This window comes from Sus scrofa, chromosome 5 (assembly GCF_000003025.6).
Source record: "Sus scrofa isolate TJ Tabasco breed Duroc chromosome 5, Sscrofa11.1, whole genome shotgun sequence".
NCBI classification, from domain to species: domain Eukaryota; kingdom Metazoa; phylum Chordata; class Mammalia; order Artiodactyla; family Suidae; genus Sus; species Sus scrofa.
Window position 1 is genome coordinate 78,736,863 of NC_010447.5, and position 72,089 is coordinate 78,808,951.

The 72,089-nt window shown below is 38.2% G+C and overlaps 3 protein-coding genes across 3 annotated transcripts; all 3 read right to left on the reverse strand.

Moving 5' to 3' along the window:
* On the reverse strand, positions 3,858-13,543 carry LOC100516735 (olfactory receptor 8S1-like). Its single transcript, XM_021092623.1, has one exon. It carries the CDS (start codon positions 6,422-6,424, stop codon positions 5,465-5,467), a length of 960 nt encoding a protein of 319 aa, XP_020948282.1. The 5' UTR covers positions 6,425-13,543; the 3' UTR covers positions 3,858-5,464.
* Positions 21,721-25,728, reverse strand: LOC100516910 (olfactory receptor 8S1-like). The gene is given in 2 exon segments (XM_021092624.1): positions 21,721-22,735; positions 22,738-25,728. Coding segments are annotated over 2 exon segments (927 nt in total). The 5' UTR covers positions 23,198-25,728; the 3' UTR covers positions 21,721-22,268.
* LOC100517094 (olfactory receptor 8S1-like) lies at positions 51,854-53,868 on the reverse strand. The gene has a single exon (XM_003126653.2). It carries the CDS (start codon positions 53,368-53,370, stop codon positions 52,459-52,461), a length of 912 nt encoding a protein of 303 aa, XP_003126701.1. The 5' UTR covers positions 53,371-53,868; the 3' UTR covers positions 51,854-52,458.

The following is a 72,089-nucleotide window of genomic DNA, read 5'->3' on the forward strand; positions in this document are numbered from 1 at the left end:
CTGGAAAGGCTAAGTCTGTGCCTTCAGACTCTTAGAGGCACATTAATCTCAAGGCAGAGAAGGGATCTTGTTTCTGGGCAAGAGGAAGCCTGCTGAGTATGTCTCGTTGACTGCCTATGTGCCAAGGAGAGTTAAAAGATTACTGAGCCCTTGGAAGTAGTAGGACCTTTACTGGCACAAAAAATGCAGTAGGGAGAGTGGACTGTTAAGGAGGCCTAATCCTGGTGATTAGGAGGAAGGCAAAGGGCATCTTTGAAATTGTTCACAGCTCAAAGGATGAAGTGAAAGGTGAAGGAGGCCCGTCATGGCCACTCAAGGAGGCTTCCAGCAGGATCATTTCCAGAAATAATGGCCATCCGGGCAGGCTGAGAAAAATAGGTGAATATGATAGCTGGCAGAAATCAAAGCAATGACAAAAAAAAAAAAAAAAAAAAAGCTTTAAAGCCTGAGAAAAGTATGTAAAGGCTGCATAATTTATAACTTTCTCACTTTGAGATTCATGAACCAAATCAAAGTTAGGCATTGAGCCAACTCACACTCACTAAAACAGCCATGCTCTCTTTTTTTGTAACTGCTGAATTATAGATCCTTTTTTTGGGGGGGGTGAACATATTTATTTACAAAATTTTTATTGGGGTATAGTTGATTTATAATGTTTTATTAGTTTCAGATTTAAATCAAAGTAACTCAGTTATACACTTACAAATATCCAGTTTTTTTTTTTCCCATATAAGTTATTACAGAACCTTGAGTAGACCTTCCTGTGCTGTACAATAGGTCCTTGTTATCTCTTTGATATATAGGAGTGGGTATGTGTTAATTCCACCATCCCAATTTATCCCTCCCCCCTCACAGTTTCCCTTTTGGTAACCAAAAGTTTGATTTTGAACTCTGAGTTTGTTTCTGTTTTATAAATAAATTCTTCTAAAGGGCAGGTTAAAAAGATGGATTAGATTTAAAAAAACGACATTACAGAGCAACTTTATATGTCTTTTCCTAGGTAAGAGGTGACTTAATCTAGGCCAGTTGGACCCTTTCACCAAGAACTTGAATCAGCAAAGGCTTTAGATGTACAGCAGACGGTGATCTGAAGAGATCATCCATTGGTTTTCATGACTCAGATCTCTAGAGGTGCCCTGGTTCATGAACATCCCAAAGCCTGGCTTTTTAGCTTTCTCTTTGATTTCATGACATTCTCCAAGTTCTTCAGATTCTTTTATTTTTTGATTGGATTGGTCATTATGTGTGTCTTTTCATTTACTCAGATCTTGTTTTATGTCAGTCAATGTAGGTTTTTTTTTTTTTTTTGTCTTTTTGCCATTTCTAGGGCCACTTCTGCAGCGTATGGAGATTCCCAGGCTAGGGGTCTAATCAGAGCCATAGCCACCGGCCTACGCCAGAGCCACAGCAATGCAGGATCTGAGCCATGTCTGCAACCTACACCACAGCTCATGGCAACGCCAGATCCTCAAACCACTGAGCAAGGGCAGGGACCGAACCCGCAACCTCATGATTCCTAGTCGGATTCGTTAACTACTGTGCCACAATGGGAACTCCCTCACTCAATGTAGTTTTAAATGTATCGCCTGATGTTTTATGATTTTGTTACTAATGTGCATGGATTTCCCCCCCCTTCAGTTCAAAGTTGTTATTGATAGGGTAGAGAAAGACTGTTTTTGTGTATTTATTTTGTGTGTTGCCAACTTAACCTCTCTTACTAATTCTCATACTCCCCACCCCCAGCCTGTTGAATCAAAGACTGTAATCATATTATTTACATACAAAATAAGTAATTTGGTATTTTATGCTTATTCTAAGTATTTCATCGTCATGTCTTACTAACTTAGTTATAATCTGCAAAACAGTGTTAGGAAATAATGGAGAAAACAGGCATCTTTGCACAATTGTTGGTTTAATAGAAATTGCTTCAGTATTTCATCATTTATTTTGTTTACATTTTCTTAAAAAGTTTTTTATACTGAACAGTACATGTAACATATATGTACAGTTTAACAATAATTGTAAAGCAAAGAACTATGTGACCACTATATAAGAAAAGAAGTTTTAAAGGCTAAGAAATAGTACATTACCAGCACTGGAAATGGATACCACTCTGCTATAAGAACCCTGTTCCTTCCCCTCTTAATGAAAACGTGGGCTGCTCTAACATTCTTACTGATTCCTTGCCTTCTTAATAGTTTTACCATGTATACATGCATCCCTAAATAATATAGTCCTGTTTGTCTTTATTTGAACTCTATATGAATGGAATAATGCTTTACTTATCAGATTGATCCACGTACTTCATGTGACTATAGTTTATTCATTTTTGTTGGTTGTTTTCACTTCATAGTATTGGTATATCAAGATTTATCTTTGGGAGTTCCTGTCATGGCTCAGTGGAAATAAATCCAACTAGTATCCATGAGGATGCAGGTTCCATCCCTGGCCTCGCTCAGCAGGTCAGGGATCTGTTGTTGCCATGAGCTATGGTGTAGGTTGCACATTTGGCTCAGATTCAGCATTGCTGTGGCTGTGGTGTAGGCCGGCAGTTATAGCTCTGATTCAGCCCTAGCCTGGGAACTTCTATATGCCACAAGTGTGGCCCTAAAAAGCAAACAAACAAAACAAAAAAATACAAAAAACCCCCACAAAGATTTATCTTTTAATTTCTATTATAGTTGGCCATGAGTTATTTCCTGTATTTGGTTATTACAAACAATACTACCATGAACATTTTTGTACATTTATTTTTGTTCAGTGAGTATGAATTTCTCTAGGATAAATCCCTATTAGTGGAATTTGGGGCTGAATTAACTTTACCACATAATGGGTGATCGAACCTTTTTCCCAAATGAGAGTTCTTATTGTTGTACATTATTGCCAATACCTTGTTTTATTGGACTTATTAATTTTTGCCATTCTGATATCTGTTTAATGGTACTTTTCCTTGTGGTTTTAATTTGCATGATGACTATTAAGGCTCAGAATTAGGTTTGTTTGTTTATCTTTTGTCATTTTAGGGCTGTACCCATGGCATATGGAGGTTCCCAGGCTAGGGGTCGATTTGGAGCTGTTGCTGTCAGCCTACACCACACCCACAGCAATACCAGATCTGAGCCGCATCTGCGACCCACACCACAGCTCACAGCAACACCAGATCCTTACACACTGAGCGAGGCCGGGGATTGAACCCACAACCTCATGGTTCCTAGTCAGATTTGTTTCCACTGTGCCACGATGAGAACTCCAACGCTGAGAATTTGGAAATTGGATTTCCTCTTTTGTCAAGTTCCTATTCTGGACTTTTGCCGATTTCCTATCAGAATGATCCTTTAAAATAATGTAGGATACTAGGATTTTGCTGCTCATATGTGTGGCAAATATTTTTCCCACTGTGGCTTGTCTTTCCATTCTTAGGTTTTTTTAATAAATCAAAGTACCAACTTTTAATATAATTGCATTTATCAACTTTTTTGGTAGTTAGTGCTTTTTGTATCTTGTTTTGTAAATCCTTCTCTACATGAATACATTGCCCTATATTATTTTATAAAAGATTTTTAGCCTTGCTCTTCACATTCAGTGCTTGACCCTACTTGGAATTGTTTTTGTTTATGGTGGGTGAGGATAAAATTTTATTAATTTTCTACATGAACAGCTAATCATCCAAGCAGTATTGATTGAAAAGTCCACCCTCAACTAATTGCCATCTCACTGTCCACTTCTGTGTTTGGGGTCCATTTCTGAGTTCTATTCCTTTTCCATTGGTACATTTGTCCTCTGTGTCAGTAATATAAAGCCTTCATTACACAGTTTTATGATAAATCTTTTTTTTTTGTCCTTTTTTTAGGGCTGCACCCCTGGTACATGGAGGTTCCCAGGCTAGGAGTCTAATCGGAACTGTTGCTGCCAGCCTATGCCACAGCTGCAGCAACGCCAGATCCAAGCCACATCTGCGACCTACAGCTGACAGCAGCGCTGGTTCCTTAACCCACTGAGCGAGGCCAGGGATCGAACCCGCAACCTCATGGTTCCTAGTCAGATTTGTTTCTGCTGCGCCACGAAGGGAACTCCAATATAATAAATCTTGATATTTTCCTAATTTCAAGAGTAGCTTGGCATTTATTGGACTATTTACTTCTGAATAAAGTTTAGAATCAACTTTTCAAATTCATAAAAATTATTCTGGAATTTTGATTGAAATTTTACTAAATATATAAATTAATATGGGAACAATTGACATTTTTACAATAGTCTATGATCATAAGAGTGTATTATTCTCCATTTATTTAGGTTTTCTTTAATGTTTCTCAGTAGGCAGCAATTATATATTTATGTTTATTAAATAAATGCAAAGAGGTACCTTATTGGTCTTTTAATTTTATTTCTATAATCATTCATGCTTACCCCTCACTCCATATACTAGTAAACAATATGTATCTGGATCAAATGCACATGTTATATTTTTTAAGCTGTAGGAGAACTTAGGAAAAATAACTGGGCATGATATACTGATATCCAATATGACAATCATTTAATTTTTTTCACTTTCCCTTGCCATATTGGTCACAGTTCTTGAGAAAAAACAGAATCAGTAGACTATATATACATATAGATAAATCGAGATTTATTGTGGGAGATTGGCTCCCACAATTATGGAGGCTGAGAAATCCCATGATCTGCTGTCTGCAAGGTAGAAGCCTAGGAAAGCTAGCAGTATATTTCCAGTCTAAACCCAAAGATTTTAAAACCAAGAGAGCCAGTGATAGACAATCCACTCTGAGTCTGAAGGAGCACCAATGTCTGAGTGCAGGGAAAGCAGATTCACCCTGTTTGCTCTCTCTGAGCCCTCAACAGTTAAATGATACCCACCTACCCTGGTAAGGGTGATCTTCTTTACTCAGTCCACTGATTCAAAAGCTAATCTTTTTTTGGAAACACCATCATAGACATACTCAGAAACAATGTTTTGCAAGCTATCTGGGCATTCCTTAATCTGGTCAAGTTGACACATAAAATTAACTAACCATCCCCGAAGCCTATGCAAGTACACTAGCTGTTTGATGCCAATGATACCACCAGGTACTGCAACTCCATTCTGGATTATTATTTATATCTGGTTTCTTTACTATAGGCTCCTGTATTTATTGTGTACCTTTGTGAAAAAGCCCAGAAAAAGTCAGCATTCTGGCCAGAGATCCTGTTCTGTTTCATCATACTTCATCTTTGTCAGCCCCATGATCTTCTCAAGTGGAGCCAAGGGTCCTCTTTCAGATTATTTTGGAAAGGGCTGCTGGATAGGAGGCTGTACATCAAACTCTTTTCCCCTAGTCTGCCTGCCTGTCTGTTTCTCTCTGCAGGTTATTTACTTCAAAATCCAAACAAATACTTGGATTTAATTGAGGTCCAATTTCCCCAAATGCCTTCTACTTCTAAAAATATTTCTCCTTTAGAGACAAATTTTCTATTTCCTGAGCAGAATCACACAGCTTTTTCTTACTCTGTGGCACACTTGTTGCCTCAGCATCCTTTGCAGAGCTGCCTTTACCTCCTGGTTCTTGAGGCTGTAGATGAGGGGGTTCAGCAAAGATGTGATCACACCGTACTGAATGGAGACCACTTGCTCCCACACTGAGCCTGAGGCAGGACCAATGTACCTGAATAGAGCTGTCCCATAGAACAGGAGCACCACTGTGAGGTGAGAGGAGCAGGTGGAGAAGGCTTTGCCTTGGCCATCAGAGGAGTGGATGTTCAGAATGACAGAAATGATTTTGGAGTAAGAGAACAGGATCAGGGGAAGTGTCAGCACCCCTAGAAATGCACATGACACAGCTAAAAGAATCTCATTGACAGTGGGATCAGTACAGGACAGAGGGAAGAGTGGAGGTAGCTCACAGCTGAAGTGGGGGATGATGTTGGATCCACAGAAATGTAACTTGTGGATGAAGAGACTGTTCATTAAGGAAATCAGAAATCCCACTGCCCAGGCTATGCTCACAGTCACAATGCAGAGAGGTCTGTTTATGATTATGGTGTAGACCAGAGGGTGGCAGATAGCAGCGTAGCGGTCATAGGCCATGGCAGAGAGAAGACAGGCTTCTGTTCCTCCAGAGAGAGTGAAAAAGAAACTCTGAGTGAGGCATCCCCACACTGAGATGCTTTTCTTCTGAGACAAGAAGTTCTCTATCATCTTTGGCACAGTGACTGAGGAGAAACTCAGATCCAGAAAGGATAGGTGTCCTAGGAAGAAATACATGGGTGTGTGGAGCTGCAAATCAGCCTTTATGATCAGGATCATCATCAGGTTTCCCATCAAAGTCAGGAGGTAAATCCACAGGAATAGCACAAAGAGCATAGTCTGGATATGGGGGTCACTGGACAATCCCAGAAAGACAAACTCTGTAATAATACTGACATTTTTCATGGTTGCTTAGTGATTCTGTCCCTCAAAAGAAATGAATGATCCTCTGCTTGGTGAGACATTAATCTGAATGGTTATCAGTGAACAGGAGTTTTCTACTCAAAGACAGTATGCCATCTTACCTATAGACCAAAATGGGAAACTCGGGATAAGGAATTATCTTCTCAGATACAGTCTCCTCACTTGCTCTCCTTTTCTAAATACTAGCACTGTCTTATGATCTTTACTCCTTCACCCTACTCTATCACTCATCATCATCATCATCATCATCATCATCATCATAAATCACATGCATTCAATAATAATAACATATCACACACAGGAAAACATGTAGGTTCTGGACAAAACTAGAGGAACAGCCTCATAGTAAAGCCTGGAAAACCCTGTATGGTTAAGCGCTGGTAGGTCCATGGGAAAGTGATTCCTTCTTAGAATTGTAAGAACATAGACTCACAGTATGCCAGAATAGTGCCATAATGGACCTTAACCCCTTCATTTAAAAATGAGGAGAATGCATTGCCTAAGGTCTCAGCAAAGTGAAGCCAAGGTTGCAATTAGACCAGATGTTCCAACTTGACTGTTATGTATCCTAGCACCTCACCCTTACTGTTTTTGAACTGATTATTTCAGATGAGTTTTGTGTGGATTTGGGGTCATAAGTAACTTTTCTAGTAGAGAGTTCACCTAAAATATATCCAAGATTCCTTGGCTCTGATATTTAGCCAGTGGTCTGTATAGTTATGTTACAGCTGCTATTACAGTGGAAAGAGTACTAGTTTTGGAGTAACAAGCTTAGTTGAGACTTGTTTCAAATATTCTCATGGTGTTATCTGGGAAATGTTACTCAGTTTTTTTAAGCCTTACCTTGTTCATTTATGAAATGAGTAAATGAAAAAAAATACTTTTGCAAATTATATAGCCCATGATACACTGCACAAAAATCAATTTTATGTGTGTATGAACAAAGATTGACAACAATACTGAAAACTAGAAGTGGTTTCTCTATTGGTTAGTAGACCTATGGGCATTTTTTTCTTTTAAATAATTTCTCTAAAGTTATAAAATTATTTTCCCTTCGATTACTTTTTTTTTTTTAATAAAGAGAAGACTTGGAGGCTCTCAAGAAACTCTCAACTTAGCTTTGTTTTCTCGAGAGAAAAGGCAAAGGAAAAACTGGAATGGAGAGAGAGAGAAGCCCCAGGGCAAAGGAAGCTGGACTCAAAAGAGCAAATCGTTTTGTGATCTCTTCCCCATTATTGTTGGGCATCTCAGTAATGTGATTTTACCTGGGTACATGGGATTGAACCTGATGCCGCTGTGAAATATTCTAGACCTAGGATCCCAGAACACTACAAGGTAGTGTTTTCAAAGTGTGTTGAATAGAACCATATATATTCTGTGGTAGTTATTTAGGGTCTACCCGAAGTATCAAGAGGGTGAACAGTTCAAGGGTGTTTTGTGTTCCCACATCCATCTCGATTGCCTCACTTTTTCTGTCTATTTAATCATATTTGATTTTGGAGATAGGATTTCATCAAAGCAAAGGGTTCCATTACCATATACTTTCTAAACTCCGCAAACTGGGGGTTCCATGGCCAGAAGAAATAAAAATGTCCTTGTGGCTCAGCAAGTTAAGTATCCTGCATTGTCACTGCAGTGGCTTAGGTTGCTGCTGTGGTACTGGTTAGATTCCTGGCCTGGGAACTTCCACATGTTGCATGCATGGCCAAAAAAAAAAGAAGTCTCTCTTGCTATTCTCCAGGAAATCTCCTTCCTACTCTTCATCTGACAAAGCAAACAGTAACACCTTCCCATTTCAAATAAAAGCCTAACTTTTTTGGAGTGGTCCAGAACTGGATACATAAAGGAACAAAAGGAAGGTTCCAAGTGGACAAAGGGCAGAAGGCTCAATCTTCCAGCTCAGCCATTACCTGAATGGAGGTAGCAGTGTTTTGACTCTGAGGAAGACAATTTGCTAATCCGGGTCTAGTTTCCCCCTGTGGAAACTGAAGGGCTTGACCAGATGTCTGTACATATCTCACTAGTTACATATAATTGTGTGCCCCTAAGTCTCTCACCAGCCTTACTGAGCAGGGCTGCTCAGAGTTTTGATACATCCTCTGGATTTCCAGCCAGGCTGCCTGCCACTAGGCACCATTGCTGGAAGTAGACTTGGCTTCAGCAACTGAAGGTGAGAGGCTTCTAGACAGGTCCCAGGAAAAGTGGATTTTGTTTCCCAGCAAACAAAATATAACCAAAGACAGAGACAGACAGTGGTTAAGGGGCAAAGTGTTCTGGTGTGCGTCTTTTGGAGCTGGCTCTCTTAAGACTTAGGTTTTTTCTTTTTTCTCCTTTTGTAGCCTCAGCCCTGAGGAGAGCTCATAGCTAATTTGTGTGACTTGTATTTCCTCTTTTATCAAATCCCTGGGATCTTGTGCCAGGTGGGCCCTGGGGAGGAATGGTAAGAAGAGGCTCCAGAGAGTCAGGAAGTGTTCACTGCCCACGGGAGAGGCAGCATTAGCCACAGCCAAAGGAGCCACTAGTCCTGGGAAAGAGTGGTTACTGACAGGGCTGAGGAGAAAGCTCCTGGCCACAAATTACTCTACAAATTAAGAAGGAGGGGATCAGGAGGGTTTGTAAGGGGTTTGTCTTATCTATGACAGCTCTTGGATTTTGAGTACATGTGTGCACACACAGACACATATACACAGGTCAACACAATTGAAAAGTTTACCGCTCCCATGAAGCTGTTTTATTCCTTTCTCAACACTGTTTCTCTAGCTCTTAGCTCAGGCAATTGCATCCTGCTTCAGAGAAGAAATGTTTCTATGTTTATTTTAATTTTGTTGTATCTCTATCTCTCCCTCTCTCTGTTGGGCTTTAGCACTGGTTATCCCTCATGTTTTTCCAATTTAAAAATGTAGGGAGCAGAATTAGTATCCTTTCTTCTTCCAGAATGAGTCAGCTTACCTAGAACCAGCCTTGGTTTTCCTGGGAATTGACAGGGAAGGGCCTCCTATGCTAAGGAAACATGGTAGTACAGACTCCCATGAATGGCCTCCTTAGAACTCTTGCACATTTTTGTAGTAGAGTGCTACAGGCCTGACACCATCCTGTTAATGGCTTCTTCTGGCATCCACTCAGGTGGCTTTGCTGTCTTGGTGAACTTCTCTGACATCCTGTGAGCCTTGCTATTCCCTTTCAAATGAGGTCTGGATCTTTGCCCTGGTAGGTTGATGGGGGATGGAGGAGGGAAATAAGCTATTCCAGATTTGTTGTTTCTTTTGCTGCTCTATCTCAGTCCTAGGAGTATATGCTATTCCTCTATTCTTTAGAATTGTCTTTACTTCTTTCTAGTCAGTCCCCCCATTATGCCAATCCTCTGTTATAGTTAGTAATTCTTTATAATAAACCTTTCCTTTGAAAATTACTGTGTGCTTTCTGTCTCTTAATTGAACCTGATTGATAAAGGATTCGTACTTAGAGTAGTCCTAAGAGATAAGACCATAAAGATTGACTTTTGTGATCGGTTTGGTCATGCTCTTGTGTTTGAGCTCAGTGTTGAGCATTTAGCCAGTGGAATATGGGTGCTAGTAATCGATAGCATGAGGCAACTATATTTAATCAAGCTATTATCATAATTGATTATGAAGTGCCAAGTGAAGGAACTGCCTTAGGAGCTCAGGTAGCTGCTGCACTTGACCATTATGGCAGTCATGATGATTATTTCTATGGTGTGGATGGATTCTTCTGAGTGCACTTAATTGCTTGGAGTGTGGAAATGACAGCTCAGGTCCTTTAACTCTCTACTCAAGTTAATATCAGAACCACAGTGCCTCCATGCCAGCTCTAAAAGAAACTCCTATATTTTGTAGTCATGGGGATCATGTTGCTGAAAATCAAACAAAATTTATCTGTTTAGGTTGCTGAAACACAGTGACAGTTACATTCACAGTCTTAGCAACTTTGTAATGTAAAAAGTGAAAGAGGATTAATTATAAAAGAATGCAATCATAGAATCCTGAAACTTGGAAAGGGGACATATGGTGGGACCTAGATGACATTGACAACATTGCCCCCGCAGGTCATATTGAGCCTCTAGCCATGGAGTCATTTACCCCCTAGTATTTGAGGAAACTAGTTTCTTTTATTTAAAAACACTGGGGTGACCTCAAGGGTTACCTCAAAATCTACTATAGCTATCACCTCAGGTCAAATCTTGGTGAGCCCCAGTGACAAATCCACAGTGTGACCCAGGAGGAAACAGATTATACACCAAAAGAATTGCAAACTTTGCTAACATATGTCATCAGAAGAACATGTGTGGGAATGGCTTCTGAGGATGTTGGATCAAGAAATAAAAAAATAGGTTATACATAGCAATTTCATTTCTATGGGTACAGTTACTAGAGATTCTGGACTTAATAGGTAAGATCATGCAACTGAGGGTAGCTCTAGCCATTTACTTTGCTGCCTGAATATTGAACTCAATGGGCTACATTTAATAATGTTGAAATGCCAGTGCTTCCTTGGTATGATATGTAAGTGACACATTTAGGACTGAATTTGTCATGGGTGATACCCCAAGGTCCAACTGTATTCCAGTGAGAAGGCCAGAAATATATTCCTTTTATGAAAGCATTGAGAAATACATTAGTAAGAGGAATACTGAAGTCATTGCTACTCTCTGTTTGAGAAAATAACTTTGTAAATGAGGTGTGATTATGAGATATGCTAGTATTAAAGTAGAATCCCTGATTTCAGTGGGAATATGAGATTCCAGATCAACAGAGCCTAAGTGGAAGCACTTGACTGCCAAACACAAGGTGGGCAGCAGGGTTGTACCTGTAATCAGACTGCTCTCAGATATCTTTGGCGCACAGAACCTCTTGACTGAAAGTTCCCTGTTTCCTGTACCACTGCTCTAAGTACATACTTTAAATCTTCTCCTTAGACTTCCTTAGAGGGACCATTTATTGGAGCGACTGTACACTGGCAAAAAGAAAATAACCAGATTTTTTTGTGTGTGATTACTAGACATTGGCCCTATGTTGATATAAATTCCTCAGGACCCAAAGCGAATTGAAAGCTGAAAATGGTGAGATGATAGATAGACTCTTAGCCCAAGGCTGATTTATAGTTGACCCATTTGGTCCACAATACAATGTCATTTTTTTTCCAGCTTCTGAACATATAATTGGAATATGAATACTTGGTAAGGTGGCAGAATCCCACCACCCACATTGTCTCTTTTATTTAAGATGATGAGGGCTAAGGCAGAAAAGACCAAGTGGAAGTCTTTAGATCTTCTCCTCTCTACCATGAGTGGGACCTAGATGCAGTACTGCATCTCAGGGAGAAATAGCAGAGATTAATGACTTAATCAAAGGCTTGAAAAAATTTGGAGTGGTGATACCAATCAAATATACATTTGACTAATCAGTTTGACTTGTGCAGATGTCAAATGGATCTTGGAGAATGACTGCAAATAATCATGACTTTAATTAATCATGACTTTAATTAAGCAGTACCTATAATTTCAACTGCTGTGACAGTTGTAGAATCTTTGCTGGAGAAAGTGAACATGCCTTCAACAGTTGGTGTAGAGTTATTGATCTGCTAATGACTCTTTCTCCATACCAACTTGAAAGGGCCTTCAAAATAGTTTGATTTGACCTGGAAGGCTAACAGAATACTTGGCCTTGGGGCCATATCAATTCTACTTTGTGTCACAAAAATAGTATGCATGGACCTTGACTATATTGACATTCCTTAAAGAATTATCCTAATCCACCACACTGATGACTTTTGGTCATGATCCATTTATGCCAATTGGATCTGATCAGCAGGAAGTAGCAAATACTTCATATTCCTTAGTAAGACTATATGAACATAAGGGAGACTAAACCCACAAAAATTTAGGTGACTTCCATCTAAATTTATGGTCTTTTGGTGGTTTGGAAAATGTTGGGATATGCCTTCCAAAGCAAAAAATAAGTTAATTCATTTTGTACTCTATACCACAAATTAGAGACACAATGTTTTTATAGGCCTTTTTGGATTTTGGAAACAACATATGCCATATTTATTTGTGCTATTTCAGCCCAGGTCCTGAACCACCCATAAGACTGCCGGTTTCTCTTGCCAGTTGCAAGAGAAGACTGACTCTACAGAAAGTTAAAACTGTAATATATCTGGCCTACCATTTGGGCCTAGTGATCTAGAAGATCCAGTGATACTCGGAGCATCCATATGGTAAACAGGGATGCCATATGGAACCAATAGAGGAATCATAGTATAGCTTTCTGTGCTTTGGAAGCAAATCTCTATGCTTTGCTTCAAATAACTATTCTCTTATTTGAAACACCCTCTTGCTTGGGACTGGGCATTGGTAGAAAATAAATGCTTAATCATGGACCTCAGGTATGTATTTGGTCTGAGCATTTCACCTAGAACTAGGTGTCACCTGACTCCTAAGACTAAGTATGAAGCAGCAATTTATTATCATCTGGAAATGGTTCATAAGAGACTGCTTGGACAAATCTGAATGGCATGAGTATTATGCATGAAAATGTAGTTTAGACTCCTTCATACCAGTACCTCCTACATTGCCTCCTCTCCTTCAGTCCATGCCTGGAGTATTCAATGTGAATAGTTGACTTAAGATTAAAAAAACCCAAATCTAGTTTACAGGTGGGTGTGCATAATATGCTGGTACCACCTGAAAGTAGACAACCAAAGCACCATAGCCCCACTCAGGCTGCATGGCCCTAAAAACAATCATAAATGAAAATCCTCTTGGTGGGGAAAAATTTAAACACTGCACTTAATTGTCCACTATGTCTAGGATGAGAGATGGCTAGACATGTGGATCAATGCTGATTTTATAGATTGCTACTAATGATTTTGCTGAATAGTCGGAGACTTGGAAGGAACACCATTGGAAGTTTGGTACAAGGTATCCTGGGGAAGAGATGTATGGATGAAATACTCAGAATGGTCAAGGAATATGAAGATATTTGTGTCACATATGAATGCCCATCAAAGGACACCAAGGTAATAGCAAGATAGACTTTTTTAAAAAAGTTTTATTAGGAATTCCCATTGTGGCGCAATGGTTAATGAATCCGATCCCTGGCCAGGTTCGATCCCTGGCCTTCCTCAGTGGGTTAAGGATCCGGCGTTGCCGTGAGCTGTGGAGTAGCTCGCAGACTGCGGCTTGGATCCTGTGTTGCTGTGGCTCTGGTGTAGCCTGGCAGCAACAGCTCCGATTAGACCCCTAGCCTGGGAACCTCCATATGCTGTGGAAGCAGCCCTAGAAAAGGCAAAAAGACAAAAATGAATAAACAAACAAATAAATAAAAATTTTAAAAAGTTTTATTAAAGTGTAGTTGATTTACAGTGTTGTGATAATTTCTGCTATACAACAAAGTGATTCAGTTATATGTATACACACATCCATTTTTTTTTCAGATTCACTTCCCATATAGATTATCACAGAATATTGGGTAGAGTTCCCTGTGCTGTACAGCAGGTCCCTGTTGGCCAGTCATTCCATGTAGCGCAGTGTGTATATGCCAGTCCCAAGGGATCTCTTTTCTCCACGCCCTCTCCAGCATTTATTGTTTGTAGATTTGGATGATGGCCATTCTGGCTGATGTAAGATGGTACCTCATCATAGTTTTGATTTGCATTTCCCTAATAATTAGTGATGTTGAGCATCTTTTAATGTGTGTATTGGATATCTGTATGTCTCTTTAGAAATGTCTATTTTGATCATCTGCCTGTTTTTTTGATGGGGTTATTTGGTTTTTTGATACTGAGCTGCATGAGTTGTTCTTCTATTTGGGAGATTAGTCTTTTGTCAGTTGCTTTATTTGCAAATATTTTCTCCCATCTTGTGGGTTGTCTTTTTGTTTATGGTTGCCTTTGCTCTGCAAAAGCGCTTAAGTTTTATTAGATCCCACTTGTATATTTTTGTTTTTATTTTCATTACCCGAGAAGGTGGAACCAAAAAGATATGGGTGCATTTTATGTCAAAGAGTGTTGTGCTTATGTTTTCCTCTAAGAGTTTTATAGTATCCAGTCTTATATTTAGATCTTTAATCCATTTTATTTTTGTGTATGCTATTAGAGAGTGTTCTAATGCCATTCTTTTACCTGCAGCTGTTCAGTTTTCCCAGCACAACTTTTTTTTGTCTTTTTAGGACCACACACATGGCAAAGGAGGTTCTCAGGCTAGGGGTTGAATCAGAGCTATAGCTGCTGGCCTACACCATAGCCACAGCAATGCAGGATCCAAGCCATGTCTGCGACCTATACCACAGCTCATGGCAATGCCAGATCCATAACCCATTTAGCAATGCCAGGGATCAAACTTGCATCCTCATGGATACTAGTTGGGTTCATTAACCACTGATGCACAAAGGGAACTCCTTCCCAGCATAGCTCATTGCAGAGATTGTCTTTCTCCATTGTATATTATTGCCTCCTTTCTCATAAGATTAGTTGACCATAAGTGTGTGGGTTTATTTCTGGGCTTTCTATCCTGTTCCATTGATCTTTATTTCTGTTTTTGTGCCAGTACCTTATGGTTTTGATGACTGTAGCTTTGTAGTATAGTTTGAGTTAAGAAGCCTGATTCCTCCAGCTCCATTTTTCTTTCTCAGGATTGCTTTGTATATTCAAGGTCTTTTGTGTTTCTACACAAATTAATTTTTTGTTCTAGTTCTGTGTAAAATGCCATTGTTAATTTGATAGAGATTGCATTGAATTTGTAGACCCAATGGTCATTTTGACAATATTGATTTTTGCAAACCAGGAACATGGTATATCTTTCTATTTGTGTCATCTTTGATTTATTTCATCAGTCTTACAGATTTTGAAGTATAGGTCTTTTGCCACCTCAGGTAGATTTATTCCTAGGTATTTTATTCTTTTTGATGTGATAGTAAGTAGGATTGTTTCCTTAATTTTTCTTTCTGATCTTCCATTGCTGTTGTAAAAAAAATGCAAGAGATTTCTGTGGATTAATTTGTATCCTTCAGCTTTACCAAATTCATTGTTGAGCTCTAGTAGTTTTCTGCTTATGTCTTTAGAATTTTTATGTATAGTGTCATGTCATTTGCAGACAGTGACAGTTTTACTTCTTTCCTAATTTATGTTCCTTTTATTTCTTTTTCTTTGATTGCCATGGCTAGGACTTACAAAACTGTTGAATAAAAGTGGTGAGAGTGGACATCCTTGTCTTGTTCCTGATCTTAGAGGTAATGCTTTCAGCTTTTCACCATTGAGTATGTTAGCTGTGGATTTGTGGTATGTGGCCTTTATTATGTTGAGGTAGGTTCCCTCTGTGGCCAGTTTTTGGAGAGTTTTTTTTTTTCATAAATGAGCATTGAACTTTGTGAAAAGCTTTTTCTGAATATATTGAGATGATCATATGGTTTTTATTCTTCAATTTGTTAATGTGGTGTATCATACTGATTGACTTGAAGATATTGAAAAAATTCTTACATCCCTGGGGTAAATCCCACTTGATCGTGATGCATGTTCCTTTTTATCATTGGATTCAGTTTGCTAGTATTTTGTTAAGGATTTTTGCATCTATGTCTGTAAGTAGTACTATAATTTTCTCTTTTGTGTGATGTTTTGTCTGGTTTTGGTATCAGGGTGATGGTGGCCTCTTAGGATGAGTTTGGGAGTGTTCCTTCCTCTGCATTTTTGGGAAAAGTTCCAGGAAGGATAGATATTAACTCTTCACTAAATATTTGTTAGAATTCACCTGTGAAGTTATCTGGTCCTGGCCTTTTATTTATTGGACTTTTAAAAACACAGTTTCAATTTCAGTACCTGTGATTGGTCTGTTCCTATTTTCTATTTCTTTATCATTCAGTCTTGGAAGATTGTACCACTGTAAGAATTTGTCCATTTATTCTAGGTTTTCCTTTTTATTGGCAGTAGTTGCTTGTAATAGTCTCTTATCTTGTATTTCTGTGGTGTGTATTGTAACTTCTTTTTCATATTATCTTCCATCATGGTCTATCCCAGGAGGCTCAGTATAGTTCCCTCTGATGTACAGTAGGACCTTATTGTTTATCCATTCTAGATGTAATAGTTTGCATGTACTAAACCCAAACTCCTGGTCCATACCACTCTCTTCCCCTTGCCTTCGCAACCACAAGTCTGTTCTCTATGTCTGTGAGTCTGTTCTGTTTTGTAGATAGGTTCATTTGTGCCCCACATTTTAGATTCCACATATAAGTGATATCATAAGTGTTTGTTTTTCTGACTTAGTTCACTTAGTATGAGAATCTCTAGGTCCATCCATATTGCTAAATGGAATTGTGATGTTCTTATTATGGTTGAGTAGTAGTCCACTGTACATATGTACCATGTCTTCTTAATCCATTCATCTGTTGATGGATATTTAAGTTGTTTCCATGTCTTGACCACTGTGAATAATGCTGCTATGAACATAGGGGTGCATTTATCTTTTTGAATTATAGTTTTGTCTGGATATATACCCAGGAGTGGCATTGCTGGATTATATGGTAGTTCCATTTTTAGTTTTCTGAGGTACTTTCATACTGTTTTCCATAGTGGTTGTATCAGTTTACACTCCCACCAGCAGTGTAGGATGGCTCTCCTTTTCTCCACACTCTCTCCAACATTTGTTATTTGTAGACTTATTAATGATGGCCATTCTGACCTGTGTGAATTGTGGTCTTTGTTTGCATTTCTCTAATAATTAGCGATGTTGGCCATCTGTATATCTTCTTTGGAGAAATGTCTGTTTAGATCTTCTTCACATTTTTCAGTTGGGTTGTTTTTTTGTTGTTGAGTTTTAAGAGTTGTTTGTATATTTTGGAGATTTATACAAACAACTTGCATAATTTGCACCTATTTTCTCCTATTCTATGGGTTGTCTTTTTTTTTTTTAATGGTTTCTTTTGCTGTGCAAAAACTTCTATGTTTGATTATATCCTGTTTGTTTATTTTCTTTTTTTCTTTTTTTTTTTTTTTTTTTTTTGCTATTTCTTTGGGCCACTCCCACGGCATATGGAGGTTCCCAGGCTTGGGGTCTAATCGGAGCTGTAGCCACTGGCCTACGCCAGAGCCACAGCAAGCTGGATCGTTAACCCACTGAGCAAGGGCAGGGACCCAACCCGCAACCCCTCATGGTTCCTAGTCAGATTCTTTAACCTCTGCGCCACAACGGGAACTCCCCGTTTGTTTTCATTTTTATTTCTGTTCCCTTGGGTGATTGACCTAATTAAACATTTGTACTCGTTTTTCTTTTCAGAGAACCAGCTTTTAGTTTCATCGATTTTTCTGTTGTTTTCTTCATCTCTATTTCATTTATTTGTTCTGATCTTTGATTTCTTTCCTTCTACTAACTTTGAGTGTTGTTGGTTCTTCTTTTCTCTGCTTTAGGTATAAAGTTAGGTTGTTTGAGACTTTTCTTGTTTCTTGCGGTAAGATTGTATTGCTATAAACTTACCTCTTACAACTGCTTTTGCTGCATCCTATAGGTTTTGCATCATCATGTTTTCAATTTCATTTGTATCTAGATATTTTATGATTTCCTCTTTGCTTTCTTAAGTGATCCATTGTTTAAGTGACATTTGTTTAGCCTCCATGGTTTGGGTTTTGTTTCTTTTTTTACTTTTTTTTTCTTGTAGTTGATTTCTAATTTCATATCCTTGTGGTTGGAAAAGATGATTGATATGATTTCAGTTTTCTTAAATTTAATGAGGCTTGTTTTGTGGCCCTGCACGTGATCTATTCTGGAGAATGTTCCATGTGCACTTGAGAAGAATGTGTATTCCATTCCTTTCAGATGTAATGTTCTATAAATACCAGTCAAGTCCATCTAGCCTAATAAATTGTGGAAGGCCTGTGTTTCCTTATTGATTTTCTGTCTGTATGATCTGTCCATTGAGATAACTAGGGTATTAAGTCTCCCACTGTTATTGTTATTGTCAGTTTCTCCTTTTATGTCTGTTAGTAGGTGCCTTATATATTGAGATGTGCCTATGTTGGGTGCATATATATTTACAATTGTTAAAGGATCAAATTAGAAGCAGATTTAACCATTACATAGTGTCCCTGTATCTTGTAACTTTCCTTATTTTAAAGTTTATTTTATCTCTTTATTGCTAGTCAAGTTGTCTTTTGATTTCCATTTACATGGAATACATTTGCCATTTTCTTACTTTCAATCTTTATGTGTGTCTAAGTCTGAATTGAGTGTCCTGTAGACAGCATATATATAGGTCTTGTTTTTGTGTTTATCCACAGTCTGTGTCTTTGAGCATGTAATCCATTTGCATTTAAGGTAATTTGTATGTATGTTCTTATTGCCATTTTGTTAATTATTTTGGATTTGTTTTTGTAGGTCTTTTTTTCTTTCTCTTTTGTTTTCTTGTTATTTGATTACTTATCTTTAGTGTTGTGTTTGGATTGCTTTATCTTTGTGTGTGTGTATGTATTGTAGATTTTAGGTTTGTGGTTACCATAAGGTTTTGATATAGGAGTACACCCCCCCACACACCCACCGCTGTTTTAAGCTCTGGTCTGTTGTTTTCAAATGCATTTCCAATATCCACATTTGTACTCTCCTCACGATTGCTGGTTTTGATATCACATTTCTGTGTGGATGATTTCCTACCTTTACCCTATGTTTACCTTTACTGGTGAACCTTCTGATTTTTAATATTCTTGTTTCTAGTTGTGGCCTTTCTTTTTCTGCCTATACAGGTTCCTTTAGCGCATGCTTTAAAGCTGGTTTGGTGGTGCTGAATTCTCTTATGTTTTTTCTTGTCTATAAATTTTCTTATTTCTCAATCAAGTCTGAACAAGAACTTTGCTGAGTAGAGTATTCTTGGCTGTAGGTGTTTCCCTACACGTGTTTCATGCCACTTCCTGCAGAATTTCTGCTGAACAATTAGCTGATAAACTTATGGGGATTCCTTTGTGTGTTATTTGTTGCTTTTCTCTTGTTGCATTTTAATATTTTCTCTTTGTCTTTAATTTTTGTCCATTTGATTTACATGTCAGTGTGTTCCTATTTGGGTTTATTCTGAGCTTGAATGAGTGTTTCTTTTCCCACATTAGGGAAGTTTTTGTCTATTATTTCTTCAAATATTTTCTCAAGCCCTTTATTCTGTTTTCTTCTTTGGAACCCCTATAATTCTACATTTGATGCATGTAATGTCTCAGAGGTCTCTTAGACTATTATTGTTTCTTTCCATTCTTTTTCCTTTATTCTGTTCCATAGCAGTGATTTCTGCCAGTCTGTATTCCAGCTCACTTATTCTTTTACCTCATTTATTCTGCTATTGATTCCTTCCTTCTATTGTACTTTTCATTTCAGTTACTGTATTATTCATCTTTTTTTTTTTAAAGCCTTCTAGCTCTTTGTTAAACATTTGTAACTTCTTGATCTGCACCACCATTCTTTTTCTGAGATCTTGGGTCATCTTTTCTATCATTAGTCTCAACTCTTTTTCAAGCAGATTACCTATCTTCATGTCACTTATTTGTTCTTTTGTGGTTGTATCCTATTATTTTGTCTGGAAACTATTTCTCTGCTTTCTCATTTTGTCTAACTTCCTGCTTCTGTGGTCTCTGTTCCACAAACTGCAGAACTGTAGTCCTTCTCACTTATGGTGTCTGCCCCCAGATGGGTGAGATTGGTTCATGGACTTGTGTGGCTTCCTAGTGGGAGGGACTGGTGCCTGCACACTGGTGGGTGGAGCTGGATCTTGTCCCTCTGGTGAGCAGCTCCATGTCAAGGGGTTTAGAGGTAGCTGTGGCTTTCAGCAGCCTTTCTGCTGATGGGGTGCCAGTATTCCCACTATGTTGGTGGTTTTGGCCTGAGGTGCCTCAGCACTGGAGCCTGAAGCCTGTTGGGTGGTCCAGGTCATAGTGCTAAGATGGAAACCTCCAGGATAGTTCACACTAATGAGTATTTCCTGGGGCCCCTGCTACTAAGGTTCCTTGCCCAACAGTGAGCAGCAGCTGACTCCCACCTCCCCAGTAGACCCTCCAAGACCTATATAGGTAGCTTTGGCCCAGGGTCCTATGGAATCATTGCTTTTCTCTGTATTCCAGTGCACATGAAACCTTGTTTGCACCCTCCATGTGTGAAGTCTTTGTTTTCCCCACTCCTGTGGCACTCCTGCACTCACGTCCTGCTGGCCTTCAAAGGCAAATTCTCTGGGGGATCTTCCTCCTCATGCCAGACCCCCAAGGCTGGGGAGCCTGATGGTGGGCTCAGAACTCTCACTCCTGTGAGAAGAGCTCTGTGATATAGTTATTTTTTAGTTTGTGGGTCACCCACCTGGCAGTTATGGTATTTGATTATATTGCAAAAAAATCGCTCCTCCTACTGTCTTATTGTGGATTCTTCTTTCTCTTTGGGTGTAGAATATATTTTTGGTAAGTTCTAGTCTTTTTTGATGATGGTTCTTCAGCAGTTGTGATTTTGATGTTTTTGTGAGTGGAGGTGAGCTTTCTTGTCTCCACCATCATGTCTCCTCCAGTTCTCTCTCTTCATGTTTTAATTTACATTATGGACTTTCTACTGATTTTTTCTGGCTTACAAATGTATATACCTTAAATATACTTGCTACATTTTATGAATATCTTTAGGCAGGATGTTGTAAGATGCAGTACCGATATTTATTGTAACAGTATGCTCATTCTTAGTTATTTATTTTTTACTGTGGTAAGAAGCACATAATATAGATTTTTCCTCTTTTAACAAATTTTGTGTTTCTGCATATAGTATTTGTGACTGTATGCACACTGCTGCTGCATAGAAGTTCTCTAGAACTTTTTTATCTTCATGAGTGAAATGCTATACCCATTGAATAGCTACTTTCTAATTCCCCTTTCCCTGAGCCCCTTCCACATTCTACTTTCTGCTTCTATGAGTTAGACTTCTTTAGATACTTCATATAAGTAGAATTACACAGATTTCTCTCCAGTTACTGGCTCATCTCACTTAACAAATATCTGCAAGATTCATCCATGGTGTCAAACACTGCAGAATTTTCTTTTTTCTTTTCTTGGCCACCCCATGGCATATGGAGTTCCCAGGCCAGTGATCACACCCAAACCAAAATTGCAACCTAAGTCACAGCTGCGGCAATGCTGGGTCCTTAAGCCACTGTGCTGGGCCAGGGATCAAACCCAGATCCCAGTGCTTCCAAGACATCACCAATCCCATTATACCACAGTGGGAACTCCAAGAATTTCCTTTTTAAAAACTGAGTAATATTCCATTGTGTGTATATACCTTATTTTTAATCCATTCATATGTTCACGAACATTTAATATGGTTTTTCTTTGCCCTATTCTTTGACTCTTTGCAGGCACACATTCCATTTAACGCCTGTGGTGCCCCCAGATAAGGTGAATGAAGGGTACTGAACTGTCTCATTCTGGAAGAGTATATGTGTTTACTTTACTTGTTCTGTGCCCTTTTACAAATGGGCTCCTTTTTGTAATTCCCAGGTAAAAGTTCTGGCCTCATGCATCTTTTTCTTGCCAGAGCCTTTGTTCAGCCTACTCAACTATAGTGAAATTACCCCTTCTGGATCAGTTTTCAAAGGCTGTGGTAAGAGCTACTGTCTCTGAACTTTTCCCCTCAGATCCAGGATTGGCCAAGTTCTTCTCCGACTATATTGCTTTCAGCTTTTGGAAATCACTTCGCTTTGAATAACAAACAAGTATAGTTGAATTTAATTAAAAAGCAAGTTCCACAAGAGCCCTAGGCTTATAAAGTTCTCTTTCCTTATAGATTTCTTCCCTTGTAATAGAAAGGTCTTTTTGTCCTTGCTTACCCTGAGACCCATATCTGCTGCCTCAGCATCCTCTGCAGGGCTGCCTTTACCTCCTGGTTCTTGAAGCTGTAAATGAGCGGGTTTATCAAGGATGTGATCACACCATACTGTATAGAGACAACTCGCTCCAGGACTGATCCTGAAGAGGGGCTGATGTATCTGAATAGAGCTGTCCCATAGAATAAGAGCACCACAGTGAGGTGGGAGGAACAGGTGGAGAAGGCTTTGCCTTGGTTTTTAGAGGAAGAGATACTTAGAATGGCAAAAATAATTTTTGAGTAAGAGAAGAGGATTAGTGGAAGTGTCAGAAGTCCTAGAAATGCAGTAGACCCAGCCAGCAGGATCGTGTTAGCTGTGGTATCAGTGCAGGACAGAGGAAAGAGTGAAGGCAGTTCACAACTAAAATGGGAGATTATATTGGGACCACAAAACTGTAAGTTCTGGATGCAAAGATTATTCACTATGAGTTCAGAAAACCCATCACCCATGCTGCACTGACCATTGCCGTGTAGAGAGGTCTATTCATGATCACAGTGTAGAGCAGAGGGTGACAGATGGCAGCATAGCGGTCATAGGCCATAGCAGAGAGCAAGCAGCTCTCAGTGCCTCCAGAAAGAGTGAAAAAGAAACTCTGCATGATACAGCCCCACACAGAAATGGTTTTCTTCTGAGACAGGAAATTCTGCAGCATCTTGGGCATAGTGACGGAGGAGTGGCACATGTCTAGGAAAGACAAATGTCCAAGGAAGACGTACATGGGCATGCAGAGGTGGGAGTCAGCCCTGATCACCAGGATCATCGTCAGGTTCCCCATCAGGGTCAGGAAGTACATCCCCAGGAAGAGAACAAAGAGCAGGGTCTGGATATCCGGGTCATCAGACAATCCCAGAAGCACAAATTCCTCAATAATGCTAAGATTTTTCATGGTTTCTTAGCTATACTATCCCTGGAAAGAAATAAATACTTTTTTATTTGGTGGGACAATAATCTGAGTTATTCTCAGTGAATATTTTTTTTTTAACCTATAAAGGATCCACTTTTTAGGCTCAAGCAGAAATTGAATCTGAGGATAAAGAATTATCTATCGTATTAACCTCTTAAATATTACAGTTCTCCTTCTCATGCCTAAGTATTCTTTATTGAATTCATATTTTTCCCCATAAAACTTTCTAACATATTGGGTAATAGATTTGGTATACTTAAAAATTCTCTCTCCCTTTAGAATTTATCTTATATACAGTCAAGGATCATTGTCTGTTCATCCACTCCTACCTGTGCCCAAACAAGGATGCATTCCTAAGTCTCACTAATTGTGACTGGCTGCACAATTTTTAATTAAGAGAAGAAGATCAGGAAATTATCACAGAAATTACAGCAGGCCCAGCTGGAAGGCTCTAAATAAATATTTGCTGAATAAAAGAATGAATGCTTCCTCAGCTATCCCTTTTCTCTTAACCCTTTGCTACCATCCTTCTGACTTCTTAGAACACAGACCCCTCACAACCTCTATCCTCTTATGCTCTCCCCAGCTTTTCCTCCATACCTCATATCATCCAAGGCCTCTTGAACCCTAGAAGTTGGAACAAGTAGAAAGACACCCATAGGTGAAGCAAGAGGCATCTTTTTGTGGGAGGTTGCTTGTCAGAACAATTATAGCTTAAATTCTTAGTACATCTCATCTGAAATGTCAACTGAAACATGATCTGACCTCATATTTTCAGATGAGGACAATGCGGCACAGAGGGGATGACATGTCTCACACTATAACTAGATGTTTCAGGGCCAGGACTAGGCCAGGAGATCTGATTTTACAACCAATTCTCTTACTAGTGTTTTACAGCCAGACAGTAAATATTTGTGGATTCAAGGAGTTTGAGGGTGAGACTAGTGTGGCTTGTGGGGGACAGGAGTGATCTCCACTTTCCTTGGTCCTTTGAATTTGCAATATGCCCTAAGTCTCTACAGCACTTGCTGTTAGAAGAGTGAAACAGTTTATGATAAATGAAAATTTGTCATCTGTGGAATGTCAAGCTTATGCATCCACACTAATTGCTTTTTCCTAATCGAATAATCATTGCTATGAATTTTTTTCACTGAATGTATTTTTTTAAAATAGGAAATGTATTTCCAGCTCCCAGTTCCTCTCAGCCTGATTTCCAAGGCTTTATTTGTTCTCCCCAGACATTATCTCCTGCCGGGATACACTGATTGACCACTTGCATTTTTATATTGAAACCCATCAGCAAAAACCTTATTTTCCTTCCTTCTTTCAGTCTTTCTGCAAGACACTATAACAAGGTGTTGATCCCATTTAATCCTTACACAACCTTGTAAAATAGGTCTTTCCAACCTATTTTACATTTCTGAAGGTCAGATATGGTAAATGACATACACAGTCATAGACTTTACAAAGTCGTGGAGTTGGGACTCACATCCAAACTCTTGTGACTCAAAATCCTGTGTTTTTCCTATTTTGCGGCTCTGCAAAGGTTTGCTTATGAGAAAATATTTCCTGTTTGGAGGTTATGCTTTTTCTCTTGAGGGAACTTGGGAACCCAGGCAAAAATATGAGGTGGCTTTGGGAATTGGGCCATTGACCATGTCTAAAATTTTTCCTTACCCAGGATGTCCTGCTGCTCACAGAGATGTGGGTTTCAGGGATTTGACCTCTTGGATCAGAGATGGGGGCTTCTGGGCCAGGGGAAATTCCAGGAAGAGAAGACTAAGGCAAAACCAGATTGAGGACTATGAGCAATTCAGGCTAAAAGCAGCAGAACTCTGCAGAGGTAGAGGAATTAGGGTAGCAGAGGTGGCCCTTCTATTTTTCTCTCCCTTGTTTCCCTACTTGAAGCCTCTGAGGAAGTTCTAGCACTAATTCATCAAGGAAGTAATTGTAGACATAAAGGATTAGGATTTATTGATAAAAAGAAACTCTCTTCTTTTCCTCTCTCCTAAAAACAGCAGCATCTTTAACTGAAAAAAAAATTTCCCCACTCTTATTGTACTCTTTCCCCAACAGCCCTATGCTTACATTTTGATCCCATCTGGAGGCAGAACACTGGTCAATGACCTTAGAAATTGTCAGGATCCCAGACTGTAGCAAAAGTTTTCCAGAGTATTTTTTGCATTCCCTGGAGCCCAGTTGTGCTGCCCCAGTGTTTCAGGGGTCACCATAGGCACCAAGGAGCTAGTCGGGTATGTGGGTCTTTCCCTAACCCCATCTCTGAGTACTCTGATCACACCAGAGCTCTTATGTTTGATACATATGTAGCTTATTCAGTGGGTTTTTTTTTTTTCAATGAACAAAATATGTAGGTAATGAGTTAACATTAGAAACAAGTGACATTGCACAGAGGTAGGGAGAAAGAGTCTGTCTTTGGTCTATGTATTCATTCCACTCCACCCATTTTCTCCTTAAAAAAGCTTGTGTGTGGGAGTTCCCATCGTGGCTCAGTGGTTAGCGAATCTGACTAGGAACCATGAGGTTGCGGGTTCGATCCCTGGCCTTGCTCAGTGGGTTAAGGATCCAGCGTTGCTGTGAGCTGTGGTGTAGGTCACAGACACGGCTTGGATCCTGTGTTGCTGTGGCTCTGGTGTAGGCCGGTGGCTACAGCTCTGATTAGACCCCTAGCCTGGGAACCTCCATGGGAGCAGCCCAAGAAATGGCAAAAAAAGACAAAAAAAAAAAAAAAAAAACCAAAAAAACTAGCTTGTGTGTGTGGTCCAGACCTCTGGTACAAGAGGAAACAGAACAAGATCCCAAACAGGCAAGTGAGTAGAAAGTTCAAACTTGTAGGACAGTTACTACCTAGTTTTCTGACTCTGAGCAGTAATGTTCCCTGTCCTGGGTTCAGTTGCCAGTTCTGCTAAGAAATTTAGAACTGGTGCCCATTAAGATCCTTTTATTTAGCTGTATCTATGGCTCACTTACCTCCTCACTGAGCAGGGCTGTCCCGGGTCCAAAACATACTCTTCTATTTGAGCCAGGCTGACAACAACTGCCTACAAAACAGGGCTCCAGGATGTAATTAAAAAATCTCAGCAGTGGGGGTTTCTGAAGAAGGCTCCAGCTAGATTGGCATAGCCCTAGCATTGACTTATTTTCCAGTCAATGCTAGGTCTAGAGTCATGTTCAGTCTCAAAGCAGCTTACCTCAAGGTCAGTTCTGGGTAAAGGCTAAAGTGTCCTGGCATCCAGTTGATGCTGTTTTGAGTCTTTTGGTCTCAGCTAAGAGAATCTAGTATGCTTCCTTGTCATTTTACCCTTGTTTATTCTCCCTCAGTCCTGAGGAAATCTCCTTCCCAGTTCATGTGATTTATATTTCTTTCTTCATCAAACTGTTGTAATCTTGTATCAGATGAGCCCAGGAGAGGAATGTTAAGAAGGATGTCCCCTAGGAGCCAGGAACAGTTCACTGCCCATGGGAGAGGCTCCAGTAGCTAGAATCAGTTCAGACATGGACAAGTTACTAGTACTGTCATGGTCAGAGGAGGACACAGGACTGCAGCATGTTCTTAGCTATAAATGTCTTTGCTAATATGGGACCAGGGAACAGGTAAATTCCAGGGCTTCTTTAGTCCCTGATAGTCCTGGGGTTCTAAACACACACACACACACACACACACACACACACACAGTCTCTGTCTTTCTCCATCCTAAACACACACACATAGTCTCTGTCTTTCTCCATCCAAGTATACTTACTATCCTTTCTCACTATCCTTTCCCACTGTGACACATTCAATAATTTCATTACTCTCCGAAATCTATCTACTTTAACGAAACACTCTTAACTCTCAGCTGAAATTCACAGAGGAAATGTCCCTGTTCCTATGTGTCTAACTCCCTAATCCCTACACATTCTTCTTTCCCCTCCTGCAATTTGGGGTTGAGACCCTTCTCCTTCATCTCTGGCCAGTGCCTCTCTCTGCTCTGCATCCCATATTGACCCTTCTCTTTGAGCATCTCTCTGAATCAACCATGCTCTCTCTCTTCTGTTGTCCCTCCCCTTTCTTTGAGCCTTTCCACCCAGTTAATACACATAGAAACTACTTATGTTTATGCATTTAAAATAGAGCAGAAACATTAACTCCCTTTATTCCATAAGAAGCCTTAAATATAGTGTTGTTGGAGCCCATCCTCGAGTGATAAAGTCAGTTGCCTTGAAAGACTTTTTACACATAGACACACTAAGATTTAGATACCTTTCTGTTTGAGACACAAAGGGAAAAGTTAGTGAAAATTTTACTCCTAGCCATCCAGATTTTAACAGTTCTGAGGATGTCCATATTCTTCAGAAAAAATACATATGGAATATACCACATCTTATGAGACGCCTCTGTACAACCTGTAGTCAAACACATTACAATTTCTATAATTAAACTTCTGAGTACCCTCCTACATGGGACTTTAAAAGGCTACAAATAGCCTTATATTAGTCAATTTCCAGCCTGCCTCCAAATTTGTTTTGGGAAAAATGTTTGGTTTTCAGAGATTTTTAAATTGGAGATGAGGGCTTATAAACATGTTTTAAGTTTCTGTATTTACTGACTTTTATTTCTAGGTTTCTTCTTTCTTTCTTGATCTGTTTCTACAGTAGTGCTATACTATCTTAATGATTTACATTTAATATATGCTTTAATATCTGGTAGTGCCAATCCCTTTGTATTTTATGGTATTGCTTTCTTACTGCTTTCTTATAATTTCACTTCAGAATCAGATTTTTAGTTTGAAAAGAATTTCTTTGAGATTTCAACTGGAGTTTTTTTTTTTTAAACCAATATATTAATTTAGGAGTAAGCTTTATAATTTGTTCTTTCCTTTTGAGTCTTTTTTTCTTGCAGTGTAGTTTTTTTCTTTGCTTCACATAGGCCCTAGGCATTTTCATCAGTGTATACTTTTTTTTTTTGGTATTTTATTTAGAATCTTTCCCATTGAGATTCCCAACTTCATACTCATGCACCTCTGCTTGGGCAATTCAGGTTTATTTAGGGCTATGTAGAAGTAGCTTCCAAGGATTTTGCTTCATACTCTTTTTAGAGAAAGTGGATTATAATAAGCGGGCATATGCTGCCAGATAGTGTGCTTTAGCAACTATTCTTCTGGCCTCCACTACTACTTTCTGCTCTTCCCTGACATCATCAGCCACATGGAGGCATTGAGCTCTCTCTTCATCTCAAACTCTGCTCCTGCAAAGGAAACGTGTCACCCTATTGCAGTTGTCTGTTCTATGTCATAAGTATCTGCTGAGGTGTTATTCCAGCCAAAGTCCCTTTTGGTGCCCTTTGACTTTCCCCTGTTCCTGGCTTCTCTTCTTCCATTCAGGAAACTTCCTGGTTGTCACTCCTACCTTTTTGTGTTGGGACATCCCTACTTGCCCCTCCATATCTTCCCACTTTAATTTCATCAGATCTGTTTTTCTCCTTTAAGTTTCTTAGTAAGTCTTAATTTCTGGTCTTCTAAGAAATCACCCTTTTGATTTGCCAACAGATGAATTCACTTAGCAATTCCTCTTTTATATTTTTCCAGGGTTTGGTTCTTGGAAGAAAGACTGAATCATATGCTGAGTATACCATTTTATAATCAAAGCCTTACAATCTATATTTTCCAATTCACTGCAGATTATAAAACAATGAAGCAGAGAGAAAGAGAAAGAGAAACACATTGGTCATGAATTTGGATTTTGTAATACAGAAGTCCTGGATATCAGCCCTGACTCTATCACTCATTGACTAAGTGACTAGGCGAGTTAAGGGCCTCTGTATCCCTCAGTTTCTTTGTTTATGAAATGGAAACTTCTACGTTACAAAGTTGTTGGAATGAATAAATAAGGAGTTTTTAAAAAATAGTATATATAGAACACTGCTGGCTAAATTATACCTTGATAAATTATACCTCTTTTATCTATTTTTATGGCAAAAATAAAAGAGAAAGGAAGCTTACAATACAAATTATGAAATAACACATTAGGAATAAAGTAAACCAATAATTTCTGACAGTGAATGTGAAAATCATAGTAGTATTAAATACCCCGTATTTATTTATTTTTTAATAATGACTTTTATTTTTTTTTTCATTGTAGCTGGTTTATAGTGTTCTGTCAGTTTTCTACTCTACAGCATGGTGACCCAGTTACACATACATGCTTTAAGTGGTCTCATTAAAAGGCAGAGGTTTACTAAATAAAAAGCTAATGGTATGCTGCTTTATAATCTACATAGAACAAAATAATATAGAAACCCTAAAACTACAATGATAGGCGAAGACATATATGTGAAAATATCTGAAAAGAAAGAACAAATGGAAATACTCACATCACAGAAAATGGCATTCAAAGAAAAAACAAGCTATAAAATAACCCACAATGAAGACAAAGCTATCATGATCTTTTAAAGCTACAAAGTTCAGTTTCAAAATGGATGAAGCAAAAACATGGAAATGCCATGCAGTATAGCCAGAGGCACAATTATGGTGGCAAACAAACTTTTTTAGTCTTTGACAGATGAAATGAAAGTCAACAACACTGCAAACAATTTGAGCATGTAATAAATAGAATAAGAAAATCTTTCTATTGAAACCTAAATATCAGTCACTTCTAAATGTAAAAATATATGTGAGCCCTTCCCGAATATATGTTAATTTAATTTAATGATATATGAAATGTGTATCCATTATAGGTTTTCTCATGGAATATAGTGGTTATTTAAGATTAGAAATTTTTATAATTGTTCCAATTAGAAGAAATACTTGATCTCAATAAATGCTGGAAGTCTACTTTACAAAATTTGATATCTATTTTGACAGTATCTCCACAACTAAAAATGAATACCTACAACTTGATAAGAATATGAGCTATATACTGATATCTAATATCATACTAATAGTGAATTGTCAGAGGCATTTTTAAATTAAAATTAGAAACAAAACATGGCTAAATGCTGAATTTATTATTTTTTCCAGTTAAGAAATTACTAGTTTACATCAAAAATAGAAATGGATGTTTCAAGGATGAGAAAGGAGGACACCTAATTTGCTTTTTTATTGATAATATAATTTCTATCATATTAAGATCATTAGGGACAAGAAGTATCTCAGATTAGTTTGAGAGAAAATGGGGGGGGATCAAAATGATGGATTAGTAAGATGTTATGCTCACCTTCTCCCCCAAACACATCAAAAAACCCATCTCTACATGTAGAATGATTTACACAGAACATATACTGATCACTGGCAGAAGACCACAGACCTCCAAAAAGGGCAAGAAACACCCCACATCACTGTAGAACAAAAGGGAAAAAAAGAAGTGGAAAAAAAAAAAAAGGAATCAGGATGGGATCAGCATCCCAAGAGGGATCTGTGAAAGAGGAAAGGAATCTGCATCCTTGGAGGCCACCTGACAGATCAGCCAGAATGGAGGGGGAGCCTCAAAGCCTTGGAGAAAAGTGCAGCTGCCAGACTGAGGAGGGCAAAGCAGAGAGAGAGCTCCACAGACCATCAGTACCACACTGCCAGGTGTACCACAGCCTGAGACAATTGGGTGGGGGCTGGGCACTGAGACTCAGGCTATGGAGATCAGTTCCCAGGAGAGGACTAGAGTTGGCCATGAGGGGGACAGGGAGTGGTGCATCACAACCAAGGGAGTGAGGAAGGAGTCCTGGGCCTGCAGGAGAAGCAAGGTACCATTGACAGGAGATGGGTGGGACACATAGGAACATCTTTCTCTGTGCATACATGGGCTCTTGGGTGGTGGGGTGCCTCCCGTGGGGGCTACATGGACAGGTGAAAATCACCACAGCTATCTCAGACTCCTGAGGTGGGTGCAGCCTACCACCACTAAAGTTCCTGTGAACAGTCACTGCTTGCAGCCCTCGTCATCTCAGGGGTCACTGCTGCAGAGGGCCCTGCAACCAAACCCACCTGTTGCTGTCATGACCCTGGGAATGTACACGTCCCTCCATTACCACTTACAAGGGCTCTGGGTGCCACCCCTGCCTCCCTGAGGGTCACTGCCACTGCCCAGGGCCCTGCAAGCAGGTGCTACCTGTAGGCATTGCCCATTGCTCCAGCCTCCCTTCACATCCTCTGTCAAGGGGATAATGGCCTGCACAAACTGAGGAAAAAGATAGCAAGCATCCAAACCAAAAGCAGCCCTCACAGCAAAAAATAATAATAATAATAATAATAATAATAATAATAATAGGCCTTCACAAGCTACCCAAGAATACTGATGCATATAAATATCCCTCCTAGACCACAGTAGACAATTGTTTCCCCTAAACGCACAGAATAAGAAAAATATAAGCAAAAGGAAAAAACACAGGAAATATTCTCAGCTAAAAGAACAGGAGAACTCCCCTGAAGGAACAAACAATGAAACAGATCTCTTTAGTCTAACAGACACCGAGTTCAAAGAGGAGGTAATGAAAATACTGAAAGAATTAAGAGTAGATATAAATAGTAACACAGATTACTTTTAAAAGGAACTGGGAAACAGGAGGAGCCAAGAAAAATTAGAAAATTCATTTGAAGAGACAAAATCTGAGTTAAAGGCATTGAAGAGCAGAATGAATAATGCAGAGGAATGGATAAGTGACTTGGAAGAAAGAATAGTAAAAATCACCCAATCAGGAAAGCAGACAGAAAACCAAATGAAAAAGATAATTAAAGCAGTATGAGATCCATGGGATAACGTAAAGCATGCCAATCTCCACATATTAGGGATTCTAGGAGAAGAAAAAGAAAAGTGGATTGAAAATGTATTTGAATAAATTACAGCTGAAAACTTTCCAAATCTAAAGAAGGAAACATATATCCAGATACCAGAGGCACAGAGGACCCCAAACAAGTTGAGCACAAACAGATCCAAACCAAGACATGTTATAATAAAAAGTCAAAAGTTAAAGAGAGAATTCTAAAGGCAGCAAGAGAAAAACAAAGGGTTAATTATAAGGGAACCCACATAAGGGGGGAACCCACATAAGGGGGGACCCCACACAAGGCCATCAGTTGATTTCCTTAGAGAAACACTACAGGCCAGAAGAGAGTGGCAAGATATATTCAAATTCCAAAAGGGAAAAAATTTTCAACCTAGAATGATCTATCCACCAAGATTATTATTTAAAATAGGAGAATTGGAGTTCCCATTGTGGCTCAGTGGTAATGAACTTGACTAGTATCCATGAGATTATGGGTTTGATCTTTGGCCCCAATGCTCAGTGGGTTAAGGATCTGGTGTTGCTGTGAGATGTGGTGTAGGTTGCAGACATGGCTCGGATCTGACATTGCTGTGGCTGTTGTGGTGTAGGCCAGCAGCTTCAGCTCTGATTCAACCCCTACACTCCCTACACTGGGAACTTCCATATGCCATAGGTGTGGCCCTAAAAAGGCATTAATAATAACAAAAATCACTTTAAATGTCAAATGGACAGACTATTCAGAAGACAGAGTGGCAGACTGGATTTAAAAAAAAAACAGAGCTTACAATATGCTTCTACAAGAGACCAACCTTAGGTCACTGAAAGTGAGGGGATTGGAAAAGATATTTCATGCAAATGGAAAATGACAGGAAAGTGGGAGTTGCAATACTTTTATCAAACAAAATAGACTTTAAGAAAAAAGGTTATAAAGATAAAGGAGGGCACTATTTAATGACGAAAGGATCAATTCAAAGAGAGGATATTATACCCATCAATATATATGTCCGTAATACAGCAGCATCCAAATACATAAAACAAATACTAACAGACATAAAAGGCAAAATTGATGGGAATATACAATAGTAAGAGAATAACACCCACTCACATCAATGGGGTGATCTTATAGAAAGAAAATCAGTAAGGCAACAGACATCCTAAATGACACAGTAGAACAGTTAGAATTCATTGATATTTTCAGGACATCACATTAAAAAAGGAACAGAACATACATTCTTTTCAAGTGGACATGGAACATTTTCTAGGACTGACCACATACTGTGGCCCAAAATTAACCTCAACAAATTTAAAGAGTACAGAAATTATTTCAAGCATTTTCTCTGACCACAATGGCATGAAGCTAGAAATCAACCACAGGAAAACAGAAAAAGATTGACTATATGGAAGCTAAACAACATGCTACTAAAAAGCCAATGAGTCAATGAGAAAATCAAAAAGGAAATTTAAAAATACCTCAAGATAACGAGAACACAGCCACAAAATCTATGGATGCTGCAAGAGCAGTTCTTAGAGGGAAGTTCATCGTGATATAGGCCTTCCTCAAAAAAGAAAAAACGCAAACAACCTAACCTAGCCCCTAAAAGAATTAGTAGAAGGAAGGAAATAATAAAAAGAATTAGTAGAAGGAAGGAAATCATAAATGTTAAAGAGGAAATCAATAAAAAGATTAAAAAAACAAAAGAAAATCAAACCAAGAGCTCGTTCTTTGAATGGGTAAACAAAATTGACAAACCTCTGGCCAGACTCACCAGGAAGGAGAGCGAAGGAACCCAAATAAACAAAATAAGAAATGAAAAAGCAGCAATTTCAATGGATACTGCAAAAATACAAAAAAATAAAAGAATACTATGAACAATTGTGTGTCAACAAAGTTAACAACCTAGAAGAAATGGACAACTTTCTAAAAACATACAGCCCACCAAAACTGAATCAAGAATAAACCAATCACTAGAAATGAAACATTTGAATCAGACCAATCACTAGAAATGAAATTGAATATATAACAAAAATGCACCCTACAACAAAAGTCCAGGACCATATAGCTTCACAAGTAAATTCTACCAAACATAAAAAGAAGAAATTATACTGATCCTTCTTAAATTTTTCCACAAGACTAAAGAGAAGGAATACCCCCAAAGCATTCTTTAGGTCACAATTACCCTAACACCAAAACCAGATAAAGATACTACCAAAAAAGAAAATTATAGACAGATACTTTGAGGAATATAGTTGCAAAAATTGTCAACAAAATTTTAGCCAACCAAATCCAATAACGCATAAAAAAGATTAAATTCCATGGCCAAGTGGGATTCATCCCAAGTTTACAAGGATGGTTCAACATACAGTAATCAATCAATGTAATATGCCACATTAACAAAAGGTAAGTCAAAAAACACATGACCATCTCAACAGATGCAGAAAATGCGTTTGACAAAATCCAACATTCATTCATGATAAAAACTCTTACCAAAGTGGATATAGAGGGAACATACCTCAACATAATAAAAGTCACTTATTACAAACCAACAGCCAATATAATACTCAATGGAGAAAAGCTGAAAACCTTCCTGCTAAAATCTGGAGCAAGATAAGGATGCCCACTCTCACCACTTTTATTCAACATAGTATTGGAAGTTCTAGCCACAGCGATCAGACAAACAAAAGAAATTAAAGGTATCCAAACTGATAGGGAAGAGTTAAAATTGTCATATGAAGATGTCATGATAGTATATATAGAAAACCATAAAGACTCCATTTGAATGGATAAAAATTCAGCTACTTGAACTGATAATTCAGCAAAGTAGCAAGATACAAGATTAATAGTCAGAAATCAGTTGCATTTTTATCTACTAACAATGAAATATTAGAAAAGGAATATAAAAACAATATCTTAAAATTGCACCCAAAAAGTTAAATACCTAGCAATAAACCTGACCAGGGAAGTGAAAGACTTATACACTGAGAACTATAAAACATTAATCAAGGAAATGGAAAGATATCCCATGCTCCTGGATTGGAAGGATTCATATTGTTAAAATGGCCATACTACCCAAAGCAATCCACAGATTTAATGCAATCCCTATAAAATTACCCATGACATTTTTCACAGAACTAGAACAAATAATCCAAAAATTTATATGGAACCATACAAGACCCAGAATTGCCAAAACAATCCTGAGGGGAAAAAAGGAAATATAATTCTCTTGGACTTTAAACAAAGCTACAGTAATCAAGAAGGTGTGGTACTGGTACAAAACCACACATACAGATCAATGAAACAGAATAGAGAACTCAGAAATAATCCCACATGACTATGGTCAATTAATCTTTGACAAAAGAGGTAAGGGTGGGGGGAACAGTCTCTTCAGCAAAGTGGTGCTGAGAAAGTTGGACAGCTACATGTGAATCAATGAAATTAGAACACACCCTCACACTGTGAACAAAAATAAACTCAAAATGGCTTAAAGACAAACAGAAGACCATGAAACTCCTACAAGAGAACATAGGCAAAACATTCTCTGACATAAACCATCCAAATGTTTTTTCAGGTCAGTCTTCCAAGGCAATAGAGTTAAAAGCAAAAATAAACCAATGGGACCTAATCAAACTAATAAACTTTTGCACAGCAAAGGAAACCATTTAAAAAACTAAAACAAAAAATGAAGAGACAGCTTATGAAATGGGAGAAAATATTTGCAAATGATGCAACACACAAAGTTTTAATTGCCAAAATATACAAACAACTGATACGAAGCAACAACAACAAGCAAAGGCAACCCTATCGAAAAATGGTCAAAAAGACCTAAATAGACATTTCTCCAAAGAAGACATACAGATGGCCAACAGGCACATGAAGATGCTCAACATCACTAATAGAGAAATGCAAATCAAAACTACAGTGAGGTACCACCTCACACTGGCCACAATGGCCACCATTAATAATTTTACAAATGGCAAATTCTGAAGAGGTTGTGGAGGAAAGGGAACCCTCCTACAATGCTGGTGGGAATGTAAATTGGTACAACTACTATGAAGGTTTCTCAGAAAACTAAAACTAGACGTACCATATGATACAGCAATCCCACTCTTGGGCATATATCCAGATAAAACTAAAATTCAAAAAGACACATGCACCCCTATGTTCATATCAGCACTATTCACAACAGCCAAGACATGGAAACAACCTAAAAGCTCATCAACAGATGAATGAATTAAGATGAGGTACATATATACCAAGGAGTACTACTCAGCCATAAAAGAATGAAGTAATTCAATTCGCAGCAACATGGATATAAGCAGTGGATACAAGGATAAACAATAACTAAGTGAAGTAAGTCAAAAGAGAAAGACAAATAACATATGATATCACTTATATGTGGAATCTAAAATACGGCACAGATGATTCCATCTGTAAAACAGACACAGACTCATAGAGAACAGACTTGTGGCTGCCAGGGAGGTAGTGGGAATGAGTGGGATGAACTGGGAGTTTGGGGTTAGTAAATATAAACTGTTACATTTAGAATGAATGGGCGGTGAGATCCTGCTGTGTGGTGCAGGGAACTATATCCAGTCTCTTGGGATAGACCATGATGGAGGATAACATAAGAAATGGAGGTGTGTGTGTGTGTGCACGCGCATGTGTGTGTATGAGTGAAAGAGAGAGAGTTACTGGGTCACCTTGCTGTACAGCAGAAATTGGCACACCACTGTAAATCAACTATACTTAAAAAAAAAAAAGATGAAAAGATAAAAGGGGTTGTTGGATTGGAAATGGAGCATGCCCAGATTGGAGGCAGCCCTAATCACTTTCTTCATGGATATTATTTCTCTAACACTGACCCTATGTCTTTTATCTTCAGTCTCCATAAATTAGGAGAATCTAATCAGATTTTTTTTTTTTGGTCTTTTTTGCCACCTTTCTTGGGCTGCTCCTGTGGCATAAAGAGGTTCCCAGGCTAGGGGTCAAGTCGGAACTGTAGCTGCCGGCCTAGGCCAGGGCCACAGCAATGCCGGATCCAAGCCATGTCTGCAACCTACACCACAGCTCACGGCAATGCCAGATCCTTAACCCACTGAGCAAGGCCAGGGATCGAACCCGCAACCTCATGGTTCCTAGTCAGATTCGTTAACCACTGAGCCACGATGGGAACTCCTAATCAGGTTTTTTAAATCACCACTTCAAATGGAGTATTCTTACCAACAGTTCCTAGATCAGGCATTCCTCTCTGATCTGGCTGATATTTCTGTATGTCTTTTTAACAATTTTTAATTGTAATTTTTCATGTTAAAGGCAATAGAAAAAATATTTGAATTCCAAATCATTTGAATATTGGATTTTGATATTAGCACCTGAGTTTGCGTTCTGATTTCATTATGGCAAGGATACCAAATTAAAGTCAAAGCAATTAAATTTGATATCTTATTTGGTAGTAGGAGACTAGCATTTAAGACCAAATCTTCCAAAAACAACTTTAAAAATTAAACAAAATATAAATACATTAATATACACCTTTTTGAATTTTGAAGGCATCAGAGATATGGCAAAACCACTGAAATGTGAGTGGTCAATATAACTGAAATGAAGTATGATGATATTTGGTATTGCTTTCTTCCTTAAGGCATCTGTTGATTCTGAAAGCAAACTCCAAAGCAGTCCTATAAGTCTAGGAGGACAAAAATTTGACCTTAGCACCAGCAAAAGAAAATAGGATCTGGTAAACACTCCAGATTTTTAGTTAGGACCTTGAAAGAGCTACATGCTAAGTAGACCAGTCTCATTAAAGATTAATGGTCAGTCTTTAGTGCAGCACAAATTTGACTGAATTAACGTTATCTTTTGCCTACCTTAATTGCCATACTCTCTTTGGAGGAAGAAAACATCACATGGCATAGAATTATTTCCACAGTTTGTTTAAAAATACTCAGAATTCAGGAGTTCCCACTGTGGCTCAGAAGGTTAAGAACCCAACATAGTTTCTCTCAGGATGCAGGTTCAATCCCTGGCCTTGCTCAGTGGGTTAAGGATCCAGCGTTGCTACAAGCTGCAGCATAGGTTGCAGCTGCAGCTCCAGTTTGACCCCTAGCCTGGCAACTTCCATATGATGCAGGTGCAGCCTTAAAATTAAAAAAAAAACCTCAAAATTCAGTTTAAAAAACAGTATCAGGCATGCCAATCAATATCACATGATTGGAAAATAAGGGGAAAACAAAAAGAAATAGAACCAGAGGAGATCTAGATGTTGAAATGATCAGTTATGGATTCACATATAACTAATTAATGTTTAAGAAATTTGACAACAAAATGGACATTTTTAGGATTGACCTGAAATCTATTAAAAATCACATTTTAGTTTTCAAGCTGAAAACAAAAATAACTTGAAGTAATAACTTAATGAATATGTATAAGTGCATATTAGATATTAGACATAACATGAGAGGTTTGATGAAGATGGGTTGGAAGAAAATATCCAGACCCAAGCACTGAGAAAAATACAATAGAAAATGATACAGAGAAGAGCATAAATGACATGGAAGTAATGGTGAAAACATCTAATGCACAAAAGAGGATGGAGGAGAGAATTAGGTAGATGCAATATTTGAAGAAAATTATCCCAAACTGACAAAAGCTTCCATCAACCTACTGATTTAAGAATAGCTCCAAACTCCAACAGTATAAATACAAAGAATCTCATAACAAGACAAATAGTGAAACAGCTGACCATGAAAAAAATAATAAAAGCAGTCATAAAGATACAGTACCTTCTAATTAGCAATATTAAAACTTGGAGCTAACCTTTTAGTGGAAGCTGAAAGACAAAGTCTTGTGATTCTCACATCACTGGGAGAAGATAACTGTCAAGAATCCTATAGCCCATAAAAATATTATTTAAAAACCAAGGTTAAAGACATGTTTAGACAATAAAAAGATTAGAGAATTCATCACCAGCACCTTTAAGGCAAGTCCTTCTGGACAAAGGACAATGATTCCAGATGGAAGCAGAGAAGCAAGAAGGAATAAAGATTAGTAAGAAGAGGTAAATACACTGTTAAATCCAAAAGAATACCGACTGTGTAACATAAAAACAATAATGTCTTCTGATATATATGACATTATATATATCTTATATATATCACATATATCATATATATCTATATATCATATATATCATATATATATATGGATATATATATGTACATACAGAGTGTGTATATACATACATACATACATATTTACATACACACATATATTTTCTAATTTAGGTAGAAATCAATAAAAATACTAGAAAACCCTTAAATATCTGGGGGAAAAGCAATACATCTAATATAACCCACAGATCAGAGAAGAAATAACAATGAAAGTTAATATGTTAAGCTATCTAGCTGCTATTCGGTTTGCAGGTTCAATGTAAAAATTATAAAATTATCCTCTCCCACTGTTTTATTCATGATTAAATACTTTTCTAATTATTAGTTAGAATGTATTTCTCTTTTACAGTGATAATTTACAGTTAAAAGACCTTTCCACAGTGAGGGGACATTTTAATTGTCAAAGACAAATGAGATAAAATACTGATGACTAATCATTTCTTGGAAGAAGCGGAGGGTGAGAGACATCGAAGTGCAGTGAAAAAATAAAGCTAGTTAGCAGTAGCTGCATCATTAAATATGAATGAAAGACTTTTAATCATTTTTTAGCACTTTACTGAAATTACATTAAATTGACTATTTCATCAAAATAGCATATTGGAGCTAAAAAGAATCAATTGTTAAAAATAGGAATTCCCTCTGTGGCGCAGTGGGTTAATAATCCAACTGCAGCAGCTTAGGTTGCTGTGGAGATGTGGGTTCAGTCCCCAGCCTGGTACAGTGGGTTAAAGGATCCAGCATGCCATAGCCTTGGCTTGGATTCAGTCCCTGGCCCTGGAACTTCCATATGCCATGGGTGCAGCCATAAAAAAAAAATATCAGTGATAACTACGGTGCCTTCAAATGCTGATCCATCATACTCTGAATCAAATGAATAAATCTGGCCAGTCAGACATAAAGCAAGCAAATACAATAAATGATAGTATCCATCCCATTAATGTAGTCAGTTGGAGTTTTACAGTTTTATAAAATTTTGTTATGTTTAATTTAAAAGTTTGGTTTGGTTTCATCATGTTATAAGTAAGGAAGTTACATTTTCTCTTGTTTGAACATATTTTTTAAAATGTTATATGAGGCTGCAATCAAGATGGCAGAATAGAAAGACATGGATCTTACCTCCTCCCACAAATACATCATAAAATATATCTATATGTGGAACAGTTCTCACAGAATACCAACTGAATGCTGTCAGAAAATACCTGACACCTAGAAGTACAATAAAGATCTCCATGTAACTGAGTAGGATGAACTTACAAAAAAGAAAAAAAAAGAAGAAGAAAGGAGTAAGTGGAACAGAACCTGCATTCCTGGAAGGACTCTGTAAAAGAGGAAAGGTTCTCACATCTTGGGAAGCCCCCTCACCAGTGAGGAGATCAGCTAGAACAGAAGGGAGCTTCAGAGGCAGAGGAGAGTGTAGAAAAAAGAGAGATCCTGGCACAGAGGATCTGTGCTACTTCATGGAAGTCCCCAGCCCAAGATGCATGCCTGCCTGGACATGCAGGTATTGTGTGCTGAAATCTGGGCTTTAGAGGCCTGGGGTAAGTTCTTCAGAGAAAGCCTAAAGGGGCTGGAGTATGGTACAGGCTGCAGCCCAAGGTGTACTTGGCATAAGCAAAGTGCCATTGTTAAGCATGAGTGAAGGGAGAGATGGGGCCTGTGATAGCAGCCTTTCTTGGCACTGCCTGCACAAGCTCCGGGAGTTTTCAGGCACCAGTGCCAATGGATTGTCCACATGTGGAGGCCGAGCTCAGAGCCCACTTCCTGTGGCTGTGTAATCTGTGGATTTGTACCACCACTGCTGGCTTTGTAAACTCAGTGCCCATAGGACATTCAAGTGGGAAATGGATGCTTCTGTGGCTAGGATGGGTCTGGCCTTAATAGCTGTGTGCTGTGGGTGTTCACTTGTGGAGGCAGGGCCAGGGTCTGGGCTGCTTCCATAGTGCCTTTGGCAGATCCATGTGTATGACTGTTACAGTTCTGGTACTGACTTCAGTGGATTGACACCTGTGGATCTGTGCTGGTGGCTTTATGAAACAGGACCAATTGCTGACATTCTGACAGTGGAGGTAGGGCTGAGGATAGTGCAACTGAGTGTATTTGTGAGCTTGCACAGTGGCTGACAGGTGACACCACAGAGTGCCCTCTCTTGTGGATAGCACCAGCAGAGGAATACTCTCCCATTTGAAGCACTACAATTCTGCCTAACTTACACCACAGCACAGAAACAGATATGGGGGCATCTACTCAAACAACCCAGGAATCAGACGCTGCCCCCAATAGTTTTTACAACCACAGAGAAAAGAGGAGGCCCTGCTTAATATCCAGTGTAGGCTCTGGTCACCATAACACCAATCATACCCATTATCAAGGGGATAATGTCCAGCACACACTGAAGAAAGATGTGGCAGGTATATATATTAAAAAACAACCTGTGGACCAAAGTATTAAACCCATGCAAGCTACATAGGGGTATTCCTACATAAAAACAGCCTTCCAATAACACAGTAGATAATTTTTTTTCTAAATTCATAGAATAAAAGAAATATAAATAATATGAAGAAGCAGAGGAGCCACTCCCAATTAAACAATCAAGAGAATTCCCTTGAAAAAACAATGAAACAGACCTCTTCAGTCTAATAGATACCAAGTTCAAAAAGGAGATGATGAAAACACTGAAGAAATTAAGAAAGGCTATCAATGTAAATTCAGGTGACTGTAAAAAGGACTTAAAAATTAAAGAGACAACCCAATTGAAAAATGGGCAAAATACCTGAATAGACACTTTTCCAAGGAACATGTACAGATGGCCAACAAGCACGTGAAAAAATGCTCAACATCACTGATTAGATAAATGCAAATCAAAACTACAACGAGATACCACCTCACACCAGTCAGAATGGCCATCATTAATAAGTCCACAAGCAGCAAAGGCTGGAGGGGGTGTGAAGAAAAGGGAATCCTTTTGCACTGTTGGTGGTAATGTAAGCTGGTACAGCCACTATGGAGAACAGTATGGAGGTACCTTAGAATTCTATACATAGAACTACCATATGACCCAGCAATCCCACTCTTGGACATATATCCAGACAAAACTTTCCTTGAAAAAGACACATGCACCCATATGTTCATTACAGCACTATTCTCAATAGCCAAGACATGGAAACAACCCAAGTGTCCACTGATAGATCATTGGATTAGGAAGATGTGGTATATATACACAATGGAATACTACTCAACCATAAAAAAGAATGAAATAATGCCATTTGCAGCAACATGGATGGAACTAGAGACTCTCATCTGGAGTGAAGTAAGTCAGAGAAATCACTTATATCTGGAATATAATATATGGCACAAAGGAACCTTTCCAAAGAAAAGAAAATCATGGACTTGGGAGGATAGACTTGTGGTTGCCAATGGGTGGGGAGGGAGTGGGGTGGATTGGGAGCTTGAGGTTAATGTATGCAAACTATTGCCTTTGGAATGGATTAGCAATGAAATCCTGCTGTGTAGCCCTGGGAACTATGTCTAGTCACTTATGATGGAGCATGATAATGTGAGAAAATAGAATGTATACATGTATGTGTAACTGGGTCACTATGCTGTACAGTAGAAAAAAAAATGTATTGGGAAAATAATTTAAAAAATAAAGAGGAACCAAGAAAAATTAGAAAACGCATTTGCTGAGACAAAAGCTGAGCTTAAGGTAATATATAGTAGATTGAATGATGCAGAAGAAAGAATAAGTTATCTGGAAGGCAAAATAAAAGAAATAACCCAATCAGAACAGCAGATGGACAAAAGAAAAAACAAAAAAGGAGATCAATATAAAAGACCTATGGGATAAAATAAAGCATGCCAGTGTATACATAACAGAGATCCCAGAAGCAGAAGGAAGAGAAAGGGGGATTGAAAATGTATTTGAAAAAATTATGGCTGAAAACTTCCCAAACACAGATATCCAAGTACAGAAAGCACAGAGGGTACAAAACAAGATGAACCCAAAGAGACCTACACCAAGATATATTATAATTAAAATGCCAAAATTTAAAGAGGATTCTAAAGGCAGCAAGACAAAAGCAAAGAGTTAATTACAAGAAAACCCCCATAAGGCTATCACCTAATTTCTCTGCTGAAATGTTGCAGGTCAGTGTGGAGTGCCAAGATATATTCAAAGTCCTGAAAGGGAAAAATATGCAAGCTAGGATACTTTACACAGCAAGATTATCTCTCCCTTTATTCTAAATGATAAAGAATTTCTCAGACAAGCAAAAACTAAAAAGAATACTGCAATACTAAACTTGTTGTAAAGAAAATATTGAGGGAGCTCCCATCATGGTGCAGTGGAAACGAATCCGACTAGGAACCATGAGGTTGCAGGTTTGATCCCTGGCCTTGCTCAGTGGGTTAAGGATCTGGCATTAACATGAGCTGTGGTGCAGTTTGCAGATGCAGCTCAGATCAGGTGTTGCTGTGGCTGTGGTGTAGGCTGGCACCTACAGCTCCGATTAGACCCCTAGCCTGGGAACCTCCATTTGCCACGGGTGCAGCCCTCAAAAAGACAAAAAAAAAAAAAAAAAAGAAAAGATAAAAAAAGAAAATATTGAAAGGTCTCCTCTCAATAGGAAAGAAGCCAGGATGTACAGTAAAGAGAAAGAACACAAATAGAAATGAAATCACTTGAGACAAAAATAAGTCAGTATACATATTTAAAAAAAATTTATATTGGAGTATAGTTGACTTGTATTAGTTTCAGTTGTATAGCAAAGTTAACCATATATACATATAATATTCTTTTTTTCCATATGGGTTATTACTATTGAGTAGATTTCCCTGTGCTATACAGTAGGTTCTTATTTATTATTTATTTTATACAGTAGTGTGTGTGTATTATTGCCATCCACCTAATTCCTCCCTCCTCCCCATCATTTCCTCTATGGTAACCACATGATTGGCTCTGAAATCTGTGAGTTTGTTTCTGTTTTTTTAAACAAGTTCTTCTGTATCATTTTTATTAGATTCCACACATAAGTGATATTATATTTGTATTTCTCTGTCTGCCTTCACTCAGTATGATAATCTCTAGGTCCATCCATGATGCTGCAAATGTCATTATTTCATTGTTTTTTAAAGCTAATATTCCACTGTATATATGTAACATCTTCTTTGTCCATCCTCTGTTGATAGACATTTAGGTTATATCCATGCCTTAGCTAATGTAAATAGTGCTGCAGTGAACACTGAGGTGCATATATCAATGCAATTCCTATCAAATTATCAATGACATCCTTCACAGAACTAGAACAAAATATTTAAAAATTGCGTGGAAACACAAAAGACCCTGAATAGCCATAGCAATCTTAAAAAAGAAAATCTGAACTGGGGTAATCAGGCTCTCTGACTTCAGACTACACCACAAAGCTATATTTATCAAAATAGTATGGTACTGTCACAAAAACAGAAATGTAGATCAGTGGAACAGTATAGAAAGGTCAACAATAAACCCAAGCACCTATGGTGAACACTCTTTTATGAAGGAGGCAAGGACATACAATGGAGGAAAGACAGTCTTTTTAATAAGTGGTGCTGAGAAAATTGTAAAGCTGCATTGAAAAAAACAATGAAATTAGAACATTCTCTAACACCATATACAAAAATACCCAAAATGGATTAAGGATCTAAACATAAGGCTGGAAGCTACAAAACTCCTAGAGGGAAATATAGGAAACTATTTGACATAAATTGCACAATATCTTATTTGATCCAACTCCTAATGGAAATAAAAACAAAAATAAACAAATGGGACCTAATTAAACAAAAGTTTTTACACAGCAAAGGAAACCATAAACAAAACAAAAAGACAAGCCACAGAATGGGAGGAAATATTTGCAAATGAAGTGACAGACAAGGTATTAATCTCCAAAATACATAAATATCCCATGCAGCTTTATATTAAAAAAATACAATCCAATCAAAAAATGGCAGAAGATCTAAATAGACATCTCTCCAGAGAAGACAGATGGCCAAAAAATACATGAAAAGATGCTCAACATTGCTAATTATTACAGAAATGCACATCAAAACTACTATGAGGTATCAATTCACACTAATCAGACTGGTAATCATCAAAAAGTTTACAAAGAATAAATGCTGGAGGGGTTGTTGAGAAAAGAGAAACCTCCTACACTGTTGGTGGGAATGTAAATTGGTCCAACCACTGTGGAAAACAGTATGGAGGTTCTTTAAAGTACACAAGGTTTTCAATTTAAAAAAGACTCTGTGAAAGTGATAACCATGACGAACAGAAAAAAGATAAATATGAAGATGTAAAAGAAGACATGAGAATGAAGAAGAGAGTAAGAAAATATAGTTTTTTAAAGGTTGTATTTGAGCCTATATGACTATCAGTCTGAAACAAATAAATATAGGAAGAGTTTAACAATTTCAAAAACCAGGTTAAACACAAAAAACTTTAAGGAGATTCACAATAACCAAAAAGAAGAGAACACAGGCATAATACAAAAGAAACTCACCAAACTGCAAAAGATAAAAAGGAATAAAGAAGAAATACAAAATCAACTGGAAAACAAGGTTTAAAATGGGAATAACTACATATGTATCAACAATTACCTTAAATGTCATTGGATTCAGTGTTCCAATTAAAAGACAGAGTAGCAGATTGGTTAAAAAACCAAGAGCCTACAAGATACTGCCTATAAGAGACCCATTTTAGTGCAAAGGACTCCCATAGACTGAAAGTGAGGTGATGGAAAAAGATATTTCATGACTATGGAAATAAAAAGAAAGCATGGGGAACAATATTCATATCAGACAAAACAGACTTTAAAGTCCAGGAGTTCCCATTCTTGCTCAGTGGAAATGAATCTGACTAACATCCATGAGGATGCAGGTTTGATCCCTGGCCTTGCTCAGTGGGTTAAGGATCTGTCATTGCCCATGAACTGTGGTGTAGGTTGCAGATGTGGCTCGGACCCCACATTGCTGTGGCTGTGGTGTAGGCCAGCAGCTACAGCTCCAATTCAACTCCTAGCCTGAGAACCTCCATTTGCTGTGGGTGAGGCCCTAAAAAGACAAAAACAAAAACAAAACCAAATTCCATAAAGAAAAGCAAAGAAGGATATTATATACTGATAAAGGGATCAATAAAATAAGGGGGTATTACACTCATTAACATATATGCACCCATACAGGAGCACCTAAACACATGAAGCAAATACTAACAGACATAAAAGGAGAAATTAATGGGAATGCAGTAAGAGTAGGAGGCTTTATTACCCCACTTACAGTGACAGCCATATATTCCAGACATAGAATAAGGCAACAGAGACCCTAAATGACACAGCACAACAGACTTAATTGATATTTTCTGGACATTACCTTCAGAAAAAAAAAAGGATACACATTCTTTTCAAGTGCACATGGAACATTCTCTAGAATAGACTACATACTAGGACAGAAAACAAACCTCAACAAATTTAAGAGGATAGAAATTATTTCCATCATCTTTTCTGACCATAATTACATGAAACTAGAAATCAACCATAGGAAAAGAAGTGAGGAAAAAATAAGATGGAGACTAAACAACATGCCAATTAAAAAAATGGGTCAACAATAAAATCAGAGGAAATTAAAAATACCTTGAGACAAATGACAGTGAAAATATAACCATACAAAGTCCATGGGATGCAGTAAAAAAAACAGTTCTCAGAGGAAAGTTCATAGCAATACAAGCCTTCCTCAAAAAAAAAAAGAAAGAAAAGAAAGAAAGATCTCAAACACCTTCACCTACCACCTAAAAGAATTAGAAAAAGAAGAACAAACTAAGACTAAAGTCAACAGAAGGAAAGAAATAATAAAGATCAGAGATAAAATAAAGAAAATGGAGGTTACATAAACAATAATAAAAAAAAGAACTGGTTCTTTGGCAGTGTAAACAAATTCGACAAACTTCTGGCCACACTCACCAAGAAGAGAGAGAGAACCAAAATAAGAAATGAAAGAAGAGAAATAAGAACTGATACTGTGGAAATACCAAAAAAAAAAAAAAAAAAAAAAAAAAAAAACCAAACCCAAAAACCCATGAACAATAATATGCTAAGAAATTGGAGAACCTAAAAGAAATGGATAAAATTGTAGAAACATACAGCCCACCAAAAATGAATCAAAACTAAACATAATTTGAATAGACTGACCACTAGAAATGAAATATAATCTGTAATAAAAGAACTCTCTGCAAACAAAAGTCCAGAACCAGATAGTTTCACAGTTGAATTCTACCAAACCTACAAAGAACTGACTCTGATCCTTCCCAAACTCTTCCAAAAGACTGAAGATGAGCGAACACTCCCAAAGTCATTCTATGAAGCCACTATAATGCTGACACCAAAACCAGACAAAGACACTACCAGAAAAAAATTATAGGCCATTGTCTTTGATGACTATAGATGTAAAAATTCCCAACAAAATGTTAGCAAAACTAATCCAACAACATATAAAAAAAGATTGAACACCATAATCAAATTAGAGTCATCCCAGGGTGACCAGGATGGTTCAACATATGAAGATCAAACAATGCAATATGCCATATCAACAAAAGGAAAGACAAAAACCACATGATCATCTCAAAAGGTGCAGAAAAAGCATTTGACACATTTCAACATCCATTCATGATAAAAACTCTTACCAAAGCAGGTATAGAGAGAACATATCTCAATATAATAAAAGCTATTTATGACAGACTCACAGTCAACATAATAGTCAATGGTGAAAAGCTGAAATAAGACAAGATGGCCACACTCACCATTATTCAATATAGTATTTAAAGTCCTAGCCACAGCAGTTAGACAAGAAAAACAAATAAAGGTATCCAAATTGGAAGGGAAAAGTTAAAACTGTCATTATATGCTGATGACATGATACTATATATAGAAAACTCTAACAATTCCACACAAAAAATACTAGAACTGATATACAAATTCAGCAGGGTAGCAGCATGCAAGATTAACTTACAAAAATTGGTTTCATTTCTTAGCACTAACAATGAAATCCTGGAAAGGGAAAGTTAAAAAAAATCCTTTTAAAAAAATCACATTAAAAAAAAACCCCTAATATAAACCTTGGGAATACAGTTAAGGAGGTGAAAGATTTACATGCTGAGAAGCTATAAAACATTGATAAAGGAAACTGAAGATGATTTGAAGAAATATAAAGGTATCTCATGCTCTTGGATTGGAAGAAGTAATATCTTTACAATGGCCATATTACCCAAAGCAGTCTGCAGATTTAATGTGATCCCTATCGAATTGCACATGACATTTTTTCACAGAATTCAAACAAATAGTTGTAAAATTTATATGGAATCATAAAAGACCCAGATTTGCCAAAGAAATCCTGAGGGAAAAGAACAAAGTAGGAAGCATAACCCTCCCAGACAGACTTCAGATAATAGTACAAAGCTACAGTAATCAAAGCAATGTGGTATTGGCACAAAATCAGCCATATAGGTCAATGGAACAGAATAGAGAGCCCAGCAATAAACCCACACACCTGTGGTCAATTGATCTTTGACAAAGCAGGCAAGAATATACAATGGAGAAAAGATACTCTCTTCAAAAAGTTAGTGTTGGGAGTTCCCGTCGTTGCGCAGTGGTTTACGAATCTGACTAGGAACCATGAGGTTGCGGGTTCGGTCCCTGCCCTTGCTCAGTGGGTTAACGATCCAGCGTTGCCGTGAGCTGTGGTGTAGGTTGCAGACGCGGCTCGGATCCTGTGTTGCTGTGGCTCTGGCATAGGCCAGTGGCTACAGCTCCAATTAGACCCCTAGCCTGGGAACCTCCATATGCCGTGGGAGCGGCCCAAAGAAATAGCAAAAAGACAAAAAAAAAAAAAAAAAAAAAGTTAGTGTTGTTAAAGCTGGACAGTGGCATGTAAATCAGTGAAGTTAGAACACTCCCTCACACCTTATACAAAAATATACTCAAAATGGCTTAAAGACTTAAACATAAGACATGACAGCATAAAAGTCAAAGAAGAAAACACAGGCAAGACATTCTCTGACATAAATATACTGATGATTTCTTAGTCACTTCCACAAGGTAGTAGAAATGAAAGCAAAAATAAATAAATTGGACTTAAACTTACAAGCTTTTGCACAGCAAAGGAAACCATAGACATGATGAAAAGAAAACCTATGGAATGGGAGAAAATAGTTGCATTATGAAGTGGCTGACAAGGGCTTAATTTCCAAAATATATAAGTGGCTCATACAACTCAACAACAACAAAAAACAATCAAAAAATGGGCAGAAGATCTAAATATACATTTCTCCAAAGACATACAGATGGCCGATAAGCACAAGAAAAATGTTCAACACGGCTAATTATTAGAGAAATGCAACTCAATGAGGTACTGTTCCACACTGGTCAGAATTGCCATAATTAAAAAGTCTACAAATAATGAATTGCTGGAGAAGATGTGGAGGAAAGGGAACCCTCCTGCACTGTTGGTGGGAATGTTAAATGATACAACCACTACAGAAAACAGTATGAATGTCCTTTAAAAAGTAAAATAGTTACCATATGATCCAGCAATTTTACTTCTGGGTATACATCTAGAAAAAACCGTAATTCAAAAAGATACATGCACTTCACTTCAGTGTTCGATGCAGGCTATTTACAATAGCCAAGACATGGAAACAACCTAAATGCCCATTGACAGGATAAATGGATAAAGATGATGTGGCTTATACATACAATAGAATATTACTCAGCCTTAAAAATGGATGCAATAATGCCATTTGAAGCAACATTAATGTACCTAGAGATTATCATACTAAGTGAAATGTCATACAGAAAATATATCACTTATATGTAGAATCTTAAAAAATGACACAAATGAACTTATTTACAAAACAGGAGTAGACTCAGAAAACAAACTTGTGGTTACCAAAAGGGGAAGGTGGGGGAAGAATAAACTAGGAGTTTGGGATTAGCAGATACAAACTCTTATATAAAAATTAGATAAGTAACAAAGCCCTCTTGTATAGCATAGGGAACTATATTCAATATCTTGTATTAAATCATAATGGACAAGAATATGAAAAAGAATATATATATATATATATCTGAATCAATTTGGGGTACACAATAAACTAATCAACATTGTAAATCAACTACACTTCAATTTTTTAAAAAAAAGACATTAACTTTAGGGTTTCTTGAGCAAAGTCAGCATGATTTTAAAAATAGTGTAGCCATTGAAAAATTAAGCAGGAGTTCTCCTGTTGTGCAGCAGGTTAAGGATCTGGCATTGCCACTGCAGCAGCTTGGGTTGTAACTGTGGCACAGGTTTGATCCCTGGCCCAGAACTTCTGCATGCCACAGGAGCTGCCAGGAAAAAAAAAAAAAAAGAATTAAGCAGAGTGAAAAAATGTAATGGGAAAAAGAGTAGGAAGTAAAAGGAAGACACAGAAAATGTGGGGAAAAAATAGAAACCAATCTGAATTTACCAATAATTACCATAATTATTAAACTCTCTTCTTAAAAAGAAAACCAGAATGCAGTTATATACTAATTACAAAGACATACCTAAAAACACAATAAAAAATGTTAAGTGAAAGAAGCAAGTCATTGAAGAAAACAAACAGTATGATTCTACTGTATAAAGTTAAGAAACTGCTAAAGCAGAACTCAATCTTATTTAGTGATAATAAGTGATAAACTACAAATAGAAGCAACAGTATGAGGATTATGCAATTTAGGACATCGGTTACCTCTGGGGAGAGGAAAAATGCAATATGATGGGGGCTACACAGATAGCTTTTAAGGCCCTGAAATTGTTCTGTTTCTTAAGTAGAGGAATGAGTACACAGTTGATTTATTTTTGTTTTTTTTATATTGTACATATAATTTTGTAACAATCATACATAGTTAAAGATTGAGAGAGGCCTATAGTCCTATAGGAAGAACAAGATAAAAATAGGGACTTTCCTGTTGTGGCTCAGTGGTTAATGGTTCCATGAAGTTGCGGGTTCAATCCCTAGCCTTGCTTAGTGGGTAAAGGATCCAGATGTGGCTGTGGTGTAGGCTGACAGCTACAGCTTTGATTTGACCCCTAGCCTGGGAACTTCTTTATGCCATGGGTATGGCCCTAAAAAGACAAAAAAGAAAAAAGAAAAAAAAAGTAGTCTTGTGGCCAAAAGTACAGAAGCAAGAATTCAATCCTCAGAGCGTCTGTCAGCATGGCTCAGGCAACCAGATCAGGAAGCAGAGTTTCTAGGTTAAAGTGCTCCCACTTGAGGGGCTGTCTCATGTGGAATCTTGCTTCCACCATAGCCTCAGACTGTACTTGCTCTCTGGGACAAATTAGTGACCTCTAAGCAGGAAAACTGGCTGTTGAATGCCCTCAGCTCCTCTCAGGTGAGGTGAAGGAAGTGCTTGCTAGTCACTTTTCTGGAGCATCTGTCTCTTGGCTTTATGCTGTGCTGAAGAATCTTTTAAAATGGCAGTCTTCAGATGGTGGCCGAAGGAACAGGCTGTGTTTGCCTTTGTGGACAGTCCAGCTCTTCCCTTCTTTTCAATGCCCTAAAATAATGTAGGTTTTTCCTTTTTTTCTTTTACAATTTTTTTTAAAAAAATTTTATTGGAGTATAGTTGACTTAACAATGTAATAGTTTCAGATGTACAGCATATAAATATATCCATTCTTCTTTTCCATTAAGTTATTACAAACTATTGAGTAGATTTTCCTGTGCTATACAGTAGATTCTCCTTAATCATCTGTCTTATACAGCAGTGTATAGATGTTATTCCCACCTTCTCAATTCTTCAGTCCCCCCCAATAGTTTCACCTATAGTGACCACTACAGTTTTGCAGAGTGAAGCAGATCATGAGATGACAAATGTTCTCTTCTCGACTACTCCACTGACTACCTTTCTCAATTATGTAGGATTCTTCACGTTGAGATGTCAGTATTCCATCTGTTTCCAAGGACAGTTTTCTCAAACATTAGTTGGTCTAAAACATTGTTTCTCAAACTTGAGCATGCATCATGCACCTGGTTGACTAATAAAACACAGATTATTGAGCTCCAGCTCTAGGGTTCCTGATTTAGTAGATCAGAGGTTGGGTCTGAGAATCTGTCTTTCTAGCAAGCTTGCTGGTTCTGATACTGCTGGTCTGTGGGTGACACTTTAAGAACAACTGGCCTCAAATGTCTTTTTTTTCTTCTCAAAGTGTTTCTGAGTATCCTCCCTCCCCATTTTCTGACTGAACACCACACAGAGAATCCCTTCTCTGAGGAGCACATTCACTGCCTCAGCATCCTTTGCAGAGCTGCCTTTACCTCCTGGTTCTTGAGGCTGTAGATGAGGGGGTTCAGCAAGGATGTGATCACACCGTACTGAATGGAGACCATTTGCTCCAACACTGAGCCTGATGCAGGGCTGATGTACCTGAATAGAGCTGTCCCATAGAACAGGAGCACCACTGTGAGGTGGGAGGAGCAGGTGGAGAAGGCCTTGCCTTGGCCCTCAGAGGAGTGGATGTTCAGAATGGCAGGAATGATTCTGGAGTAAGAGAACAGGATCAGGGGAAGTGTCAGAAGTCCCAGAAATGCACTGGTCCCTGACAGAAGGAACTCGTTAGCAGCAGGATCTGTACAGGACAGAGGGAATAGTGATGGTAGCTCACAGCAGAAATGGGAGATGATGTTGGATCCGCAGAAATGTAACTTGTGGATGAAAATATTATTTACTAATGAGTTCAGAAACCCCATCACCCATGCTGCACTGACCATTGCATTGCAGAGAGTCCTGTTCATAACCATGGTGTAGAGCAGAGGATGGCAGACAGCAGCATAGCGGTCATAGGCCATGGCAGAGAGAAGACTGGCTTCGGTACATCCATTGAGAAGAAAAAAGAAACTCTGGGTAATGCAGCCCCACACTGAGATGCTTTTCTTCTGAGACAGGAAGTTCTGTAGCATTTTGGGCATGGTAACTGAGGAGAAGCAGATATCTATGAAGGACAGGTGCCCAAGAAAGAAATACATGGGGATGTGGAGGTGAGAATCCCCTCTGATCACCAGGATCATCACCAGATTCCCTATGAGGGTCAGGAGATAAATTCCTAGGAAGAGCGCAAAGAGCAGAGCCCGGCTGTGGGGGTCATCAGACAGCCCGAGGAGGATGAACTCGGTGAAGAAAGTGAAGTTGTTCATGGTTGTTTATAAATGTCACCCCTAGAAAGAAATCCTCTGCACTTCAGAATCTTAGTAATTTTTTAGTGATCAGAATATCATCCCCACACCCTAAAACGTCTCAGCAGTACTTCTTTCAGCTTAAAAATAGAAAAGGAAAAGGAGTTGAGTAATTCCAGTTGTGACTTTTATGAGTTGAATTGTGCCTAACCCCAGCAGATATGCTGAAGTCTTAACCCCTAGTAGATCACAATGTGATCTTACTTGGAAACAGGTCACTGCAAATGTAGTAAATATGAGATCATAGTGGCATAGTATGGGTTCTTAATTCAATATGACTGATGTTCTTATCAGAGAGAGGAGAAAGCCTTGTGAAGAAGACACAGAGAGAGGACAGCCATGTGATAGCAGAGCAGAAGTTGGGTGATGCACCCACAAGTCAAGAAAGCCATGAGGAGTTCCCGTTGTGGCGCAGTGGTTAACGAATCCGACTAGGAACCATGAGGTTGCGGGTTCGGTCCCTGCCCTTGCTCAGTGGGTTAACAATCCGGCGTTGCCGTGAGCTGTGGTGTAGGTTGCAGACGCGGCTCGGATCCTGCGTTGCTGTGGCTCTGGCGTAGGACAGTGGCTGCAGCTCCGATTCGACCCCTAGCCTGGGAACGTCCATATGCCGCGGGAGCGGCCCAAGAAATAGCAAAAAGACAAAAAAAAAAAAAAAAAAGCCACGATTGACAGCCATCACCAGTAGCTGGGAAGAGGCAAGGAAGGATTCTTCCCTACAAGTTTCAGGATGAATGTGGCCCTAACAAAACCTTGTTGTCAGACTTTTAGACAATTTATAGACCAGAACTATGAGACAAAATTCTATTGACTTAAGCCACCCAGTTTCTAGTACTTCGTTAAGTGACTTTAAGAGTTTTTTGCTTCTTGGCTCTCCCCAACAGGTCCCACTAATTCTGTCAGTGAATACAGCACATATCTTTAGAACCTAAATCAGATGACAAGATTTAATCATTAAGAGTATACTTATGAGAATAAACAGTGTGGTTCAAATGAAACTATTTCAGAAAATAGACATTTAGTTGCAAGTTATTTTATATTTAGTCTTGGATAATAAAAACAAGAACTGTAGAACTCACCATCTTATCATAGATGTTCTGGGTTTCAGATGAAGATAGGGAAAGGGACTTGAATAATGCTACTAGAGGTTGCAAGAGGCTTTCCAAACATTTCAGGACCACTTCAGGAGTACCCTATCTCTCCAAAGATGTATTAGCTGGAGAAGTATTTGTGGGACTGGGTAGGAATGGTTCAGGAAAGTTTGCTCCATCCTTGGGCCAGTAAGGTCAGGCTCTCAGCATCTCAGAGTAGGGGGGATGGAGGATCACAGAGGTGAAATGCCTTGCTCCACATCACACAGCTTATCAGCAGAACATCCAGCAATTAAACTGAATGCTCTGTTCTCCGTCCAGTGTGCTTTCCACCACAGCACACCCAACAGATGGACAATATATATTTTGAGTCAAAGTATCTGTATCTTAAACATAGCACTGTCCCTAAAATAAAAAAAGCTAAACCTGAAAAATGAAAGCTATGTATGTGAACTTGAGCAAAAGACTTATCCCTTCAGAAGGTAAAATTTCACTTCAACAAAATGGAACAATTTTATCTATCTCACACGGTTGACATCAGCTTATTCTATCTTGGTTTTAGCTTACAACCTGACAATCAAGTGCTTATTAAGTATTTCATTTACAGGAGTTCCCATCACAGCACAGTGGAAATGAATCCAACTAAGTACCATGAGTATGTGGGTTTGATCCCTGGCCTTGTTCAGTGGGTTAAGGATCCATCGTTGCCATAAGCTGTGGTGTAGGTCACAGATATAGCTTGGATCTGGAGTTGCTACAGCTGTGATGTAGGCTGGCAGCTGTAGCTCTGATTGGACCCCTAGCCTGGGGAACTCCATATGCCATGGGTGCAGCCCTAAAAAGCAAAAAAAAAAAAAAAAAAAAAAAAAAGTATTTCATTTCCTTCCTTTCACTTTGCTATTGTTATTGTTTTTTACTGACCCAAAAATGTCCAGACTAGGACTTTTATTTTTTTTTTTATTTTCCCACTGTACAGCAAGGGGATAAAGTTATCCTTACATGTATACATTACATTTTTTTCTCCACCCTTTCTTCTGTTGCAACATGAGTATCTAGACAAAGTTCTCAATACTATTCAGCAGGATCTCCTTGTAAATCTATTCTAAATTGTGTCTGATAAGCCCAAGCTCCCGATCCCTCCCACTCCCTCCCCCTCCCATCGGGCAGCCACAAGTCTCTTCTCCAAGTCCATGATTTTCTTTTCTGAGGAGATGTTCATTAGACTAGGACTTTTAAAAATGTTCACATTTTTTCACTGGAACCTGAAATGGATTATAACTACCTCCTCAGCAGTCTTTTCAGAACTAGTCTCAACACCCACAGCCTCTCTGTCTCTTCTCAGACCATATTGCCATGGTTCTTGAAAAGCCTGATAATGATGACATAAATAGAAAAGTTATGCTAGAGGAAATTCCAGAGATAAGCATTTATGAAAATGTTCAACTCAGTTTTTTTTTTTTTTTTTTGGCTGCACCCACAGCATATGGAAGTTCCTGGGCCAGGGACTGAGTCTAAGTTGCAGCTGTGACCTATGCCATGGCTGCAGCAATGCTGGATCCTTAACCCACTGTGCTAGGCGGGTGATTGAACCTGTGCTGCCAGAGACAACACTGGATCTTTAACCTGCTGTGCCACAGTGGGAAGTCCATCAAGTTAGTGTTTTAAAAGATAAAATAAATCCCACTGTGGTACAGTGGGTTAAGAATCTGACTGCAGCAGTTTAGGTCAATGCTGTGGCTTGGGTTCAATCCCTGGTCTGGTGCAGTGGGTTAAAGGATCTGGCATATCTACAGCTGTGACATAGGTCACAACTACAACTTAGGTTCTGGCCCAGGAACTTCCCTATACCAAGGGTGCAGTCATTAAAAGAAAAAAGAAAAAAAAAGATGAATCCAATGTGATTTTTCAAAAAAGTGTACAATAATCATCCTAGGGAAACCAGTTAAAACAACATCTATACATTGTTAGTGGCATTATAAACTGCATACTATGAGTCAGCAGCCCTTGGATTTATGCTAAAACTATAACTCAAAATACTGATGTGATAAATAAACTAATTCACACTGCCTTGTTATATGTTCAATAAAAACTGAAACAAATTAATATCTCCATATTCTGTAATGTCTAAACACCAACTGGATAGATTATGTAGACAATAAAATGATAATCATGAAGACTGTGGCAACATGTGAACATAGCCATATTAGCTGTAGCAATAGTAGCTGCAAAAAATAAGAAATTTCTCTTTGGTATGATTAGAGCTGGTCTTCAAGACTTTCCCCATGATCTTCCTCAAGCCTCCAGCTCTTTTTCCTTCAAACACCCCATCAAATCCCTGGCTTAAAGTGCACCTAGTTAACAACAGACTTGCTTCCCTTTCTCCTTTGATGATGCACCCAAACAATGTATTTGCTCCTAAAGCATTTTGCTTAATTTTAAGAGGATCAATTTATTAAAGAAGGAGATAAAGGTGTCCACTCATGATGAGGTCCCCTAGATTGAAGTCATCTTTCTGGGTACCAGAATCATTCTTCCCAGAGAGGTTCAGACATCTTGGTGGGAGGGAACAGAGTGAGTTGACAGGATGGCTGGGAGGAATTCCAGGGCAAGGAACAATGGAGAAACTATTCTGAGGAGGGAGAGGAGCTTTAATAGAAAGAAACTGACTACCTAAGAAACAGAAAGGAAGAGAATAAGAAGGTGCAAGCTATGCCCTTCCGGCCCTAAGCACATGAAGATTTCCCAGTATTCTTAGGGAATATTTGTGAACACTGGTCTTGGCTTTTCAGATAAAGAGATTTCAATTCTCATTCCCAGCTCTGACAATCATAGCAGGTGTTAGGAGAAATCTCCACTCTGAAACTTTCCAAAAGACTGCACTGCCAGATTAATTCCTCTCTACAGCTTTGTCCTCTCTGCAGTTTTATTTTTGTTTGGAAGCAGGGGATACAACTTCATGATCATTTGCTGTCCCTGAAGCCATAAGCTCTTAGAACTCTTAGCAAAAGTTGTGCAAGAGGGAATGAGAAGTTCTCCTGTTTCTTGTACTCCTGCCATGGCACATATTTGAGGAAATGATCCTCCAGTCCCCCTTCAGGGTGCCTCCTGCCAACCCCATACCAAAACATGATCTTTTCTGTCAGGGACCAGGGACATGAAGTGGGGGATATAGAAAGATCCCAGATAGACGGAAGTGCACAAAGATCAACAACTCATGAGAGTCTACTCCTGGGGGAAAAAAACCTGTCTTACCTGTTTACTTTGGCCATGATGTCTCCCTTATGACTACTTCTGTTTCTTTTTCACTGCCATGAGGAATTTGGGTTAGAATCTGAATTGCAAAAACTTAGGAAAGTTTCTTTCTTCACCCCTGTTGGTGAGCTGGATGGACTGTTCTAAATCTGGCTCCTCTTTGGGGTTGGCCTATTGCCCTCACAGCTGAGCACATGGACTTAGAGAGGGCCCTAGCTAAACCTTAGGAAAAGTCAATTTTATTTCCTGACAGCTTATAGGATCAGACTCTGTGTGGTCAGTTCCAGCTTAATCCTAAAGGGCCAGTGGTTTCTGCATGGACCTTGCTAAAAAAATAATCAGTTCTTGCCAGTCTCCTTGTGAGAACCTACCTCAGTCCTGAGAAGAGCTCCTAACCAATTTGTAGGAGTCTTCTATTCCTCCAGTGCTGTTCTCTTTGGCTATTTCTTTGCCAAAATAGCCCTGGGAGAGGAGTAAGAGTAAGGACCCCAGAGAGCCTAGAACTGCTCACTGCTCGTGGGGGAAGCTGCAACAGTCAGAATCATTTGAGACCTGGTGATTACTTTAAAGGGCTAGCTATGATTTGGAAGAAGAAGCAAAGGGACAGTGTAAAATCTGACAAATAAAACTCAGTGTCCAACCTATAAATGTATGCACAAAGAGGCACAAGCGTTCATCTGCACATGCATGCACATGCTACCTACAAACTATTAACATTCTATTTAGTTGTGGATTTACTTCAAATTCAATTAACTTCAAATGTGCTATATATATGTAGTTTTTCTTTTTGCACATATTCATCATATGGCCCTGTAAGAGAAATTTGAGCCATGAAGAAGAAGCAGCTCTAACTTTCTTTCTTTTTTTTTTTTTGTCTTTGTCTTTTGTCTGTTGTTGTTGTTGCTATTTCTTGGGCCGCTCCGCGCATATGGAGGTTCCAGGCTAGGGGTTGAATCGAGCTGTAGCCACCGGCCTACGCCAGAGCCACAGCAACGCAGGATCTGAGCCGCGTCTGCGACCTACACCACAGCTCACGGCAACGCCGGATCGTTAACCCACTGAGCAAGGGCAGGGACCGAACCCGCAACCTCATGGTTCCTAGTCGGATTCGTTAACCACTGCGCCACGACGGGAACTCCAGCTCTAACTTTCTTGATACTCTACTTATAAATATATTCTCTGTCCTTTTTTATTTATTGATAGAAGTATCTGCCTTTAATCCAAGACTGGCACCTGTACTTTAACTCCATCCCATCCCAAGCCTCTGGGTCCTTCTCTTTCAACTATGCTACATTTTCACCATCAATTTATTTCTCTTACTCATTTGTATCAAGAATACAAATATGTTAAAATGTCTCCTGGGAGTTCCCATCATGGCTCAGTGGAAACGAATCTGACCAGTATCCATGAGGATGCAGGTTCGATCCTTGGCTCTACTCAGTGGGTTAAGGATCTGGCATTGCTGTGAGCTGTGGTGTAGGTCATAGATGCAGGTGAGGTCCCACGTTGCTGTGGCTATGGTGTAGGCTGGCAGCTGTAGCTCAGATTTGACCCCTAGCCTGGGAACTTACATATGCCACAGGTGCAGCCCTAAAAAGCAAAAAAAAAAAAAAGTCTTCCATATTTAAAAGTATCCAGCAGACTCCCCCCGCCATGTTTCACTGATCTACATTGTCTTACTCTACTTCTCTCACAGCCACTTCTACTGAAAGTATAATTTATCTATACTGCCTCCAAGCTTTTCTTACTTACCATGACACAACACTCTGACTTCTGCACCGACCATTCTTTTTTCTTCCTGTTCCTGGTGACTTCTACAACCAGTATGAAGTTTTCTCCTGATACTAGGATGCAAGGAACACCTGTTTCAGTCCTCATCTTTTGGATGATTGGACATCTAATCTCTGGACTCTTTACATAGTTAAGAAAAAGCTGGGAAGAGGGAGTTATTCTTTTTCTTGGGCCATCATGAAAATAACCCTTAGATAGGTATATCTTTGGAAGGAGTCTAGAATTCTTCCCCAATGGGACCAGATCAGGAGGAGCAGTGGTTTCCCTCAGTGATGTGCACTTGGGTTTTACTTCTTCATAGATTGGAGGACACCAATTGTGAATGGATAACTTAGACATGCTTATATTTTATAAAAGTAGCATTTGGGTATAAATAATTCACATTGTCTAAGGATCAGGCTTAGAAATATTACATACAGCATTATTATTTACATATTAATACATATACTACCTATTTGAATTGAAGCTGAGGCTCTGGCCTATGCCACAGCAACACCAGATCTGAGCCGAATCTTCAACCTACACCTCAGTTAGCGGCAACGCTGGATCCTTAACCCATGGAGTGTGGCCAGGGATGGAATTGCATCCTCATGGACATTATGTCTGGTTCTTAACCCACTGAGTCACAATGAGAACTCCTCACCTGCCTGTTTTTAAGAAAATAAAGTTTTACTGGCACAAGGTTTGATAATCCATTGACTTATAGCTATTCAAGCTATATGGCTGCTTTCACACATGGCAGAGTTGTGTGGTGACAGTGGAGACTGTACATATGACCTCTAAGGCATAAAATGTTTGCCATCTGGCCCTTTTAGAAAAAGGTTTGCTTACCCCTTCTGCATGTCATACTAAGGAGCTCAACAGAGTTTATCCTGAGTCTTTATAGAACCATTGAGTGGTTGGGAAATTGAGTCTAGAGCAAACAACTAAAGTGACTACTTTAGAGGCAGATAAAGGATCCTATTCCTGAACAATATCAATAAGTGTAAACAATGTAAACTCACTTATTAAAATAAAAATGCCTCATTTTAGGTTATAAGTGAGACCTAAAGATGCGGTATAGTCAAGAAATATACACAATTAAAATTATTCCATAATAAAGTACAGGGATAGATAAAGTTATACCGAATAAATTGAAACAAATGGAAAGTTAAGATCTTAGTAACAGATAATGTTGAATTGTTCTTAAAAATATTACTCATGTCAAAAAGGAGCATTTTTTAACAGTGACTATTCCCCATGATAAAGAATTATCTTGAGTAGCTGTTTCAAAAAAAAAAAACAATAAAACCTCCAAAATAATTATAAATATCAGAAATATAATGAAACAATAAAAGGAGACTTTAATTCAACTATTCAGTTCATCCTAGACCCAGAAAAGAAAAAAATGTAGATGATCTTTGTAATGAAATCTAATTAGATTTAGAACTCTGTAACTCAAGTGTATTTTTAGAGATGAACTATATATTTTATTTGGCTAGAAAGAATATCTTAATAAAATTTCCCAAATAGGAAAAAAAAAAAAGAAAAATAGATGACATTTTGTCAAATGCAATAAAACAAGAATTTAATTTCAAACTAATAAACCATTCTTGCCATCTGTACAATTCTTATAAAGACTTGTGTCAGGTAATCAAAACCAAAATTTGAAAATATCTAGCAAATGTTTTGATAAGCACTTTATATCAACTATGACGGAATATTAATATGTGGAAATAGAAAGAAAAATTCATAGCCTTAATTACTTAATCATGAAGAAAGAACAAGGATCTGGCATTGTTGTGAGCTGCAGGTATAGGTTGCAGATGCGGCTCAGATCCAGCATTGCTGTGGCTGCGGTGTAGGGCTGCAGCTGCAGCTCTGATTTGACCCCTAGCTCGGGAACCTCTATATGCCAGGGGTACAGCCCTAAAAAGACCAAAAAATAAAAATAAACACTGCCAAAATAAATAGAGGAAACTAAAAAGAAAGTCAGGAAGTATAAGCTGAAATAAATCAATTAAAAGATACATCTTAATAAATCCAAGTGTTTGTCTTATGAAGAAATTATGATGAAAGCAGATAAACCTAATTAACTCAATAAAAAAGGAAAAAAAAATCACCAAAATGAAAAATGATAATCTGTAACTAACCACAGATACAGAAGAAACAGACACTATAATATTATAATTACAATATAAATATTAGAAAAGAATTGTCATTGATTCCTGTCCCCGGTCCTGCCTCTCCTCCTCTCCCATTCCTGTCTCTCCTCCTCTCCCATTTCCAAAAGCAGTAAGCTCGGGGTACTTCATTGTGATTTCTGCCAAGTCTTTAAGGAAATGATCATCCAAATATTACAAGCAATCATGCCTCAGTATCCAACCCAGGGGTTGATTTCAGGAACCCCATGGATACCAAAATCTGATATACTTAAAAATCCCTTAAAAATAGCATGATACAGTAGTGTGTGTGTGTCTCCACTATTTTTGGAAATATTTTTGTGAGACTGGTATTTTGTCATCCTTAAATGTTTAATAGGATTCACTAGCGAAGGCATTTGAGCTTGATGTTTTCTTTGTGGGAAGGCTTTTTTTTTTTTTTTTTTTTTTTTTTTTTAATATGGCACATGGAAGTTCCCAGGCTAGGGTTTGAATTGGAGTTATATGCCACAGCTATGCCACAGCCACAGCAATGCAGGATCCAAGCCACGTCTGTGACCTACACCCACAGCTCACAGCAACATTAGATCCCCAACCCACTGAGCAAGGCCAGGGATGGAACCTGCATCCTCATGGATACTAGTCGGATTCTTTTCTGCTGCGCCACAATGGGAACTGCAGGAAGGTTTTTAATTACTCATTCAAGTTTTAAAAAAAGACATCAGACTATTGATATTTTCTTTTCTTCTTTTCCCTGTTCTGAGAATTTACATATTTTACGGATTTTTTCTATTTTACCTAAGTAGTCAACTTTGATAGAATAAGTTGTTCAAAATATTCCCTAATTATTGTTTTAATACTGGTGGAATTTGTATTGAATTTCCTTTCATTGTTGATATTGACCAGTTCTGCTGAAGGGTTATCACTTCAATGATCTTTTTAAAGGAAAGGGTTTTTATTTAATTTTTTCCTTTTTTTTTTGTTCATTATGTATTTCCTTGACTTCAATTCCTATCCTTACAATATTCTTCTTTCTGATTATTTTGAACATAATTTCCTTTTACTAGCTTCTTAAGGTGGAAGCTTATATCATTGATGTTAGACTTCTTTCATTTCTAATATAAAGCATTTAAAGCTCTAATTTTTCTCAAAGCACTGCTTTATCCAATGACTTTTTAAAATTGAGATATTATTGACATATTGTGTAAGTTTAAGGTTTACAAAGTGTTGACTTGATACACTTACATGTTATAATATGATTACTATAACAGTATTACCTAGTATCTCTATGATGTCACATAACTGTCATTTCTTTTTTTGTCCTGAGAGCATTTAAGACCTAATCTCTTAGCAACTTTCAAGTACATTGTACATAATTGTTGACTGTAATCACTATGCTGTGCATTAGATCTCTAGAACTTATATATCTTCTAACTGTAAGTTTGTACATCTTGGTCAATATCTCCCCCAATTCATACACCTCCTTGTCGTGGTGACTACCATAATAATACTCTATAAATTCAGCTGTTTTAGATTCCACATATAAGGGATATCATACAGTATTTTTCTCTATCTGATCTCATTTAGCATAATATCAAGGTCTATCCATGTTCCAAATGGCAGGACTTCCTCTTTGTCATGTTGAATAATATTTGATTGTATGCATACCACATACTTGTTATCCATTCATTTGTTGATGGGAACTTAGGTTGTTTCCATTTCTTGGCTATCGTGAATAATGCTTCAATAAGCACATAAGTATGGATATCTTTTCAATATCCTGTTTAATTTGCTTTGGTTATTTACCCAGAAGTAGGATTGCTAGATCTATTTTTAATTATTTGAGGTACATACATGCTGTTTTCCATAGTGGCTGCACTATTTACATTCCTATCAACAATGCACAGTGTTCCCTTTTCTCTACATCTTTACCAGCACTTGTTATCTGTTATCTTTTTGATGATCCAAGCTAACAGGCATGAGATGATATCTCATTATGGTTTTGACTTGCATTTCCCTGATGACTAGTAAGGTTGAGCATCCTTTAACATACCTGTTGGATATTTGGATATCTTCTTTGGGAAATGTCTATTCAGTTCCTCTGGCTGTTTTAAAATCATTATTTGTTGTTGTATTTGAATTATATGAGTTCTTTATATATTTCAAATACTAACCCTTTATCTGATATATGGTTTGCAAATATTTTCTCTCATTCCATAGGTTTCCTTTCAATTTTTTTGATTGCTTCTTTTGTCGTGTAGAAGCTTTTTAGTTTGATGTAGTCCTACTTCTTGGTTTTTGCTTTTGTTGTTTGTGCTTTTGGTGTCATATACACACAAAAAAATGTTGTTAGGACCAATGTCAGAGAGATTTTCCCCCTATGTTTTCTTCTGGGAGTTTAAAGAGGTTCATGTCTTATGTTTAAGTTTTATTCCATTTCAAGTTAATTTTTGTGAGTGGTCTAAGATAGGAGTCCAGTTTCATTTTTCTACATGTAGTTACATAATTTTATCAATGCCATTTATTGAAGAAACTATCTTTTTCCCATTGAATATTCTTGGCTCCCTTGTCAAATATTAGTTGACCATATATGTGGGATGTGTTTCTGGGCTCTTTGTTCTCTTCTTTGGTCTGTGTGTCTGTTTTTATGCCCATGACATATTGTTTAAATTACTAGAGTTTGTAGTACAGTTTGAGATTAGGAAGTGTGGCCTCCAGCTTTGTTCTTTCTCAAGAATGCTTTGGCTATTTCAACCCAAATGTCCATCGACAGATGATTGGATTCGGAAGATGTGGTATATATACACAATGGAATACTACTCAGCCATAAAAAAGAATGACATCATGCCATTTGCAGCAACATGGATGGAACTAGAGAATCTCATCCTGAGTGAAATGAGCCAGAAAGACAAAGACAAATACCATATGATATCACTTATAACTGGAATCTAATATCCAGCACAAATGAACATCTCCTCAGAAAAGAAAATCATGGACTTGGAGAAGAGACTTGTGGCTGCCTGATGGGAGGGGGAGGGAGTGGGAGGGATCGGGAGCTTGGGCTTATCAGACACAACTTAGAATAGATTTACAAGAAGATCCTGCAGAGTAGCATTGAGAACTTTGTCTAGATACTCATGTTGCAACAGAAGAAAGGGTGGGGGAAAAAATGTAATTGTAATGTATACATGTAAGGATAACCTGACATCCTTGCTGTACAGTGGGAAAATAAAAAAATTATAAAAAAATAAATTAAAAAAAAAGAATGCTTTGGCTATTTTGAGTTTTTCATAGTTTCATACAAATTTTAGAATTGTCTATTTCTGTGAAAAAATGCCACTGGAATTTTGGTAGGGTTTGCATTAACTGTATAAATTGTTTTGGGAGGTATGGGTATTTTAACAGTACTTATTCTTCCAATCCATGAACATGGGATCCCTTTACATTTGATTGTGTTTTCTTTAATTTATTTTGTCAAAATATGTAGTTTTCACTATATAGATCATTCACTTCTATGGTTAAATTTATTCCTATGTATTTTATTTTTTGATGCTATTGTTTTCCTTATTTCTTTTTAGGCTATTTCACTGTTAGTTTATAGAAATGCAACTAATTATGATATGTTGATTTTATATCCTGCAACTTTACTGAATGTGTTGATTAGTTTCAACAGTTTTCTGGTTGAGTCTTTAAGATTTTCTATAAATAAGATCATATCATTTGCAAATAACAAAAATTTTAATTCTTTTCCAATGTGGATGCCTTTTATTTCTATACCTTACCTACTTGCTCTAGCTAGGACATCCAATACTGTCCTGAGAGTGGTGATGGTGGCCTCTCTTGTCTTGTTCCTGGTTAACAAAAAAAGATTGCAATCTTTTACTGGTGATTATGATATTAGCTCTTGCTTTCTCATATATGGCCTTTATTATATTGATGTTCCTTTCTATAACTAATTTCTTGACGGTTTTTTCATGAAAGGATGCTAAATTTTATCAAATGCTTTTTTCTATTTCTGTTGATATGATATGATTTTTATCTTTAAGTCTATTAATGTGATATACAATATTTATTGATATGCCTATGTTGAAGCATCCTTGCATTCCAGGAACAAATCCCACTTGATCAGGGTATCTGAACTTTTTGATATGTGCTTGAATTTGGTTTGCTAATATCTTATTGATAATTTCTGCATCTGTATTTAATGGAAATATTGGGCTTTAGTCTTATTATAGTATTTTTATGTGATTTTGATATCAGGGTAATGCTGGCCTCATGTTTTGAGTTTGGAAGTGTTTCCTCTTTTATGATTTTTTTTGGGAAGTGTTTGAGAATTTATTTCCATCTTCATTTATTTGAGATATTTTGTGCTTTCATTTTAATTTCTTCTTTGACCAATTGATTGTTCAGGATTGTGTTTATAGTTTCCAAAGGTTTGCATATTTTCCAGCTTTCCTCTTGTTGTTGATATCTAGTTTCATATCATTGTGGTTGGAAAAGATACTTGGTATGATTTAGATCTTCTTAAATCAAAGACTTCCTCTGTGGCCTATCATATGATCTTTCCTGGAGAATGTTTCACATGCACTTAAGAATGTGTATTTTGCCTCGGAATACACCTGACCAAAGAGGTAAAGGACCTATATGCCGAGAACTATAAAACTTTAATCAAAGAAATCAAAGAAGATGTAAAGAAATGGAAAGATATTCCATGTTCCTGGATTGGAAAAATCAATATTGTGAAAATGGCCATCCTACCCAAAGCAATCTACAGATTCAATGCAATCCCTATCAAATTACCCATGACATTGTTCACAGAACTAGAACAAACAATCCAAACATTTATATGGAACCACAAAAGACCCAGAATCGCCAAAGCAATCCTGAGAAACAAAAACCAAGCAGGAGGCATAACTCTCCCAGACTTCAAGAAATACTACAAAGCCACAGTCATCAAAACAGTGTGGTACTGGTATCAAAACAGACAGACAGACCAATGGAACAGAATAGAGAATCCGGAAATTAACCCTGACACCTATGGTCAATTAATCTTTGACAAGGGAGGCAGGAACATCAAATGGGAAAAGGAAAGTCTATTCAGCAAGCATTGCTGGCAAACCTGGACAGCTGTATGCAAAGCAATGAAACTAGAACACACCCTCACACCATGCACAAAAATAAACTCCAAATGGCTGAAAGACTTAAATATACGACAGGACACCATCAAACTCCTAGAAGAAAACATAGGCAAAACACTCTCTGACATCAACATCATGAATATTTTCTCAGGTCAGTCTCCCAAAGCAATAGAAATTAGAGCAAAAATAAACCCATGGGACCTCATCAAACTGAAAAGCTTTTGCACAGCAAAGGAAACCAAAAAGAAAACAAAAAGACAACTTACAGAATGGGAGAAAATAGTTTCAAATGATGCAACGGACAAGGGCTTAATCTCTAGAATATATAAACAATTTATACAACCCAACAGCAAAAAAGCCAATCAATCAATGGAAAAATGGGCCAAAGACCTGAATAGACATTTCTCCAAAGAAGATATACAGATGGCCAACAAACACATGAAAAAAATGCTCAACATCGCTGATTATAAGAGAAATGCAAATCAAAACTACCATGAGATACCACCTCACACCAGTCAGAATAGCCATCATTAATAAATCCACAAATAACAAGTGCTGGAGGGGCTGTGGAGAAAAGGGAACCCTCCTGCACTGCTGGTGGGAATGTAAACTGGTACAGCCACTATGGAGAACAGTTTGGAGATACCTTAGAAATCTATTCATAGAACTTCCATATGACCCTGCAATCCCACTCTTGGGCATCTATCCGGACAAAGCTCTACTTAAAAGAGACACATGCACCCGCATGTTCATTGCAGCACTATTCACAAGAGCCAGGACATGGAAACAATCCAAATGTCCATTGACAGATGACTGGATTAGGAAGAGGTGGTATATATACACAATGGAATACTACTCAGCCATAAAAAAGAATGACATCATGCCATTTGCAGCAACATGGATGGAACTAGAGAATCTCATCCTGAGTGAAATGAGCCAGAAAGACAAAGACAAATACCATATGATATCACTTATAACTGGAATCTAATATCCAGCACAAATGAACATCTCCTCAGAAAGAAAATCATGGACTTGAGAAGAGACTTGTGTTGCCTGATGGGAGGGGAGGAGTGGAGGGATCGGAGCTTGGCTTATCAGACACAACCTAGAATAGATTATAAGGAGATCCTGCTGAATAGCATTGAGAACTCTGTCTAGATACTCATGTTGCAACAGAAGAAAGGGTGGGGGAAAAAACTGTAACTGCAATGTATACATCTAAGGATGACCTGACCCCCTTGCTGTACAGTGGGAAAATAATAAAAAAAAAAAAAAAAAAAGAATGTGTATTTTGCTGCTGTTGGATGAAATGTTCTATAAATGTTTGTTAAGTCCATTTGGTCTAAAGTTCAACTGAAATCCAACATTTCCTTGTTGATTTTTTGGGGGGCTCTGGATGACATATCCATTGCTGAAAATGGGGTACTGAAAAACTCTACTATTAGTTCATTGTTTTCTATGTCTCTATTCAAATTTGCTAGCATTTACTTAAAATATTTAGGTGCTCTATGTTGTTTGTGTGTGTATGTATGAATTTATGATTGTAATATACTCTTGATGAATTTACCTCTTCATATAATGATCTTCCCTTGACTCTTGTTACAGTGATGGGCATAAAGCCTATTCGGTCTGATACAAATACAGCTACCAATTTCCTTTGGTTTCCACTTGCATGGAATATCTTTTCCAACCCTTATTTTGAGCCTGTGTACCTCCTTAAATCTGAAGTGAGTCTGTAGTAGGCAGCATACGGTGTGATTTTGTTTTTATCTATCCAGCTGCATTGTACCTTTTACTTGGTGAATTCAACCCATATATTTAGGGTTATTTTTGATATGTATTTAAATGTCATCTTACTAAATGCTTTGTAGTTATTTTGTAGAGCCATTATTGAGTAATATGGTAGTTCTATTTTTATTTTTTTGAGGTCTTTACCTTTTTCTAGTATGCAGGCATGCCTCTAAGATATTGCAGGTTCAGTTCCAGACTACCACAAGAAAGAGAATATTACAATAAAGCAATTCACACAAATTTTTTGTCTCCCAGTGCATGCAAAAGTTAGATTTACTCTATACTTCAGTCTATTAAGTGTGTAATACCATTATGTTTAAAATACGATGTACATATTTAATTTAAAAACTTTATTCCTGGAGTTCCTGTCATGGCACAGTGGATTAAAAAATCCGACTAGGAACCATGAGGTTGTGGGTTCGGTCCCTGGCCTTGCTCATTGGGTTAAGGATCCAGCATTGCCATGAGCTGTGGTGTAGTTTGCAGACGTGGCTCAGAACCCGTGTTGCTGCGGCTCTGGTGTAGGCTGGTGGCTACAGCTCTGATTGGACCCCTAGCCTGGGAACCTTCATATGCTGTGGGAGCAGCTCAAGAAAATGGCCACACACACACACAAACAAACCTTATTCCTGAGGACTGGAGCTCAACTTCTCTCATAAAACAACAAAATTACAACCAAATGCTGAGCAACCTTCAACCAAATGGACTGGAAACTTTCAAAAAGAAATCCTACTTCAGAGGACAATGAGGAGGCCACAACAAGAGGTAAGAGGAGTGATTACATGATATAAGCAACCCCATACCTCCCTGGTGGGAAGCCCCACAGACTGGAAAGTAACTGTATCACAGAAACTCACCTACAGGAGTGAGAGTTCTGGGGCTCCATGTCAAATCCCCAGGCCTGGGGATCTGGCACTGGGACAAAGAGCCCCTGGCACATCTGGCATTGAAGGCCATTGGGGCTTGTGCGTAGGAGCTCCACAGGACTGGGGGAAAGAGAGACCCCATTCTTGAAAGGTGCACACAGACTTTCACATGCCCTGGGTCCCAGGGCAAAGCAAAGACTCCATAGAAATCTGGGTTGGACCTGACTGCAGTTCTTGGTGGATCTCCTGGGAAAAAAGGGGGTGAATGTGGCTTGTTGTGGGGAAGGGCATTGGAGGCAAAGCTCTTGGGAATATTCATCAATGTGCGTTTCTCTGCAGGTGGCCATTTTGGGAAAGTCTGGCCCTGCACATCAGCGCTGAGTCCCCAGGCCCAAACAACAATCCAGGTGGGATCACAGCCCCACCCATCAGTAAACAGGCTGCCTAAAGACCCCCCCAGGCACACAGCCGCCTCTAATCCCATCCAGAGACAAAGCCCCACCCACCAGAGGGATTAGAATCAGCTCCACCTACCAGTGGACAGACACCAGTCCCTTCCATCAGGAAGCCTACAGCAAGCCCCTATACCAACTTCAGCCACAAGAGGGGCAGACACCAGAAGTAAGAGAGGCTACAACTCTATTATCTGCAAAAAGGTCATCACACCAAAAACCTACAAAAATTAAAAGACAGAGAACTATAACTCAGATAAGGGCAAAAGGAAAAAACCCCAGAAAAACAGCTAAGCCATGAGGAGATTCTGAGCCTCCAGGAAAAAGGCTTTAGACTGTTGATGCTGAAGATGATGCAAGACATTGGAAATAAACTGGAGACAAAGATGGATAATTTACAGGAAACACCGAGCAAAGAAATACAAGATATAAAACTTAAGCAAGAAGAGATGCAAAATACAATAACTGAAATAAAAAATTCACTAGAAGCAGCCAACAGGAGAATACAGGAGGCAGAAGAATGAATAAGCGAGGTGGAGGACAGACTACTGGAAATCACGGATGCAGAACAGAAAAGAGAAAAAAGATGCAAAAGAAATGAAGAGAGTCTCAGAGAACTCTGGAACAATGTTAAATGCACAAACATCCATATTATAGGGGTGCCAGAAGGAGACGTGAGAGAGAGAGGGACAGAAAAAATGTTTGAAGAGATGATAGCCAAAAACTTCCCCAACATGGGAAAGGAACCACTCACTCAAATCCAGGAAGTGCAACAAGTACCATATAAAATAAACCCAAGGAGGAACACCCTGAGACACAAATTCATCAAACTGACCAAAATTAAAGACAAAGAGGAAATCTTGAAAGCAGCTAGGGAAAAGAAACAAATAACATACAAGGGAACCCCGATAAGGTTATGGGCAGATTTTTCAACAGAAACTCTGCAGGCCAGAAGGGAGTGGCATGATATACTTAACGTGGTGAAAGGAAGAAACCTCCAACCAAGATTACTTTACCTAGCAAGGCTCTCATTCAGATTTGAAGGAGAAATCAAAACCTTCGCAGATAAGCAAAAGCTAAGGGAATTCAGCAACACTAAACCAGCCTTACAACAAACACTAAAGGAACTTCTCTAGGCAGAAAAGCCAAGGCCGCAACTAGAAACAAAAATACCACAAATGACAAGGCTCATCAGTAAAGGCATATATGCAGTAAAGATATGAAATCATACACCCACAATTATGCTACCAAAATCAGAAATCGTGAGAAGAGGAGGGTACAAATGCAGGACACTGGAGATGCACTTGCAGTTAAGAGACCAACAACTTAAAACAATCTCATATATATATATATATATATATATATATATATATAGAGAGAGAGAGAGAGAGAGAGAGAGAGAGAAGGACTCCTATGTCAAAACTTCAGGGCAACTCCAAATCAAAACTCTGCAACTGATGCACAAATAAGCAAAATCAACTCAAATACAACACTAAAGAAAGTCATCAAACCACAAGAGGGGAGAACAAGAGAAGAAGGAAGAAAAAAGAGCAACAAAACCAAATCCAAAGCAATTAATAAAATGGCAATAAGAACATACATATGAATAATTACCTCAAATGTTAGTGGACTAAACGCCCAAACCAAAAGACACAGACTGGCTGAATGGATACAAAAACAAGATCCCTATATATGCTTTCTTCAAGAGACCCCGTTCACTTCTAGGGACACATACAAATTGAAAGTGAGAGGATGGAAGAAAATATTCCATGCAAACAGGCATCAAAAGAGAGCTGGAGTAGCAATACTCATATCAGACCTTAAAATGAAGAATATTTTAAGAGACAAGGAAGGACACTACATAATGATCAAGAAGAAGATATAACAATTTTAAATATCTATGCAGCCAGCATAGGGTCACCACAATATACAAGGCAATTGCTAACAACCTTAAAAGGAAAAATCAACAATAACACAATAATACGGGGGGACTTTAACAGCCCACTTACAGCAATGGATAGATCATCCAGACACAAATCAACAAGGAAACACAGGCCCTGAATGAAGCACTAGACCAGATGGACTTAATAGATATTTATAGGACATTCCATCCAAAAGCAACAGAATACACATTCTTCTCAAGTGCACACGGAACTCT

What these genes read in the sequence shown, in the direction of transcription:
- LOC100516735 (XM_021092623.1), bottom strand. Translation starts at nt 6,424, where the DNA reads ATGAAAAATGTCAGTATTATTACAGAGTTTGTCTTTCTGGGATTGTCC.
- LOC100517094 (XM_003126653.2), bottom strand. Translation starts at nt 53,370, where the DNA reads ATGAACAACTTCACTTTCTTCACCGAGTTCATCCTCCTCGGGCTGTCT.